Source organism: Muntiacus reevesi, chromosome X, assembly GCF_963930625.1.
Source record: "Muntiacus reevesi chromosome X, mMunRee1.1, whole genome shotgun sequence".
Classification (NCBI taxonomy): Eukaryota; Metazoa; Chordata; class Mammalia; order Artiodactyla; family Cervidae; genus Muntiacus; species Muntiacus reevesi.
The window spans coordinates 52,493,954-52,565,111 of NC_089271.1; the positions used below are offsets into that span (position 1 = coordinate 52,493,954).

General features: G+C 44.6%; 2 protein-coding genes across 2 annotated transcripts; one reads left to right on the top strand and one right to left on the bottom strand.

Annotated features, from left to right (window-relative positions):
- Positions 1-1,365: 1,365 nt before the first annotated feature.
- LOC136154467 (uncharacterized) lies at positions 1,366-14,103 on the bottom strand. The gene is made up of 4 exons (XM_065916733.1): positions 14,055-14,103; positions 13,666-13,886; positions 10,344-11,773; positions 1,366-1,403 (listed from the first exon to the last, which is right to left on the bottom strand). Exons 1-3 carry the CDS (start codon positions 14,101-14,103, stop codon positions 10,520-10,522), a joined length of 1,524 nt encoding a protein of 507 aa, XP_065772805.1. The 3' UTR covers positions 1,366-1,403; positions 10,344-10,519.
- A 6,366-nt stretch (positions 14,104-20,469) lies between these two features.
- On the top strand, positions 20,470-27,666 carry LOC136154468 (P antigen family member 1-like). The gene is made up of 5 exons (XM_065916734.1): positions 20,470-20,512; positions 20,568-20,653; positions 21,946-22,042; positions 24,959-25,174; positions 27,659-27,666. Exons 1-5 carry the CDS (start codon positions 20,470-20,472, stop codon positions 27,664-27,666), a joined length of 450 nt encoding a protein of 149 aa, XP_065772806.1.
- Positions 27,667-71,158: the final 43,492 nt, after the last annotated feature.

The following is a 71,158-nucleotide window of genomic DNA, read 5'->3' on the forward strand; positions in this document are numbered from 1 at the left end:
TGCCATTTTTGCAAACCCGGGAATCCAAAGCCTACAGAATCCCGCAGTGCCTAGAAACTCTCTCATCTGGCGGGGAGTTGTTGGGGGCGGTATCTGTGATACCGTTTGTTTCCGGGCTTCTGTCAGCCATCGCTGTCCATTTTCTAGCTGGTACCCCAGATAATTCACTTTAGTTTGGCAAATTTGGGCTTTCTTTGCCGAGGCGCGGTACCCCAGTTCTCCCAGAGTCTCCAACAGGGCCCCCGTACCTTTGTTGCAATCCAGTTCCGTGGGGGCCGCCAGCAGCAGGTCATCTACATACTGCAGAAGCACCAGGGCGGGGTGTTGTGCCCGAAAGGCAGCCAGGTCTTGATGTAGGGCTTCATCAAACAGGGTGGGGCTATTTTTGAATCCTTGCGGTAGTCTAGTCCATGTCAGCTGCCCTGACAGGCCAGCTTCTGGATCTCTCCATTCAAAAGCGAACAAGGGTCGGCTTTGTGGACTTAGCCTCAGGCAAAAGAATGCATCTTTTAAATCCAATACCGTATACCAGGTATGGGAAGGGGGTAGGGTGCTAAGCAGATTGTACGGGTTCGGCACTGTTGGGTGGATGTCTTCTACCTGCTTGTTTATTTCTCTCAAGTCCTGCACTGGCCGGTAATCTCCCGTACCTGGCTTCTTGACAGGGAGTAGGGGAGTGTTCCAGGCTGATCTGCAGGGCTCAAGGACGCCCAGCTTGAGGAGCCGTTGTATATGGGGTCTGATTCCCTTGTAAGCCTCCTCAGACATGGGGTACTGTTTCACCGAAATGGGCGTAGCCGAGGCTTTTAATTCGACAATGGGCGGCTGTCCCATCGCTAGCCCCATTCCTGCAGTCTCTGCCCAGGCTAGAGGGTACTTCCGTATCCAGTCTTGAATGGGACCCATTGGCAAGGTTTTGGACTTTAATAATTTGTATTCATCTTCTAACTTTATGGTCAAAATTTGAAGGGGGGCCCCTCTGGGTCCTGTAATGGAGGCCCCCTTTTCATGAAACTGAATTTGGGCTCCGACTTTAGAGAGAAGGTCCCTCCCCAACAAGGGGAACGGACAGTCCAGAACATGGAGGAAGGAATGAGTCACCTTACCAGAGGCCAGGTGCACCTTCCGTTCAGTAGTCCATCGGCACAGCTTTCCTCCTGTAGCTCCTTGTACCCACGCGGTCCTGGTGCTCATGGGTCCGTTGGTCTGGGTTAGTACAGAGTGCTGAGCTCCTGTGTCCACCATAAAGGTCACTGGCTGCCCCCCTATTTTTAATGTTACCCGGGGCTCGGGGGGGGGGGGCTCCTGGCCCTGACTGTCCTAATCTTTATCCAAGGACAAGACCTTGGAGGATTCTCTTCGCAAATCCCGTGGTTTCTTTGGGCAGTCTTTTATCCAGTGGCCTCTTTCTTTACAGTAGGCACATTGGTCATGGTCTATTCTCGGTCGCCTATTGCCTCCCAACCTATCTCTCCTTCCTGGCTCTGACCTAGGCTGAACTACGGTGGCCAAAATTCTGCTCAACTCTCATGCCTTTTTTCTCGTTTCTCTTCTTTTTCTTCCTGTTCTTTTCTCAATCTGTCCTCTCTCTCTTCTTGCACTTTCCTAAGCCTTTCTGCTCTTTCTTCTGGAGTTTCTCTCTTATTGTAAATCTTTTCTGCTTCTCTCATTAGATCCTGCAAGCTATAATCTTGAAGTCCTTCTAACTTTTGTAATTTATTTCTAATGTCCGGCGCCGACTGCCCTATGAAGGCCGTGGAGACATTTCCCCTATGCTCGGGGCTACTAGGATCGAAAGGGGTATACATACGGTATGCCTCCATGAGCCTTTCAAGGAAAGCCGCCGGGGTCTCCTCCGGTCCCTGTGTTACTGCTCTTACCTGGGCCAAATTGGTGGGGCATCTCCCGGCACCCTTGAGACCCGCGAGGAGAACCTGGCGATAGAGACGGAGCTGCTCCCTACCAGCAGGGGTGTTGTAGTCCCAGTCCGGACGCGTCAGGGGTAAGGCTGCATCAATTTCATTTGGAAGGAGAGTAGGGGCCCCGTTGGGCCCGGGCACGTTTTTTCTTGCTTCCAGGACAACTCTCTGTCTCTCTTCTATGGTTAGCAGAGCCTGCAAAAGCTGTTGACAGTCATCCCAGGTGGGCTGATGGGTTAGTAAGATGGACTCAATTAGCCCCTTGAGGGCTGTTGGATCTTTAGAGAAGGGTGGGTTATGAGTCTTCCAGTTATACAAATCAGAGGCCGAGAATGGCCAGTATTGGACTTGGTTTCCTGGTCCCCCCACAGTCCTCAAGGGAAATAACTGGGACCTCCATTCTCCCGATCCTCCCTCTCCCTGATCTCTTCGTTGGCGCAACTGGGAGGCGACGGGGGATGAAGTATTAATCTCCCCGCTGGTCGCTGCTGGGCCGGTGGTGTCAGGGGAGTGGGCCTCAGGGGAGGTGGACGGGGGTGGCCTGGCCAGAGAACCTGGTACTGGAGGGGGTTGATAGGGAGGGGGAACTTCAGACAGGAGATCAATTAGAACTGGATCTTCCGGCGGGATGACTGGTTTCGTTTTGGCGGTCGATTTTTCTTTTTCTAAAATGGGGTAAAGAGAGGACTGGGCTGGTGGGGCCGTGGGTATATCGGCACCGGGAATCTTCGGCTTTTCTGCCACGAAAGGTGCCACCCAGGATGGCGGGTCCTGGGCCAGACTCTCCCAGGTAATTATGTAGGGGACTTGGTCAGGATGTCCATGAAGTCCTGTGTCAAACACCCGTTCTTTGATCTGCAAAATACAATCAATGTTAAAACTGCCCTCCTGAGGCCATCCCACATTGAAGGATGGCCACTCGGAGCCGCAAAGGGTTTGCCACTTTTTCCTCCTGATTTCTACTGACAGGTTACTGGCTCGTCCTTTGACGTCCTTCCAGTGCTCTAGAGTCAAACTTAGGGGGGTAGTTAGTCTGGGTCCCATGCCGGAGGGAAGGGGGACACAAAAGTACACCAACACACTGACAGTACAGACACACAGAATGCAGACCAGAAGCCCCGCGCGGCACAGTATCGGCGCCAAAGTTCAACCAAAGAATCAGACGGGGGCAGAGGCCGAAGTCGTTGACCCCCGGGGTTGAGGACCGCCTGCTCGTCCCCAGCCACCCAGAACGCCCCCGGAGCGTCCTCCAGGGTTGAAATTCGGAAGGCCTATGGACCCGTCGGTCTGCTTCACGAATTTCTACTAAGCCCGTATGGGTACCAAAACACAAAGCACAAAAGGACAACAGACAACACAAACTTACTGCCGGCCGGACTTACCTCCTGCTGAGGTCTGGTATTGAATCCGGGGTCTCCTCGATCCCGGACGAGCCGCAAATGTAAGACCCAAACGTCAGGTCTCTGTTCCGGAGAGGAGCTCCCGCGATTCAATAAACCAGTCCAGCAGATGCAATATGCAAGAGGCTTTATTGTCGGTTTGCACAAGCCGGGAGACTCTAGTCTCCTCGGAGGCAGAGTCGCACCGTATAGCAGTGTAAGCTGACCTTTATGGGCAGAAGTCACATTGTTAGCACATCCAGTACAGTGAATGAGTAACATAAAAGTAAAATAATGTGTATCATATGGGGTTATCTTATCTGTGAGTACAGGTGCTGGACGTCATTTGGTTCCGGAAAACAGTAGGCTTGTTTGTGCATTTATTGGGAAACCTATAGACGTTCCGTTTACATTTTTCTATCCTTATTTTGCAAATGGAAAATTCTGCGCAAGTGGAAAATTTACACAGGCCAGGGAATTTCATGGTGTTTTTCAGATTCTTTCATTAGGACAGTGGTCGTTGGAGGTGTGGAAGTCAGATGAGGGTGGAGGTGAATCTTGGGGTGCCATTGAAGGAATCTGGGTCCTGGATGCATTAGGACTGACTACAGAGCACAGAAATGGGAGTTACATACGTCGAGGGGAGATGGCAGGGAGGGGGGAGTCATCCTTGTGGATAGGGTGAAGGGGCGGGGAAGCCAGCCCATGGAGCTGCACAACAGACAGAGTGCGCATGCCCAAGGTTGCGCACTTTCCCGTCAGCCCCTGCGGTACAGTGTGTGCGAAATACACTGGGTGCCGAACTCTGCGCATCCCATCTTAGCTTTTGCTTCTTTCTGTTTGGCTGAGATCAACCGGGTAGGCCCCCGATATTTCCTGTCTGGAGTTTAAGTGTGCGTGTGTGTCAGGCGGAGCCAGAGGGCTTTCGGCGGGTCAGGCGGTGCCATCTTTAACTTGTGAAGAGGAAAGCCTTCGAGTTCAGCGGCCATAGCTCTTGTTCTGATGGCAGGAGAGTTAGGGCAGTGGTTGGTGGAGGTGTGGGAGTCAGACGAAGGTGGGGGTGAATCGTGGGGTGCTATTGGAGGGATCTGTGTCCTGGAGGCCTTAGGACTGACGATGGAGCACAGAATCGGGAATTATACATGGAGGAGATGTGGTGGGGGAGGGGAAGGGCGAGGGGGAGTCATGCTTGTGGAGAGGGAGGAGGGTCAGGGAAGCCAGCCAAGTGGCGCACTAGGGACATAGTGCGCATGCCCAGGGTTGCGCACTTCTACGTCGAGCCTTGCGGTGCTGTGTGTGCACTGTGGTCTGGGTGCCGAACTGTGTGCATCGCATCTTAGGTTTTGCTTCTGTTTGGCTGAGACCAACCGGGTAGGCCCGCTGATATTTCCTGTCTGGAGTTTTACTGTGCATGTGTGTCAGGGGGAGCCAGAGGCCTTTGGGCAGGTCAGGCGGTGCCATCTTTAACTTTTGAAGAGGAAGGCCCTCGATGTCAGCGGCCAGAGCTCTTGTCCTGGTAGCAGGAGAGTTAGGGCAGTGGGCGGCGGGGTTCAGGGAGTCAGATGAAGGTGGGGGTGAGTCTTGGGATGCTATTGGAGGGATCTGGGTCCTGGAGGCCTTAGGATTGAGGACAGAGCACAGAAACGGGAGTTATACTTTGAGGGGAGGGGGCGGGGGCGAGGGCAGGGAGGTGTGTCATCCTTGCGGAGAGAAGGGAGGGGCGGGGAAACCAGCCCAAGTGGCGCACCAGAGACACAGTGTGGATGCGCAGGGTTGTGCACTTCGCCGTCGGCCTTTGCGGTGCAGTGTGCAAGGTGGTCTCGGTGTTGAACCCTGCACATCGCATCTTAACTTTCGCTTCCTTCTGTTGGGCTGAGACTAACCGGGTAGTCCTACCGATATTTCCTGTGTGGAGTTTACCGTGTGCATGTGTGTCAGGGGGAGCCAGAGGGCTTTGGGCGGGTCAGGCGGTGCCGTCTTTAATTTTTGAAGAGGAAGGCCCTCGAGGTCAGCGGCCATAGCTTTTGTCCTGGTGGTGGAGAGTTAGGGCAGTGGGCGGTGAAATTCAGGGAGTCAGATGAAGGTGGGGGTGAGTCTTGGTTTGCTATGGGAGGGATGTGGGGCCTGGAGGCCTTAGGACGGACAACAGAGCACAGAAACGGGAGTTATACATTGAGGAGTGGTGGCCGCGGGCAGGGAGAGGGGGGCGGTGGGAGTCTTTGTTTAGGCCAGGGGGAACGGAAGGGGAACCCAGCCCAGGTGGCTCACGAGAGACATAGTGCGCATGCCCAGGGATGCGCACTTCCCCGTCGGCCATTGCCGTGCAGTGTGCAAGGTGGTCTGGGAGTCGAACCCTGCGCATCGCATCTTAAGCTTTCGCTTCTTTCTGTTTGGCCGAGACCAACAGGGTAGGCCCACCGAAATTTTCCTGTCTGGAGTTTACGTGTGCATGTGTGTCAAGGGGAGCCAGAAGGCTTTGGGTGGGTGAAGGGGTGCCATCTTTAACTTTTGAAGAGGAAGGCTCTCGAGGTCATCCGCCATAGCTCTTGTCCTGGTGGCAGGAGAGTTAGTGTAAGACCCCAACATCAGGTCTCTGTTCCGGAGAGGAGCTCCCGCTATTCAATAAACCAGTCCAGCAGATGCAATATGCAAGAGGCTTTATTGTCGGTTTGCACAAGCCGGGCGACTCTAGTCTCCTCGGAGGCAGAGTCGCACCGTATAGCAGTGTAAGCTGACTTTTATAGGCAGAAGCCACATTGTTAGCACATCCAGTACAGTGAATGAGTAACATAAAAGTAAAATAATGTGTATCATATGGGGTTATCTTATCTGTGAGTACAGGTGCTGGACGTCATTTGGTTCCGGAAAACAGCAGGCTTGTTTGTGCATTTATTGGGAAACCTATAGACGTTTCGTTTACATTTCTCTATCCTTATTTTGCAAACGGAAAATTCTGCGCAAGTGGAAAACTTACACAGGCCAGGGAATTTCATGGTGTTTTTCAGATTCTTTCATTCCCCCCTTTTCTTTGTCATTAGTTTTAATCTTAAAACTTAGGGTTCTTGTTGTTTCACATCCCCAGGCCTTGCAGTATCCCTCTGGGGGCCCTCCGCACCTCTGGACTTCAGGACGGGTCCGTGAGTGACCCGGACATACATAAAAGTCAAGTGCTCGGGTTTTTACCCACCACCCGGGGTGTAAGCATCCATATCCAGGGAAGGGCTCTTGGGGGTTGGGATCCCAGCTTTCTCCCACTATGTCACACAGATCTACAGTCAAACTGGGGAAATACATGGAGACTGGGGCTACACCGGTAGTCTCAGTTGCTGTCTCTCCGGTTTCTGTGTTGAAAACTCTCCAGGTGATACGGTACACCTGGTGGGGGCTCCCGCCCTCCTGAACCGAGGGCGAGACGCCCCAGACAAATAGCAGAATCATTATAAGCGAGAAAGTCTTAGCTTTAGAGGATTTTGAGTGCGGTGGAGTTTCCATCCGTGTTCTGGCGTCTCCTCGCAGCAGCAGCCGGGTGCAGCTTTTACGTGGGAAGCGTGTATCCATGCTGCAATCCCGTCTACCTTTAGTGTGGTAGGAGTGGTCAAGAGGACGGTGTAGGGTCCTTTCCAGCGAGGTTCCAAAGTCTTGGTTTGATGTCTCCGCACCAACACTGTGTCACCGATCTTAAAGGGGTGGGGATAGGAAACAGGGTTATTCACACGGTATGCGGCTGATACGGACTTCCAGATTTCTTGTTGCACCAGCTGCAGAGCCTGTAGGTGGGCCTGCAGGGTAGGGGAAGTTGCAAGGACATCAGGGTCAAAGAAGGATGTAGCTGGTGGGGGGCTTCCATAGATGATTTCAAACGGGGTGAGCCCGTGTGGGCCGGGGGTATTTCTGGCTCGATATAAAGCCAGTGGTAGGAGTTGAACCCAGTCTCTAGTGCCAGTCTCCAGCGTTAATTTGGTTAAGGTCTCTTTAATTGTTCTATTCATCCTTTCTACCTGTCCTGAACTCTGGGGTCTGTAGGCACAATGTAACTTCCAATCAATCCCCAATGATTTGGCCACCAACTGACTTACCTGGGAGACAAAGGCCGGACCGTTATCTGACCCGAGTACCTTAGGTAAGCCGAATTGGGGAAAAATTTCTTCGAGGAGCTTCTTGACCACAACTTGAGCTGTTTCTTTCTTTGTGGGATATGCTTCTACCCATCTTGAGAAGGTATCTATGAACACTAGCAAATACTTGTTATTATATAGGCCTGGTTTAATCTCGGTGAAATCCACTTCCCAGTGGACTCCAGGCCTATGCCCCCCTGGCTCGAACTCCGGAGGGGAGTTTTAGTCTGCCAGCGTTTACTTTTGCACAGGCTTCACAACCGTTTACAATTTGTTGTATCAGTAAGTCTCTCTGAGGGATGTAATAGTCTAATTTATTTTCATTTAGGAGGTCAGCCATTTTTCTTTTTCCCAAGTGGGTCAGTCTATGCAGGTGAGTCAAAAGTCTTTTCGCGGTGCTTTGAGGCATCACTGTGTTCCCTTGGTGTATCCATCTCTTATGGACCTTATCATAGTCCGCCCCAAGTCCTTGAAGGAAGTCTAGGTCTGCTTCACTATAAACAAGTGCTGCATCATCATCATTTTTTGATGCTGACTCGAGTGAGACGGTTAGTATTTGGGGGCCTAGTGCCGCTTGTTTAGCAGTTATATCTGCCAGCCGATTTCCCCGTGCAGTGGGTGTATCTCCCTTTTGGTGGCCTGGGCAATGGATTATCTCTAGTTTCCTTGGTAAGAACAAGGCTTGTAGTAAATCTAATATTTCTCTTTTATTTTTTATTTCTCTGCCTTCTGAAGTCAGCAACCCCCTCCTTCTATATATTTCTCCATGTACATGTGCCGTGGCGAAGGCATACCGGCTATCAGTGTATATGTTGGCTTTCTTACCTTCCGCCTTCCTGAGTGCCTGCGTGAGGGCGATGAGTTCGGCCCTTTGGGCCGAGGTTCCCGGAGGCAGAGCGCTGGCCCAAACGACGTTTTCTCCGTCAACTACTGCAGCCCCGGCTTTCCGCTCACGCTCTAATAGGTAGCTGCTCCCATCCGTAAACCAGGTGATCTCTGCGTCTGCCAGTGGTTGGTCGGTGAGGTCTTTCCTGGTTCCATGTACTTCTGCCAGGATTTGCTGGCAGTCGTGTGGGGTCCCTTCTTGGGGATCTGGGAGGAGCGTAGCAGGGTTGAGGGCGGTGGCTGGACCGAAACGCACTCGCTCCGTATCTAGCAGCAAGGACTGGTAGTGAGTCATTCGGGCATTTGAGAGCCAGCGGTCTGGAGGCTGGCGGACTATAGTCTCTACAGCATGGGGTGCAGTTATTTTAAGGGGTTGGCCCATGGTTAATTTGTTAGAGTCTTTGATAAGTGTGGCAATGGCCGCCACCATCCGTAGGCATGGTGGCCAGCCTGCCGCTACATTGTCCAATCTTTTGGAGAGATATGCGATGGGCCTCTTCCAGGGTCCTAGCTTTTGAGTTAGTACCCCCTTAGCAATCCCTTGTTTTTCGTCTACGAAGAGCTCAAAGGGCTTGGATATGTCCGGGAGCCCTAGGGCTGGGGCACTCAAGAGGGCCTTTTTGATGTTATCAAATGCTGCTTGTTGGGCCTTTCCCCAAAGGAAGGGGGTGTTTTGCTTGGTTAGGGGGTAAAGGGGTGCTGCCATTTTTGCAAACCCGGGAATCCAAAGCCTACAGAATCCCGCAGTGCCTAGAAACTCTCTCATCTGGCGGGGAGTTGTTGGGGGCGGTATCTGTGATACCGTTTGTTTCCGGGCTTCTGTCAGCCATCGCTGTCCATTTTCTAGCTGGTACCCCAGATAATTCACTTTAGTTTGGCAAATTTGGGCTTTCTTTGCCGAGGCGCGGTACCCCAGTTCTCCCAGAGTCTCCAACAGGGCCCCCGTACCTTTGTTGCAATCCAGTTCCGTGGGGGCCGCCAGCAGCAGGTCATCTACATACTGCAGAAGCACCAGGGCGGGGTGTTGTGCCCGAAAGGCAGCCAGGTCTTGATGTAGGGCTTCATCAAACAGGGTGGGGCTATTTTTGAATCCTTGCGGTAGTCTAGTCCATGTCAGCTGCCCTGACAGGCCAGCTTCTGGATCTCTCCATTCAAAAGCGAACAAGGGTCGGCTTTGTGGACTTAGCCTCAGGCAAAAGAATGCATCTTTTAAATCCAATACCGTATACCAGGTATGGGAAGGGGGTAGGGTGCTAAGCAGATTGTACGGGTTCGGCACTGTTGGGTGGATGTCTTCTACCTGCTTGTTTATTTCTCTCAAGTCCTGCACTGGCCGGTAATCTCCCGTACCTGGCTTCTTGACAGGGAGTAGGGGAGTGTTCCAGGCTGATCTGCAGGGCTCAAGGACGCCCAGCTTGAGGAGCCGTTGTATATGGGGTCTGATTCCCTTGTAAGCCTCCTCAGACATGGGGTACTGTTTCACCGAAATGGGCGTAGCCGAGGCTTTTAATTCGACAATGGGCGGCTGTCCCATCGCTAGCCCCATTCCTGCAGTCTCTGCCCAGGCTAGAGGGTACTTCCGTATCCAGTCTTGAATGGGACCCATTGGCAAGGTTTTGGACTTTAATAATTTGTATTCATCTTCTAACTTTATGGTCAAAATTTGAAGGGGGGCCCCTCTGGGTCCTGTAATGGAGGCCCCCTTTTCATGAAACTGAATTTGGGCTCCGACTTTAGAGAGAAGGTCCCTCCCCAACAAGGGGAACGGACAGTCCAGAACATGGAGGAAGGAATGAGTCACCTTACCAGAGGCCAGGTGCACCTTCCGTTCAGTAGTCCATCGGCACAGCTTTCCTCCTGTAGCTCCTTGTACCCACGCGGTCCTGGTGCTCATGGGTCCGTTGGTCTGGGTTAGTACAGAGTGCTGAGCTCCTGTGTCCACCATAAAGGTCACTGGCTGCCCCCCTATTTTTAATGTTACCCGGGGCTCGGGGGGGGGGGGGCTCCTGGCCCTGACTGTCCTAATCTTTATCCAAGGACAAGACCTTGGAGGATTCTCTTCGCAAATCCCGTGGTTTCTTTGGGCAGTCTTTTATCCAGTGGCCTCTTTCTTTACAGTAGGCACATTGGTCATGGTCTATTCTCGGTCGCCTATTGCCTCCCAACCTATCTCTCCTTCCTGGCTCTGACCTAGGCTGAACTACGGTGGCCAAAATTCTGCTCAACTCTCATGCCTTTTTTCTCGTTTCTCTTCTTTTTCTTCCTGTTCTTTTCTCAATCTGTCCTCTCTCTCTTCTTGCACTTTCCTAAGCCTTTCTGCTCTTTCTTCTGGAGTTTCTCTCTTATTGTAAATCTTTTCTGCTTCTCTCATTAGATCCTGCAAGCTATAATCTTGAAGTCCTTCTAACTTTTGTAATTTATTTCTAATGTCCGGCGCCGACTGCCCTATGAAGGCCGTGGAGACATTTCCCCTATGCTCGGGGCTACTAGGATCGAAAGGGGTATACATACGGTATGCCTCCATGAGCCTTTCAAGGAAAGCCGCCGGGGTCTCCTCCGGTCCCTGTGTTACTGCTCTTACCTGGGCCAAATTGGTGGGGCATCTCCCGGCACCCTTGAGACCCGCGAGGAGAACCTGGCGATAGAGACGGAGCTGCTCCCTACCAGCAGGGGTGTTGTAGTCCCAGTCCGGACGCGTCAGGGGTAAGGCTGCATCAATTTCATTTGGAAGGAGAGTAGGGGCCCCGTTGGGCCCGGGCACGTTTTTTCTTGCTTCCAGGACAACTCTCTGTCTCTCTTCTATGGTTAGCAGAGCCTGCAAAAGCTGTTGACAGTCATCCCAGGTGGGCTGATGGGTTAGTAAGATGGACTCAATTAGCCCCTTGAGGGCTGTTGGATCTTTAGAGAAGGGTGGGTTATGAGTCTTCCAGTTATACAAATCAGAGGCCGAGAATGGCCAGTATTGGACTTGGTTTCCTGGTCCCCCCACAGTCCTCAAGGGAAATAACTGGGACCTCCATTCTCCCGATCCTCCCTCTCCCTGATCTCTTCGTTGGCGCAACTGGGAGGCGACGGGGGATGAAGTATTAATCTCCCCGCTGGTCGCTGCTGGGCCGGTGGTGTCAGGGGAGTGGGCCTCAGGGGAGGTGGACGGGGGTGGCCTGGCCAGAGAACCTGGTACTGGAGGGGGTTGATAGGGAGGGGGAACTTCAGACAGGAGATCAATTAGAACTGGATCTTCCGGCGGGATGACTGGTTTCGTTTTGGCGGTCGATTTTTCTTTTTCTAAAATGGGGTAAAGAGAGGACTGGGCTGGTGGGGCCGTGGGTATATCGGCACCGGGAATCTTCGGCTTTTCTGCCACGAAAGGTGCCACCCAGGATGGCGGGTCCTGGGCCAGACTCTCCCAGGTAATTATGTAGGGGACTTGGTCAGGATGTCCATGAAGTCCTGTGTCAAACACCCGTTCTTTGATCTGCAAAATACAATCAATGTTAAAACTGCCCTCCTGAGGCCATCCCACATTGAAGGATGGCCACTCGGAGCCGCAAAGGGTTTGCCACTTTTTCCTCCTGATTTCTACTGACAGGTTACTGGCTCGTCCTTTGACGTCCTTCCAGTGCTCTAGAGTCAAACTTAGGGGGGTAGTTAGTCTGGGTCCCATGCCGGAGGGAAGGGGGACACAAAAGTACACCAACACACTGACAGTACAGACACACAGAATGCAGACCAGAAGCCCCGCGCGGCACAGTATCGGCGCCAAAGTTCAACCAAAGAATCAGACGGGGGCAGAGGCCGAAGTCGTTGACCCCCGGGGTTGAGGACCGCCTGCTCGTCCCCAGCCACCCAGAACGCCCCCGGAGCGTCCTCCAGGGTTGAAATTCGGAAGGCCTATGGACCCGTCGGTCTGCTTCACGAATTTCTACTAAGCCCGTATGGGTACCAAAACACAAAGCACAAAAGGACAACAGACAACACAAACTTACTGCCGGCCGGACTTACCTCCTGCTGAGGTCTGGTATTGAATCCGGGGTCTCCTCGATCCCGGACGAGCCGCAAATGTAAGACCCAAACGTCAGGTCTCTGTTCTGGAGAGGAGCTCCCGCGATTCAATAAACCAGTCCAGCAGATGCAATATGCAAGAGGCTTTATTGTCGGTTTGCACAAGCCGGGAGACTCTAGTCTCCTCGGAGGCAGAGTCGCACCGTATAGCAGTGTAAGCTGACCTTTATGGGCAGAAGTCACATTGTTAGCACATCCAGTACAGTGAATGAGTAACATAAAAGTAAAATAATGTGTATCATATGGGGTTATCTTATCTGTGAGTACAGGTGCTGGACGTCATTTGGTTCCGGAAAACAGTAGGCTTGTTTGTGCATTTATTGGGAAACCTATAGACGTTCCGTTTACATTTTTCTATCCTTATTTTGCAAATGGAAAATTCTGCGCAAGTGGAAAATTTACACAGGCCAGGGAATTTCATGGTGTTTTTCAGATTCTTTCATTAGGACAGTGGTCGTTGGAGGTGTGGAAGTCAGATGAGGGTGGAGGTGAATCTTGGGGTGCCATTGAAGGAATCTGGGTCCTGGATGCATTAGGACTGACTACAGAGCACAGAAATGGGAGTTACATACGTCGAGGGGAGATGGCAGGGAGGGGGGAGTCATCCTTGTGGATAGGGTGAAGGGGCGGGGAAGCCAGCCCATGGAGCTGCACAACAGACAGAGTGCGCATGCCCAAGGTTGCGCACTTTCCCGTCAGCCCCTGCGGTACAGTGTGTGCGAAATACACTGGGTGCCGAACTCTGCGCATCCCATCTTAGCTTTTGCTTCTTTCTGTTTGGCTGAGATCAACCGGGTAGGCCCCCGATATTTCCTGTCTGGAGTTTAAGTGTGCGTGTGTGTCAGGCGGAGCCAGAGGGCTTTCGGCGGGTCAGGCGGTGCCATCTTTAACTTGTGAAGAGGAAAGCCTTCGAGTTCAGCGGCCATAGCTCTTGTTCTGATGGCAGGAGAGTTAGGGCAGTGGTTGGTGGAGGTGTGGGAGTCAGACGAAGGTGGGGGTGAATCGTGGGGTGCTATTGGAGGGATCTGTGTCCTGGAGGCCTTAGGACTGACGATGGAGCACAGAATCGGGAATTATACATGGAGGAGATGTGGTGGGGGAGGGGAAGGGCGAGGGGGAGTCATGCTTGTGGAGAGGGAGGAGGGTCAGGGAAGCCAGCCAAGTGGCGCACTAGGGACATAGTGCGCATGCCCAGGGTTGCGCACTTCTACGTCGAGCCTTGCGGTGCTGTGTGTGCACTGTGGTCTGGGTGCCGAACTGTGTGCATCGCATCTTAGGTTTTGCTTCTGTTTGGCTGAGACCAACCGGGTAGGCCCGCTGATATTTCCTGTCTGGAGTTTTACTGTGCATGTGTGTCAGGGGGAGCCAGAGGCCTTTGGGCAGGTCAGGCGGTGCCATCTTTAACTTTTGAAGAGGAAGGCCCTCGATGTCAGCGGCCAGAGCTCTTGTCCTGGTAGCAGGAGAGTTAGGGCAGTGGGCGGCGGGGTTCAGGGAGTCAGATGAAGGTGGGGGTGAGTCTTGGGGTGCTATGGGAGGGATGTGGGGCCTGGAGGCCTTAGGACGGACGACAGAGCACAGAAACGGGAGTTATACATTGAGGAGTGGTGGCCACGGGCGGGGGGGGGGGGGGGGGCGGAGGGAGTCTTTGTTTAGGCCAGGGGGAACGGACGGGGATTCCAGCCCAGGTGGCGCACGAGAGACGTAGTGCGCATGCCCAGGGATGCGCACTTCCCCGTCGGCCATTGCCGTGCAGTGTGCAAGGTGGTCTGGGAGTCGAACCCTGCGCATCGCATCTTAAGCTTTCGCTTCTTTCTGTTTGGCCGAGACCAACAGGGTAGGCCCACCAAAATTTTCCTGTCTGGAGTTTACGTGTGCTTGTGTGTCAAGGGGAGCCAGAAGGCTTTGGGTGGGTGAAGGGGTGCCATCTTTAACTTTTGAAGAGGAAGGCTCTTGAGGTCATCTGCCATAGCTCTTGTCCTGGTGGCAGGAGAGTTAGGACAGTGGTCGTTGGAGGTGTGGAAGTCAGATGAGGGTGGGGGTGAATTTTGGGGTACTATTGAAGGGATCTGGGTCCTGGATGCATTAGGACTGACGACAAAGCACAGAAATGGGAGTTACATACATCGAGGGGAGATGGCGGGGGGGGGGGGGGTAGTCATCCTTGTGGAGAGGGGGGAGGGGCAGGGAAAGCAGCCCACGGAGCTGCACAACAGACATAGTGCGCATGCCCAAGGTTGCGCACTTTCCCGTCGGCCCCTGCGGTAGAGTGTGTGCGAGGTAGACTGGGTGCCGAACTCTGCGCATCGCATCTTAGCTTTCGCTTCTTTCTGTTTGGCTGACACCAACCGGGTAGGCCTGCTGATATTTTCTGTCTGGTGTTTTATTGTGCTTGTGTGTCAGGGGGAGCCAGAGGCCTTTGGGCAGGTCAGGCGGTGCCATCTTTAACTTTTGAAGAGGAAGGCCCTCGATGTCAGCGGCCAGAGCTCTTGTCCTGGTAGCAGGAGAGTTAGGGCAGTGGGCGGCGGGGTTCAGGGAGTCAGATGACGTTGGGGGTGAGTCTTGGGGTGCTATTGGAGGGATCTGGGTCCTGGAGGCCTTAGGATTGAGGACAGAGCACAGAAACGGGAGTTATACTTTGAGGGGAGGTGGCGGGTGAGGGGGCAGGGGGGTGTGTCATCCTTGCGGAGAGAAGGGAGGGGCGGGGAAACCAACCCAAGTGGCGCACCAGAGACACAGTGTGGATGCGCAGGGTTGTGCACATCGCCGTCGGCCTTTGCGGTGCAGTGTGCAAGGTGGTCTCGGTGTTGAACCCTGCGCATCGCATCTTAACTTTCGCTTCCTTCTGTTTGGCTGAGACCAACAGGGTAAGCCCACCGATATTTCCTGTCTGGAGTTTAAGTGTGCATGTGTGTTAAGGGGAGCCGGAGGGCTTTGGGCGGGTCAGGCGGTGCCATCTATAATTTTTGAAGAGGAAGGCCCTCGAGGTCAGCCGCCATAGCTCTTGTCCTGGTGGCAGCAAGGTTGGGACAGTGGGCGCTGGAGGTGTGGGCGTCAGATGAAGGTTGAGGGTGAGTCTTGGGGTGCTATTAGAGGGATCTGGGTCCTGGAGGCCTTAGGACTAAGGGTAGCGCAGAAAGGGGAGTTATACATTGAGGGGATGTGGCCCTTGGGGGGGGGGAGTAATCCTTGTGGAGACGAGGGAGGGGCAGGGAAACCAGCCCTCGGGCAATCCAGAGACGTAGTGCGCATGCCCAGAGTTGCCTACTTCCCTGTCGGCCATTGGGGGGCAGTGTGTGCAAGGTGGTCTGGGTGTGGAACCCTGTGCCTCGCATCTTAACTTTCGCTTCCTTCTGTTTGGCTGAGACTAACCGGGTAGTCCTACCGATATTTTCTGTGTGGAGTTTCCGTGTGCATGTGTGTCAGGGGGAGCCAGAGGGCTTTGGGCGGGTCAGGCGGTGCCGTCTTTAATTTTTGAAGAGGAAGGCCCTCAAGGTCAGCGGCCATAGCTCTTGTCCTGGTGGTGGAGAGTTAGGGCAGTGGGCGGTGAAATTCAGGGAGTCAGATGAAGGTGGGGGTGAGTCTTGGTTTGCTATGGGAGGGATGTGGGGCCTGGAGGCCTTAGGACGGAAGACAGAGCACAGAAACGGGAGTTATACATTGAGGAGCGGTGGCCGTGGGCGGGGGGCGGTGGGAGTCTTTGTTTAGGCCAGGGGGAAGGGACGGGGAATCCAGCCCAGGTGGCGCACGAGAGACATAGTGCGCATGCCCAGGGATGCGCACTTCCCCGTCGGCCATTGCCGTGCAGTGTGCAAGGTGCTCTGGGAGTCGAACCCTGCGCATCGCATCTTAAGCTTTCGCTTCTTTCTGTTTGGCCGAGACCAACAGGGTAGGCCCACCAAAATTTTCCTGTCTGGAGTTTACGTGTGCATGTGTGTCAAGGGGAGCCAGAAGGCTTTGGGTGGGTGAAGGGGTGCCATCTTTAACTTTTGAAGAGGAAGGCTCTCGAGGTCATCCGCCATAGCTCTTGTCCTGGTGGCAGGAGAGTTAGGACAGTGGCCGTTGGAGGTGTGGAAGTCAGATGAGGATGGGGGTGAATCTTGGGGTGCTATTGAAGGGATCTGTGTCCTGGATGCATTAGGACTGACGACAGAGCACAGAAATGGGAGTTACATACGTCGAGGGGAGATGGCGGGGGGGGGGGGGGGGGGGAGGGGGGGAGTCATCCTTGTGGAGAGGGGGGAGGGGCAGGGAAAGCAGCCCATGGACCCGCACAACAGACATAGTGCGCATGCCCAAGGTTGCGCACTTTCCCGTCGGCCCCTGCGGTAGCGCACTTTCCCGTCGGCCCCTGCGGTAGAGTGTGTGCGAGATAGACTGGGTGCCGAACTCTGTGCATTGCATCTTAGCTTTCGCTTCTTTCTGTTTGGTTGAGATCAACCGGGTAGGCCCCCGATATTTCCTGTCTGGAGTTTTAAGTGTGCGTGTGTGTCAGGCGGAGCCAGAGGGCTTTCGGCGGGTCAGGCGGTGCCATCTTTTAACTTTCACTTGTGAAAGGAAAGCCTTCGAGTTCAGCGGCCATAGCTCTTGTTCTGATGGCAGGAGAGTTAGGGCAGTGGTTGGTGGAGGTGTGGGAGTCAGACGAAGGTGGGGGTGAATCGTGGGGTGCTATTGGAGGGATCTGTGTCCTGGAGGCCTTAGGACTGACGATGGAGCACAGAAACGGGAGTTATATATGGAGGGGATGTGGCGGGGGGGGGGGGGGGGGATCGAGGGGGAGTCATGCTTGTGGAGAGGGAGGAGGGGCAGGGAAACCAGCCAAGTGGCGCACTAGGGACATAGTGCGCATGCCCAGGGTTGCGCACTTCTACGTCGAGCCTTGCGGTGCTGTGTGTGCGCTGTGGTCTGGGTGCCGAACTGTGCGCATCGCATCTTAGGTTTTGCTTCTGTTTGGCTGAGACCAACCGGGTAGGCCTGCTGATATTTCCTGTCTGGAGTTTTATTGTGCATGTGTGTCAGGGGGAGCCAGAGGCCTTTGGGCAGGTCAGGCGGTGCCATCTTTAACTTTTGAAGAGGAAGGCCCTCGATGTCAGCGGCCAGAGCTCTTGTCCTGGTAGCAGGAGAGTTAGGGCAGTGGGCGGCGGGGTTCAGGGAGTCAGATGAAGGTGGGGGTGAGTCTTGGGGTGCTATTGGAGGGATCTGGGTCCTGGAGGCCTTAGGATTGAGGACAGAGCACAGAAATGGGAGTTATACTTTGAGGGGAGGGGGCGGGGGCGAGGGCAGGGAGGTGTGTCATCCTTGCGGAGAGAAGGGAGGGGCGGGGAAACCAACCCAAGTGGCGCACCAGAGACACAGTGTGGATGCGCAGGGTTGTGCACATCGCCGTCGGCCTTTGCGGTGCAGTGTGCAAGGTGGTCTCGGTGTTGAACCCTGCGCATCGCATCTTAACTTTCGCTTCCTTCTGTTTGGCTGAGACCAACAGGGTAAGCCCACCGATATTTCCTGTCTGGAGTTTAAGTGTGCATGTGTGTTAAGGGGAGCCGGAGGGCTTTGGGCGGGTCAGGCGGTGCCATCTATAATTTTTGAAGAGGAAGGCCCTCGAGGTCAGCCGCCGTAGCTCTTGTCCTAGTGGCAGCAGGGTAGGACAGTGGTCGTTGGAGGTGTGGGCGTCAGATGAAGGTTGAGGGTGAGTCTTGGGGTGCTATTGAAGGGATCTGGGTCCTGGAGGCCTTAGGACTGAGGACAGAGCACAGAAACGGAAGTTATACATCGAGGGGTGGTGCAGTGGGGACAGGGGGGAGTCATCCTTGTGGAGACGGGGGAGGGGCGGGGAAACCAGCCCAAGTGGCAATCCAGAGACGTAGTGCGCATGCCCAGAGTTGCCTACTTCCCTGTCGGCCATTGGGGGGCAGTGTGTGCAAGGTGATCTGGGTGTGGAACCCTGTGCCTCGCATCTTAACTTTCGCTTCCTTCTGTTTGGCTGAGACTAACCGGGTAGTCCTACCGATATTTTCTGTGTGGAGTTTCCGTGTGCATGTGTGTCAGGGGGAGCCAGAGGGCTTTGGGCGGGTCAGGCGGTGCCGTCTTTAAATTTTGAAGAGGAAGGCCCTCAAGGTCAGCGGCCATAGCTCTTGTCCTGGTGGTGGAGAGTTAGGGCAGTGGGCGGTGAAATTCAGGGAGTCAGATGAAGGTGGGGGTGAGTCTTGGTTTGCTATGGGAGGGATATGGGGCCTGGAGGCCTTAGGACGGACGACAGAGCACAGAAACGGGAGTTATACATTGAGGAGTGTTGGCCACGGGCGGGGGGAGTCTTTGTTTAAGCCAGGGGGAAGGGACGGGGAATCCAGCCCAGGTGGCGCACGAGAGACATAGTGCGCATGCCCAGGGATGCGCACTTCCCCGTCGGCCATTGCCGTGCAGTGTGCAAGGTGGTCTGGGAGTCGAACCCTGCGCATCGCATCTTAAGCTTTCGCTTCTTTCTGTTTGGCCGAGACCAACAGGGTAGGCCTACCAAAATTTTCCTGTCTGGAGTTTACGTGTGCATGTGTGTCAAGGGGAGCCAGAAGGCTTTGGGTGGGTGAAGGGGTGCCATCTTTAACTTTTGAAGAGGAAGGCTCTCGAGGTCATCCGCCATAGCTCTTGTCCTGGTGGCAGGAGAGTTAGGACAGTGGCCGTTGGAGGTGTGGAAGTCAGATGAGGATGGGGGTGAATCTTGGGGTGCTATTGAAGGGATCTGTGTCCTGGATTGCATTAGGACTGACGACAGAGCACAGAAATGGGAGTTACGTACGTCGAGGGGAGATGGCGGGGCGGGCGGGTGATAGTCATCCTTGTGGAGAGGGGGGAGGGGCAGGGAAAGCAGCCCACGGAGCTGCACAACAGACATAGTGCGCATGCCCAAGGTTGCGCACTTTCCCGTCGGCCCCTGCGGTAGCGCACTTTCCCGTCGGCCCCTGCGGTAGAGTGTGTGCGAGATAGACTGGGTGCCGAACTCTGCGCATTACATCTTAGCTTTCGCTTCTTTCTGTTTGGCTGAGATCAACCGGGTAGGCCTGCTGATATTTCCTGTCTGGAGTTTTAAGTGTGCGTGTGTGTCAGGCGGAGCCAGAGGGCTTTCGGCGGGTCAGGCGGTGCCATCTTTTAACTTTCACTTATGAAAGGAAAGCCTTCGAATTCAGCGGCCATAGCTCTTGTTCTGATGGCAGGAGAGTTAGGGCAGTGGTTGGTGGAGGTGTGGGAGTCAGACGAAGGTGGGGGTGAATCGTGGGGTGCTATTGGAGGGATCTGTGTCCTGGAGGCCTTAGGACTGACGATGGAGCACAGAAACGGGAGTTATACATGGAGGGGATGTGGCGGGGCCGGGGGGAGGGGCGAGGGAGAGTCATGCTTGTGGAGAGGGAGGAGGGTCAGGGAAACCAGCCAAGTGGCGCACTAGGGACATAGTGCGCATGCCCAGGGTTGCGCACTTCTACGTCGAGCCTTGCGGTGCTGTGTGTGCACTGTGGTCTGGGTGCCGAACTGTGCGCATCGCATCTTAGGTTTTGCTTCTGTTTGGCTGAGACCAACCGGGTAGGCCCGCTGATATTTCCTGTCTGGAGTTTTATTGTGCATGTGTGTCAGGGGGAGCCAGAGGCCTTTGGGCAGGTCAGGCGGTGCCATCTTTAACTTTTGAAGAGGAAGGCCCTCGATGTCAGCGGCCAGAGCTCTTGTCCTGGTAGCAGGAGATTTAGGGCAGTGGGTGGCGGGGTTCAGGGAGTCAGATGAAGGTGGGGGTGAGTCTTGGGGTGCTATTGGAGGGATCTGGGTCCTGGAGGCCTTAGGATTGAGGACAGAGCACAGAAACGGGAGTTATACTTTGACGGGAGGGGGCCGGGGGCGGAGGATGTCATCCTTCCGGAGGAGGGGGGAGGGTCGGGGAATCCAGCCCACGTAGCGCTCGGAGAAGTAGTGCGTATGGCCAGTGTTGCGTGCGTTTCGTTGGCCATTGCGGTGCAACATTTGTAACGTTCTCTCGATTCCGAGCTGTTCGTGTCGCATCTTAAGGTCTGGTTCTTTCTACTTGTCTGAGACTCACCAGGTAGGGCCACAGATCTGCCTGAAGTTTAGGTGTGCATGAGTGTGAGGGCGAGCCAGCAGGTTTCTGGCGAGTTGGGCAGTGCGGTCTTTAGCCTATGGGGAGAAAGTTTCTCGAGTTGTCTTACTCCTCACAGGTGTCGTGGGCGCCATAGCTCTTGTCCTGGTGGCGGGAGAGTGCGGGTGGTTGGTGGACGAGGTCAGTGAGTCAGGTGAAGGTGGGGTGAGTCACGGGTACATTATTTGTTGTGGCTGGTTCTTGGAGGCCCTGGAACTGACCACAGCACAGAATCCAGAGTCGGTTGCGGGGCTCGGGACCTGGGGGCGGGGCAGGAGGTAATGGTAAGGTCTAGAAACCGACGGCTGTGGGGGTTTTGGACTGCATTGCTAGATTTGTAATGCCTCGAAAAGGGTACATAGGAAGGAGAGTGTCTCGTAAGATCTTAACTTACATAGCTTGAGTCTGCCATTTTAGTGCAAAAATAGCTATAAACAAACTATAAAGGAGTGAGTGTGATTTTGTGTTCCAATAAAGCTTTATGGTGTGAGGGGGGAGGACTTGGCAAATGAGAATGTGACACTTTTATCAGTAGTCACTCAAGTTTTAAATTTCCAGCAGTGTTTCACTAAAAGTGTCCATGATGGTGAATCAAGTTGTGAAACCAAAACTCATCAGAAGTGTATTCTTGGTAATTCCTTGATTGCCCCGTGGTTAGGACTACATGCTTTACTGTGGTGGGCCTTGGTTCAAACCTTGGTCTGGGAACTAAGATCCCAAAAGCCACGTGACGTGATTAAAAAAAAAAAAAGTGCGTTTTAAGATGATTTTTCTGTCTACTTAGCCTTAACATAAACAGTTGGTTTTGCAAGTTGCCAGATTTGGTGTAATTGGAAAGCACGCGCACAATTAAATTACCTTGAGAGTTATTTTGAAAATATTTTCAATTTTACAGAAATTGTATGCATCATCTTTGGCCAGGGAAGTGTTCAAATAAAATTTTTTTCTTAAGGGCATTTTCCAAATGACAATATTCTGTTTTCAGTGGGAACTATGAGTCGGAGAATAAAGTCAACATACAGGCCTAAAGGAAGAGGTTTTGGTCGTGGATATCCCAGGGCACTTGTAAGTGTGGCTTTAACGTTTTAACATTTGATGTTTTTTTTTTTTTTTATTAGAAATTAGTTTCCTTTAAGTATTGTTGAAGAATATAATGATAAAGGTATTCCGTGACATTGATCCAGGAGGATTAGACTCGTGATTGATGATGTTCTTAAGCTTATTAACAAAATTGCACACATCCATCCCAACCTTGATTAAAATAGCTTCTAAAGTCTGTGGGTAGCTGTTCTTAGAATAGCCTCACTGTGGGAAGAGTAAGTTTATTAAGAGTAAGTTTGAATAGTATTGGAAAATGTCTTTAGATTTATTTATGATCAAATATATGTTTATATTTTGTATATTGTTGACATGTATTAGTAACACAGCTTTTCATTTTTGCACACACACATCCCTAGATCGAGGTTGAGGAACCTGAAGAGGAGTCAACAATTGAAAGGAAGAACATTCCACCTCGTCAAGAGAGACAGGATGAAGGAGCATCTGCATTTCCAGGTGTGAAGGGAAAGGGAAGAGGAATGCCTCTGGGTGTGTGTGTGTACACACATGCATGCTCGTGCACACTTTTTTATGTCTCATGTATTATGATATACTAGTAATTGAAGGAAAGAAAGCAGTAGAAAGTGATCTTAAACATGGCCTGAAAATTGACTGGAAAAGTGAAGAGAGTATAGTTTGTAGCTTGGGGTGATCCCTCACTATAATAAATTTCCTCCATTTTATAAATGAGAAAATTGAGGCTCAAGGGCTGTGTTAAAGAGCATTTGACTATTGAGTACAAAATCTGTATTTCACTCCAAAGTTTGAGTCTCCTTATTGTGAATGTGGCTGTAAAAACGGTGGAATGATTTTGCTTAAAACTCAAATCTCTGAACTGTAATGTTTCTCAGTATTGGCCCAGTTCAATGTAGTAGGACAGAGACTCCAGAAATGAGTCATGAATGATGGCCATTGTTTATGTTATTGGTATTTTTACATGGAAGTTTGATAAAAGCTGAATAGTTCAGGGTACTGGTGTACTGGTTTAGTGTGTTTTTTTTTTAAAATAGTTTTGGTTGTGTTATTGCAGCGTGTGGGCTCTCTCTTGTTAGTAGAGACAAGAGTGGGCTCTCTGTCTCTTGTGGGCAGGGGCTACTCTTTGTTGCAGTGTGCAGGCTTCTCATTGTGGTGGCTTATATTTGTGGAGGACAGGCTCTAGGCCTACGGGCTTCAGTAGTGTGGCACACAGGCTTAGTAATTGTGATTCATGGGCCCTAGAGGGCACAGGCTTCAATAGTTGTAGTGTGTGTGCTCAATAGTTGTGGTATACAGACTCAGTAATTGTGACTTGAGAGGGCTCAGTAGTTGTGGCACATGGGCTTAGTTGCTGCGCAGCATGTGGAATCTTCCCAAACCAGAGATTGAACCCATATCCTATGCAAGGCAGGTGGGTTCCTTTCTACTGTGCCACCAAGGAAGTCCTCAGAAGATTGATTATTCTAAGATTAACATAAAGACAAATTATTTCTCCTGCATATATATAGTATTTTGAAGCAAAGCTTTTAGGTAATTCGGGCCACTAGTAAAAGTTTCTAGAATTTGATGGGCAACTATGCCCATTCATTTCCTTCTATCATACTTCCTTTATCCTCCCTGTATATTTGACTGTAATTCATAATTTCGCTGTTACTTTTGGTACCAAAAATGGGATTCATTTATGGAAAGTTATGTACTGGACTTTTGGACTTAAATATAACTTTTATTTATTTTAATGAAATAAGTTTCTGGTTATCCCAATAGAGGGTGGGCATCACAACTGTTAAGATTTGTCATAGACCCACAAATCCACTCAGATAACCCTTCAGAAAATTACATTTTAATTGTAATTGAAATCCTATATGTGGTGTAGACTTCAGGCTTTGTAGATAGCAGAGGCTCACTGTTTTTAGTACACTTCAGCAATTATACAGAAATAATTATTCTTAGACTGACATTTAAAAGAAAGGTTTCATAATACAGGAAAACAAATATGTAAAGTCCATTTCTAGTTTCTGCTAATGATGCATTACTGAACTATACACTTAAAAATGGTTAAAGTGGTAAATTTTTGTTGTTGTTGTTATCTAAAAAAATTTTTTTTGAGCATGCCACATGACTTAGTGGGATCTTAGTTCCCTGATCATGGATTGAACCTGGGCACTTGGCAATGAAAGTGTGGAGTCCTAACCACTGGAACTCCAGGGAATTCCCTGTTATATGTCTTTAAACCACAATTAAAAATAATTCTTGGCTTCCTGAAGTACAATGCAGATGTCATATCTTCTCTTTAATTTTTGCTTTATATTTCTAAACAAAATTACATAAAATTTGCAAGCCTAGAACAATTAACTGATACTTTTCACTTAGATTTATGAATTGTTAATAGTTTTTACCACATTGGTTTCATATTCTCTTCCCTTCCCCTGTATATACACACACATATATACACACTTATTGATGTGTTTGCTCTTTTTAATCCTGAGTCATTTAGATAAAGGTTAACACATTATGACCTTTTACTGTAAGTACAGTAATACATATATAGCCCAAGAACAAAAAAAAAGTCACTTTTTGGCTGATCACCGTATGGTTATCAAAATCAAGAAATTAGTGAGAATATGCAATCATTAAATACACAGTGTATGTTCAAATACCTCCAGTTGTCCTGATAATTCCCTTTATAGAATTTTTTTTTTTATCCAGAGTCCAGGCCAGGATCATGTGATGCATTTAGTTGTCATGTCTATTTAATTTAATCTGAAATAGTTCTTTAGTTTTTCTGTTATTCATAACACTACATTTTTGAAGACTTTTTTCCCCCACTCTATATATTATCTGCTCATGCCATGTAAGGGAGCTCACAGTCTAGTCAGATACAACAAATACAGTCAATACAACAATACAAATACAGGTAAATACAGTCAAATTACAGTATGCACAAGTACAAAAGAAGTACCTAATTTGTTTGAGGGCAGTCTTGTGAAAGGAAGAGGGGTAATGAAACCCTGTTTTCCTGGTGTTTGGTAACAGACTCCTGAAATAATGCTTTTGTGATTCTCATGCATCACATTTATTACCATAGTAGACTAAGGCTCTTATTTCATAACCCTGAAGGAATATTGCCATTCCCTTATTCATGTTTCAGCCTCCCTGGTGTCTCAGAGGGTAAAGCATCGACCTGCAATGTGGGAGACCCGGGTTCTATCCCTGGGTGGGGAAGATGACCTGGAGAAGGAAATAGCAACCCACTCCAGTATTCCTGCCTGGAAAACCCCATGGGCAGAGAGGCCTGGTGGGTTACAGTCCATGGAGTCGCAAAGAGTCAGACAGGACTGAACAACTTCACTTTATTCATACTTTATTTCTTAACTTGATAAACTTTTTATTTGCAAGGGCCTGCCCTGGAGGTGCAAGGGCCTGCCCTGGAGGTGCAAGGGCCTGCCCTGGAGGCTGATCAACAGGAACTGGCTGAGCCTGAGCCGAAGACTGGTGGTGAGCATGGAGATGGTCCTGAGCCTGAGCCGAAGACCGGTAGTGAGCATGGAGATGGTCCTGGTGTTGAGGGGGAGGGACTGCCGGATCCAGAGCCCATGAAAATGCCAGAAGCGGGTATGTTATCTTATTAAGCATGTGAATTACAGAGTGTCTGTTTTCCATAATATTTTCAATAATATAGAGATAGGATTACTGTTTTAATAACAGTTCACATATACAGATGATTTGAAATGTAGTTCAGAACTTAAATGCCTGACTTAAATGCCTCTTATAAGGTATAGAAACAAATTGGGTCAAAGCCATACTGAATTATTAAAAAAATTTTAAGTATAAGCCTTTCAACCAACAGTTAATAGTTTTCAGATACTTTTATAGAGCTCTGCAGTAACACACATCAGTTTGTATGAAATATACTGAAACCCTGAAGTAGGTTCTAGTACCAACTCTAATGTAATTTGTGTGACTTTTGGGCAAACTCCTTAACTTCTAAACTCATTCTTCTAAAAATGGTGACTTCAAATCAGATATTGAAAAACTATTTTTAGTTCTCATTTTTGCTTATTCTGGTTCTGTTGCATATAATACAAAGATAAGCTGCTTTGTGAGTTTTTTTTTTTATTATAAATCATCAAATCCTGACCTGAGTCAAATTACATTTGAAGTTCCATCACTACTAAGAAAATGAACAAAAACACTTTGCTTGAGGTTTGTTTTTCTGTTCAAGTTCTGATGCCTCTCCTCAGATTCTGTTGAATTCTGAATTCTCTGGCTCTTAAAGACAATTGCATTTTATTTTTTTTAAGTTTTATTTATGTATATTTGACAAAATTGTAAACAGTTGCATTTTCAATCCTTTCTTGAATGAAGTGTCAAAAGATACAGTCTAGTTTTCTAATCTCTGTTGCTGATCAAGTAGAGAGAGTGCATGTAGTTAGGGATGCTTGAGGTTAGTGTTAGTAACCTAACCTACGCTGAGTATGCTCCCTGTCTCCACTGTCAGCGTTAATAAGCTACTGTTCCTAATAAAATGTGGACACTGATATAATCACCTCTACCATGGCAAATGTGGCATGAAAATTTTGTGCCTTGAGGCATCAAATTGGTAAGATTAAATTTCAAAGATCATAACTGAAGTGAAGCACTTGATGTTTAGGGAAGAAGTTACCCTGCATTAGTCTTCTAAATATTTTCACATTACAATCTTGGTCCATTTTACATTACATTTTACATTACAAGACAGTTTTCAGGCTACTTTCAGGAACCTGTTGAACATGGCTAAGATGTACTCATAGGAAGATTGTAGCCTTGAATTACAATGTTATCAAAAAAGGAAAAGGTAATAAACTACATGAACATCTAATATAAAAAAAATAATAAAAGGCAACAAAATAAACCTAACGGGAAAGGAAGGGGACAGGTATGAATCATTAAGAGAAGGAAAAGTAATAGTCACACAACCAATAAATCGAGATTGCTCTTTAAAAAAATATTTGTGAGTAGAAGACCCACCAATTTAAATCATCTTGGAGAAAATACAAAACGCCAAGTAGCCATAATAAGGATTGTGAAAAAGACAAATATTGAGTATATTGTCTATCTATCTGGATATTTGGCTTTCCAGGTTTTTTTCTCTTTCTAGACTTGAGAAATGGTACTGTTTTCCTTCACAATGTGATTTTTTACCTTTGATGGTAATGGCTTAAAACTAGCATAACCACATAATTTATACAAACTGGAATGCTTTAAAGTGTGTATAAAGAGTCACTACTCATAGTTACAGCAGGAGTATGGATGCAAACAGGGACAAATGGTTAACCTACTACTAGGTAAGGGCTAAACTGGCTCACAGAGAGTTTTGTACTTTTCTACATTACAGCCCAAGCAAATGCAGTACTAGCTTTTCTGTTTTTCATTTAAGCAGTTCTATTTTTTCAAGTCAAAACATTTAAATGAACTTTTTTTTTTTTTTAATGAACTTTTAAAAGTTTCTTTTGTTGCTTAGGTTTTTTTATTGTTTGGATTTTTACTGAAAATATAAAAAATTGTACTTTCTACTTAAAACTACATCTGAATAGAAGCATTGGGTTTTGTTATGAACTTGAATAGTCTCTTTGTTTCTCTGTATCACTAGAAAGAGTGATGTGTTTAGCAAATGTTAATGTGCCTGAAAGTTTACCTTCAAAGTCTCTATAGAGGTTTAACTGTAGATAAGCCAATGGTTGGTCATCCTTAGAGTTCCGGTTTTAGGCCATTTTATAAAACTAATTTATAAATCTGAAACTGTAAAACTAATTTATAAATCTAAAACTGTAGTGTTCTCTGTATCCCTTTAGTGTCAATAAAGTTCTAACTAATAATCCAAAACGCTTGTTAACTTACAGGTGAAGGGCAACCACAGATTTGAATGAAGACAAACTGTAACCACGCAGGCTGTTCTTGAGACGGAAATGTGGCTGTTAAAATTCTTGCAGTATTGCATCTGAAACTACTATAACATTGACTTAAAAGTTTGAAACAAAAAATTCAAAAAAGTTCAATAAAGTTTTGCAGCAGTAAAGTTTTGCAGTCTTATACATCTTTTGTTAAATTTATTTCTAGGTATTTGATGCCACTGAAAATTACACCTTTTGGGGATATTTTATATTTTGTTTGATCTGGTATATAGAGAAATAATTTTTGTGTGCCATTTTTTCCTACCCAGCAACCTTGCTAAATATGCTTATTAAGTTCAAAAGTTTACCTTTAAGTCATTTTCAATTTTCAGCATACATAATCATATCATGTTTGAATAATAATTTCATTCCTGTCATTTTAAGCATTATAGCTTTTATTTCCTTTTCTCATGGCATTAGGTAGACCCACCTAGTAAAATAATGTTGAATAGAACTGGTGATAGTGTACATCCTTGTTTTATCCCTGATGAGAAATGGAGAATTTTCAGTATTTCCCCAAGATGTATAACTGTGCTTTTTTTGGTAGATACTTTATCAGAGTCATTCGATTTTATAATTACTTTGCTTAAAGTGCGTCTATTGATATGATCACTTCCCTCTATTAATATGATAATGGGTTGAATTACATTGATAGGTTTCTGTGTTTAAGCCAATTTTATATTCCTAATATAAACCAAACCAATTTTGTCATGAGTAATCTATGTCCTAATTGTTTAGGATTATGTGTGTCCTCATGAGTGACCTAGCATATACTTTTATTTCATGTATTTTTTTTCTTAAACTTTGGTATCAATGTTATGCTAGCTGCATGCAATGAGTTGGGATGTAAGACCTCGAAATTCTCTAGAGCGGCAAGACTGAGTACCCATCCCTTCAAATTTTGTGAGGTGCCCATCTTCCCTGCCAAATACTTCTAATGATGTTGTCACTGTGCTCCTGTTTCAATGCTGATATCAATCTTCAGTACACAGAAAATTAAAAGTCACTGTTCTTGATTTTGATCTGTGCTGTTTGGTCACAAATGGCTGATCAACCCTGGGAAGTGAAAGTTGCTCAGTCATGTCCGACTCTAATACGATCCCATGGACTATACAGTCCATTGAATTCTCCAGGTCAGAATACTGGAGTGGGTAGCAATTTTCTTCTCCAAGAGGTCTTCCCTACCCAGGGATTGAACCCAGGCCTCCTGCAGTGCAGGCAGATTGTTTACCAGCTGAGCCACCAAGGAAGCCCAAGAATACTAGAGTGGGTAGCCTATCCCTTCTGCAGCGGATCTTCCTGACCCAGGAATTGAACTGGGGTTTCCTACATTGCAGGCAGATTCTTTACCAACCAAGCTACCCTGGAGCTGTAAACAATTATGACCACAACTTAATTTATTGAGTTCTTTTTATCTAATGATAATAGGAGTTACTATAAAAACTCACATTTACGGAGTATGTGTGCTAGGTTCTTTACATGTATTACCTCAGCCTCAAAAAGAGTTTGTTTTCACAAAACAGTTATCTCTTGACTGCAGTAACAAGTAGATTTGGGGGTTGAAGTTCGAAGTTCAAAAACCTAGCTCTTTTCTCAGAGTAGCTCTGGAAGTGTTGAATACAGAACTGGTGGTGTCAGTTATAATTTGATGTGAGTGAGTGAGTGAAGTCAGTCATGTCCGACTCTTTGCGACCCCATGGACTGTAGCCCACCAGGCTCCTCCGTCCATGGGATTCTCAGGCAAGAGTAGTGGAGTGGTTTCCTTCTCCAGGGGATCTTCCCGTCCCGGGGATCAAACCTGGGTCTTCCGCATTGCAGTCAGACACTGTACCATCTGAGCTACTTCAGTTATAATCTGATGTTTTTTATAAAATTTAAAAGTTATATAAAATTGTTCAATTTAAAACGCTTTGTTAAAAAAAAAGGCTTTGTTCTCTTGAAGGATTTCCCAATATGTGGAGCACAGACTTCCTATTACAGATGAAGTGTTGACCCAGATGGTGTTCCAGATGAAATCATTGATATAAAAACAAACCTTTAAAAATAATATGCTTACCTTTTAGTGCTACAGAAAATAGAACACTAAACCTCTTGGGGACAATTTATGGGGAGACAGAAAAAACTTATATCACAAGCCTCTTGAAAAAATGCCATAGCATCCCCTGTAAACGTGTATTCTTCAGAGTTATTCAGAGGTAGGGTGGGAGCAGCCGCGAGTCTCTTTATTTCCTCTGCAAAATCATCCATTACCCTAACAGTCACAGATCTCACTCAGAAGCCCCCAACTATATACAAGAAGAGCAGGTTACATTTCCAAGCTTCCATTTGTATTTTCACACCCCCGAAAACAGTTTTGAAAAAGACACTACTGCTTTTGTTAAAGATTCTGCTTGAGGAGAATCCACTCTGTTTAAGGAATGATAAATGTAATTATTTCTCCCTCTTAATACAGAGTTAAAGATACTTCTGACCTAAAAGGACTGAAAATCTATGGTTTAAATAAAAAGACTAAATGTAGGGTGTCCAAATTTGCTACACAATATGTGACAAGTCCCTAGGCTGTAGAATTGGATGAAAGGATTAGAACATAGGTAGAAGAGGGAAAGGGAGCAGGGCATCTCACTAAGGCCAAATGACTTGGGTCCTACCTACTCTGTCTCCTTTATAGGCTGTGACATGAACTAGCCATTGGTTTTGACCCTGGCTCTGACCATGCACTGTGTGATGGTAGGAAAGGTATTTATATCTTTGGGTCTCTCTCCATTTCTAAAATAGGAATTAAAATATTGACACTAAATGATTGCTATGGTGAAATAAGTGAGGTAATGTGGATATATATGGTGTTTTCCATAAGGGATATGACAGATGGGGCAGACAGACACAAGAATAGTTGGAAGTGCAAAGGAGGAACACAGGGAAAGGACCTAGAAAAAAAGTGACGAGTATGGTGGCCACAAAGCAAGAGGAAAACAAATAGAGGAGACTCATAAGGGTGAAAGAGGTCAACTGGACTTCCCACACCTCAAGTATGGGTTCACATACTTGATTCTGTTGATATAAGGCTGAGTGACATCTATGCCTTACACTTACGACTAAAATAACCAAGGACTTCCCTGGTGGTCCAGTGACTAAGACTCTGCACTCCCAATGCAGGGGACCTGCACTCCCAATGCAGGGTTCAATCCCTGGTCAGGGAACTAGTTCCCACATGCTGGAGTTTTCATGCCACAACTAAGACCTGGCAAAGCCAAATATTAAATAACAAGATTGACAGTGTTTATCCAAGAAGTATTCATTGAGAGCCTAGTCTGTTCCTTGGCCTCTTTTTTATATAGAAAGACTAGTGAATTAGCTGATGCAGTGCCAAACTTAGGGCTGATCTGAGAAAGGAGCAGTTACAAAGATTCATTATAAATATAAAAGTGGGCAATACACAGGTACTCATACTTCTGTCAAAAGTGTGGGGTAAAGGGCACAAGCTCCCTGTGCAAGACCACTCTCAGGCTTGATGATCTGCTAGAAGGACACACAGGACTCAGAGGCTGTTATATGCATGGTTTGGTTTATTACAGTGAAAGGATACAGATCAGAATCAGCAAAAGGAAAAGGTGTATGGGATTTAATCCAGGAGAAACCAGGTGCAAGATTCCCAGGGGTCCCTTCCTAGAGGAGTTGCATGGGGACATATTGCTTATATATTCTCCAAGCAATGATGTGGGACAATACATGTGAAGTTTTGCCAATCAGGACACACTCTTGAGTCTTGGTGTCCATGATTTTTTCTTGGGAGTCAGTCACATAGGAACACAAAAGTTCATGTGGCTGATCTCGGGCTACTCAGGCCATATCTCCCCAGAGCAAAACCAGACATTTACCATGAATCACATTGTTAGGAGAAACTTACTCGATTCTGCTGGTAGCATGGACTGAGATCTTAAGCACACAAAAAGTCTTATCAGGCAAAATATTCCAGGGACTCAGAAGTTATCTCTTAGGAGCCATCCATGTGCCAATCCCAGAGGCAGGCTTTGCTTTGGTATGTGTAGGAATTGAGCAACCCAGGCCTGCTGAGGTCACCCTTTCCTGCACACCCCCCTTTAAGAGAACAAATTTACAGAGGTATTTCCTATGATATCTTGGTTATAGTGTGTTATTTCCAATAACCAAATGCTGGTTTAATAATGGTGTCGGGAGGAAAAATATCTTTTTTCTCTACCTTTCAAAATTCTTGGCTGGAGCTGCTGTAACAAAAGATAACAAGAAAAACATTAATTCATTTAATAAGTTTTACAAGGTCTGAAGAAGTGGATAAACCTGAGCGTTTTATGCTAGATTTGATGAAGAGTCCTGGGCAAATGTGATAAGATAAAAAAAGAATGTGAGCCAAGGGTAATAAACTAGGGGAAACATCATGGCCTGTCTGTTCAGATTCTTGTCAGTGTCTCTGTGTCTTTGGAGATAAGGATGCTCCTTTCCTCTGGGTAGAGGGAGGGTACCTCTCACATGACAGTTTATGACCTATTTCAGAGAAAGATCAGAAGATCCTGCCTGTACCTGCTGTTTCTTAAATTCCTTCTGATTGAAATATTCAACATGCCAAGGTACCATATTTTGGGGTAGTGTGTCCTGAACCCCATCATCCGATATACTTGATTGGGTATCTAGTGTTGTCATCACTCAGACAAAAACCCATACAACAAATAAAACCAACCAACCAAACCAAATCAAACCCAAATCCAAAAACAATCTTGTTTGAGCACCTGCTGGGAATCAAGCTCCTTGCTTTAGACGAAGCAGGTTCTGAGGACATAGGAATGATTGATGAATGGACGATATAAGTTCTAAAGGAGTTCAGAGTTAATGGGTAGAAAATCATCCAGAAGACTGTGATAGAAAAAGTATGATGAGAGCCAGGGCAGGGGAGAGCCAGGGAAGGCTCAGAATACAGAGGAGAGCTTTGTAACCCAGGTGGTCAGGAATGACTTCTCCCAGGGGATGATGTGTGTGCTTTGGGTACTGTTTGACTATAAGTACTTTTCCATCTCTCTGTTACTATCCCTCTTTCATTAAAAAAAAAAAAAACACTTCTATTATCCTCATTTTATAGGTCAAATAATTGAGGATAAGAGAAATACCTTATTTCAAGTCATTTCACTAGTCCCAGTGCAGCTAGTTTTGAACCCAGGACTCTCAGAACCCCTGTGTACCTTTCATTGTGTGTGTGTGTGTGCTCAATTGTGTCTGCCTCTTTGCGACCCCATGGACTTGTGTCCATGGGATTTTCCAAGCAAGAATACTGAATTGGGTTGCCATTTCCTCCTCCAGGGGATCTTCCCAACTCAGAGATCAAACCTGCATTGACAGGTGGATTCCTTATCACTGAACCACCTGGGAAGCCCATGTACTTCTCATTATAACCATCTGTTTGTTTTAAATATGGTCTTCAGTCTTAATTTGCACGCATCATACATGTTTCTTTTTTCTGCTTATGCCATAAACTCTTTAATTCATCTGGAGTTTATTTATTTTTTACAGCTTTAGTGCCAAACTGCTGTAAAATTTTTCAAAGTGGCTATACAATTTTGCATTCTCACCAGTAATATATGAGGGTTGCTTCATATCCTCATTAATTCTTGGGATGGTCAGTCTTTTTTATTTTAGCCATTCTAAAAGGGGTATGGGGCTTCCTTGGTGCCTCAGTGGTAAAGAATCCACTTGCTAAGCAGGAGACACAGGTTAGATCCCTGGGTCAGGAAGATCCCCTGGAGGAGGAAATGACAACCTACTCCAGTATTCTTGCCTGAGAAATCCCATGGACAGAGGATGGGCTATAATCCATGGGGTTGCAAAAGAGTTGATATTAGTGACTAAACAACAACAAAAGCAGGGTTATAGTGGCATCTCCTTGGGGTTTGAATTTGCATTTCAGTATGTTGCATCTATTTTCGTGTGCCAATCTTTCATCCATATGTATTCTTTTATTTTTGGTTGCACTGGGTCTCTGTTTCTGCATGTGGGATTTCTCTACTTGTGGTGCACAGGCTTCAGTAGTTGTGGTGCATGGGCTAAGTTGCCCCACAGCATGTGAAATTTTCCCAGACCAGGGATCAAACCCATGTCCCCTGCATTGGCAGGCAGATGGAGTCTTAACCACTGGACTACCAGGGAAGTCTGTCCCTATGTATTCTTGTCTGTTCACATTTCTTGTACATATTTTATTGGGTTGTCTTCTTTTTCTTAAGGATTTACTATTTATTTTTACTTAGCATTTTGAAATTTTAAGTAACATGTCTTTGTCTAAGTCTTTATTCGTTTGTGTTAGATACACATGGCCTTCATTTCTAAGGGGCATTCTTGCATTATTTCTTTGAGAATTTCCCCTGCCTTTTCCTCTGTTTTTGGTATCTGAAAAGTTTTAAAAATCTAAATCTAGATCACTTTTACTAAGACTTAAAAATTGTTTCACTCCTTTAATCTGTTTATTCAACTTTCAGGAAGATTTGCTCAACTTGTTTTTTCAAGTCTTCCATTGAATGTTTTATATTAGCTACCTGATTTCCAAGAGATTTTTTTGAAATCTGTCTTTTCACTTCAATAAAAAATTTAAACAAAGAGCAAAAATAAAAATCTACTTTTTGGAAATCCCCTGGAAGTTCACTAGTTAGGACTCTGAGATTCCACTGCAGGGGGCATGGGTTCAATCCCTGGTTGGGGAACTAAGATTCCACAAGCCTTGAGGTGTGGCCAAAAATAAAAATAAAAAAACAATAAAAAGATCTATTTCTCTACTTTTCCTTAATGAATGGATACTCAAAATATAAACATACACCTAATCCGATTAAGAGCTCTTTGTTGAGTTCTGATACCAATATTATGGCAAATTCCTACAAAATCTTGAAAATTCATTTTTTTCCTCCCCAGTGGAAGAGTTTACAGAGCACTGGGGTTGTGTGTTGCCCATAGACTTACAAACCCTGGCATTCCCTAGCCTTGACAACCTTTTGTAAAGGACAAAAGATGGCCCGTGGGAGCAGAAGTTCTTAAGCTGTATCAACTTTGGAGTATTTTCAATGAGCCGAAAGCCAGGGAAAACTGGCTGATGCTTGCTCTTCCTCCCCAAGTCACCCAATAACTGTTTGATTCAGAAATATAAGTGAAGAGGCACTCAAAGGACAGAAAATGCAGGGTATGAGGGGATGTAGGGAGGTTTTATTTTTTATGGAAGAAGATAAATCCTTGACATCTGGTCTGTTTTTTTTTTGTTGGGCCTCGATCAGAAGGACTTGGGCCCCCCATGAGTGGCGCCAGGGAGTGGGTCTTCCGTACACCACATGTCTCGCACCCCACCGTGGGGCGGGGATATCTGGTCTGTTTTGACTCAAGTCTACCCATTAAAAGTGTTTGGAAATCTCTTTTTATTGCTCTGGCTTTGGATCACAGACATTTGTCAGGAGATGTGTATCTGGGTCAGAAGCCTTGCTGAAGACTAGTGTCAACCCCCCTCAACCAGGGCGCCTTGGAGAAGAGATACTTATCTAGGTCCCGGATAAGGCTTAGAGTTGCACAGACTGGTCTATGTCACAGGAACAAAGGCATTAGGATGACCGGAGATCATCAGGTGTGTCTGCTGGGCATCGTGAGGCTGAGGATCAGGGGATGAATTCCCCTAAGAGGCACCAGCCCCTCCAGGATGCTCAGTTCAGGTCAGTCAGGGTCATGGGCACCTGGAATTCCAATAGCTGCAAGACAAGCATTTGTAGCAGTTGTGGATAAGCAGCCTCCCCCTCCTGCACACAACGTTCTGCTTTGGGGTCCTGGTAACAACCGTTGCTTCATTTAAATAATTATTTATTTTAAAACTGCGTTTAAAGATACGGTAACACAAATTTTGCCTTTTAGACCACTTTTAAGTGTACAGTTCTGTGGCAGTAAGTACATTTACATTACTGTGAACAATCACTATCATCCATCTCCAGAAGTCTTCATTTTGCAAAACTGAAACCCTGTACCCATTACACATGAACTTCCCATTTCTCCCTCTGTCTCTCTTTCACTCCTGATATTGGTAATTTGTCTTCTCTTTGATTTTTGTTTGTTTGTGTTTTTGGTCAGTCTGGCTAGAGTTCTATCAATTTCATTGATCTTCCCAAGGAACCAGGTTTTTAAAAATAATTATTTATTTATTTATTTTTGTCTATGCTGGGTCTTCGTTGCTGTGCACAGACTTTCTCTAGTTGTGGTGATCGAGGTCTACTCTTCATTGTGGTGTGAGGGCTTCTCATTGCAGTGGCTTCTCTTACGGAGCACGGGCTTTAGGGTGCATGGGCTTCAGGAGTTATGGCACAAGGGCTCACAGTAGTTGTGGCTCATGAGCTTAGTTGCTTTGTGGCATGTGGAATCTTCCCAGACCAGGGATTGAAGACTATGTTTCTCTGGTGTTGGCAGGCAGTTTTTTGGGTTTTGTTTTTTGAATCCCTGATTCACAGGTCTAGGATGGGAAGGGGCCAGGAATCTGCGTTTCTTTTATTGATTTATTTTTGGATGTGCTGGGTCTTCGTTACTTTGTGAGGGCTTTCTCTAGTTGTGGCCATCAGGGGTTACTCTTTGTTGCAGTGCGTGGTCTGGTTGCAGTGGCTTCTCTTATTGCAGAGCGCAGGCTCTAGGTGCATGGGCTCTAGTAGTTGCAGCCTGTGTGGGCTTGGTAGTTGTGGTGCAAGGGCTCAGACGAGGGCTCAGTAGTTGTGGTGCATGGGCTTCGTTGCTCCTCAGCTTGTGGAATTTCGGACCAGGGATAGAACCAGTGTCTCCTGCATTGGCAGGTAGATTCCTATCCACTGTGCCACCAGGGAAGCCCCTCATTGATTTTTTCCCCTCTTATTATTCTGTTTTCTTGACTCATTTTCTGTATTATTGCCTTCTGTCAGCTTGGCTTAAGTTTGCCTATTTCTCATTTCATGAGGTGGAAGCTTAGATCATTGATAGAAGGCTTTAATGAGCTTCACGACATGCTACTTCCAAATATGACATCTTGCCATATTGAATACTTTAAGGTGAAGGACTCTGAGAAAACAGCAGAAGTATGGAAGTAACCCTGACCTCCCCACTGCCCTTCTTCCCTGAAACAGATCATATACCCTCATCTAAGAAGTTCCCTCCCTATACCCACAAGAAAGGAGCATCTGAACAAACAGGTCTTGCGAACTTTCCCCAGTTTACTACACTTACCACATGCTCTCTGATCCTATCATATTTCTGTCTTTGCTTCATCAGACCTAGAATAAAACTACTCAGGTCTGTTTCCTCAGGTCTTCATTTCCTTATGAAGGCTCCCATGTCATGTAAAATTCACATTAAATAAATTTGCATAATTTTCTCCTGTGAATGTCTTTGTCATTTTAATTTTCAGACCCAGCCAGGGGAGTCTGAGAAGGGTTAGGGGAAGGTCAGGGTTACTTCCTTACTTCTGCTTTTTTTCTCAGAGTCCTTCAGCTTAAAGTATTCAAAATCCAAGGTGCCATATTTGGAAGTAGTGTGTCCAGAACCTCATCAAAGTCTCCCACCAGTGATGTAATCTTCCACCTCATGAAAGACCCTAAGAGGGTCAAGGGAAACTTTTCCCACTCCTATAACTGTTTTTTCTAACATAAGCATTTAATGTCACAATTTTCCCTCTAAGCATTGGTTTAGGTGCATACCACAAATTCTATTATGTTGTGTTTTCATTGTCATTTAATTAAAATATTTCTAATTTGCTTTGAGGTACCCATGGGTTATTTATGTGTCTTTAATTTTCAAACATTTGGAAATTTACCAGATATTTTTGTCATTGATTTCTAGTTTAGCTCCATTACAGCCAGAGAACATACTGTGCATTGTTTTGGTTCTTTTAAATTTGTTAAGATTTTGTTATGACTCAGAATTTGGTCATATGGACATTGATTTTACTGCCTCCTTCTTTCATTTATAACGATCTGTAGGGGCCATCCAGATAATCCAGAATAATCTTCCCCAGTTTAAGATTCTTAACTTAATCACACCTGCCAAGTCCCTTTTGCCATGAAATGTGACACATTCCTAGGTTCTGGGAATTAGAATATGGACATCTTCGCGGGGGGCCATTATTCTGTGAATCACACCCTCCTTTCCCATCCCCAAGCCCTTGTGGTGCCTGTCACTGTCTCCAAATGGGTCCATAGAGGTAGAGAGATGGGGCTTACCTCTGAGAGTAGCCAGGTCCCCATCCCACAAAGGAGAAAAATACAGCAACAGTAGATGGCCCTAGGAATAATAATAGCAACAATGTTGATCTTTAGAGTCATTGTTTGCACTGGGCTTGCCATATGCCAGTGCTTTCCATGAATAATAGCTGCCACTGTCTCCATTTTACAAGTGAGAGTCTGAGGCCCAGCAAAGTTCTATGATCTGCCCAGTGTCATGCAGACAGGAATAGTGGAGGAGCCAGGGTTAGAACACCAGCTTTCTCCACAGCCTGTGCCCTTAGCCACTGCCTCAAGTTATGACTATGACCACCAGAGGTCAGGGGAGGCCTCCTTAGAATGGATTGTTAATGGCCCTAGAACTTTAGGATGAATTTTCGGGTTTGCTAGTGGCCAAATCAGGGCTTCCCAGGTGGCACTAGTGGTAAAAAACCCACCTGCCAATGCAAGAGACTAAGAGATGTGGGTTCAATCTCTGGGTCCAGAAGACCCTCTGGAAGAGGGTATGGCAACCCATTCCAGTATTCTTGCCTGGAGAATCCCTTGGACAAAGAAGCCTGGCAGGCTACAGTCCATGAGGATGCAAAAGAGTCAGACGCGACTCAAGCGACTTAGCATGCCTGCATGCAGTGGCCAAATCACTACCTTTTATGAATCTACAGAGAAGCTATTTGGTTCCACCTTTCTCTGTGTCTCTGACTCTCTGATTCTCTATGTCTCTGTCTGTCTGTCTCTTACACACGCACACAGAGAGCATGGTATGTTATACTTGTGGCTTAATCTACAGAATTCAGGGGTTATGTATCTATAAAACTCAGGGGATGATGATCCCCAGCACACATGAGGCATGCCTTACACAAAGCTCTGCAGCCCCGTCCCCCATTGTTGAGAATGAGGGGGAGGCAGTCAGGGAGAGTAACAGTCTTCTGTGGGCACCTGGAAGGAGGTCGGTGCAGGGGTCTAGACCAGGACTTAAGGACACCTCAACACATCTGTTCCCAAATCTCCCTTTGCCTGCCACCAGGCATCCCCTCTCACCCCAGGGGCCTCTTTAGTCTCTCCCCCAGCCCTACTTACAGGGCCTAAGTTACACCCTCACCCCATTTGTGGCCTCTCACCCAGCACCTGCGCTGCCTCAGAGGATCCCCTCAGGACCCTGCCTTCTCCCTGTATTCTGCAGGACACCTCTCTCCTGCCCACACACAGGGGTCTGTCATAAAGTCCTGGTGAGGGAGGAACTGAAAATCTCTCCAGAATCCAGAGAAAATCCAGGCCCAGACCAGGAGTCCAGGGTAGTTCTCTTAGGGTTGGGGGGAAAGGGAGAGGGTCTCTGAGAGGAATTGGGCTCAGTGTCCCGCAGGAGGTGGATGACACAGGGCAGAGCTGGGTCTGTGAGGACAGGGAACAGCCCTGGGAGGAGCTGGGGCAACGCGAATGCAACGATGGCCCCAACTGCTGTCCTTATGGGCTTTGGCACCTGGCCAGGCTCTGTTCCACTGTAGCTGGACAACAGAGTCTGTTAAGTGCCTTCTCTGGGCCTGAGTGTCTTCACTGACAGGGGCAAAAGGGTTTTCTTCAAGGGGCCTAGAGAGGATGAAGTGAGGTGGCACTTAACAGATTCTTGGGATCAGCCATAAAAAAGAATGAGATTTTGCCATTTGTGACAACTTGGATGACCTTGGAGTACATTATGCTAAGTGAAATAAGTCAGAGAAAGACAAAGACTGAATAATCTCATTTATAAATAGGTGGAATCTAAAAAAAAAAAAAACCACAAATTAATAGAAACAGACATAGATTGGTGGTTGTCAGAGGTAGAGGTGAGGGTAGGGTGGATGGGGTGGGGGCTGGGGAATGGTTGAAAGGAGTCAGAAGGTACAAGCTACCAGTTATAAGATAAATTAACCCTGGGGATCCAATGTACAGCATGGTGACTATCTATAGTTAACAATACTGTATTGTGTATTTGAAAGTCACTAAGAGGATAGATCTTAAAAGTTATGATCACAAGAAAACAAATTGTAACTATGTGAAGTGATGAATGTTAAGTAAACTGATTGTGGTGATCATATATGCACGTATCAAATCATTATGTTGTACACCTGAAACTTATACAATGGTATATAACAATTCGATCTCACTAAAGTTGGGAAAAAGAAGTGCTTAGAACACTACAAATCAGACAGATCAATGATTACCAAAAACAAAATTATTATTTGAATTTAAAATTTAAACTTTTGGAATGTTTATTAACCATAGCTCATTAAATCTCAGATGCTATAGACAGTGTGTCACATCATTACTTTCAATAACTAGTATTCTTGCCTGGAGAATTCCATGGATAGAGGAACCTGGTGGGCTTACATGGGGTTGCAAAGAGTCAGACACGACTGAGTGACTAACACAGACTAACACACAAGAAAGAAAGGGTGTGGCGAATTAAACTGTGCCCCACAGCCTTCTCATCTCAGTGATTGTAAGGTGCATTTTTGATTTCTGATATGTTGAAATATTTTAAAAAAGGCATTTAGAATGACAAGATATGGTATTTTTCATTGTTTATTTTTACAGTTGCCTTCTGTGATAATACATTGCTTCTGATTTTGTGTAGTGATATAGCCTTTTCTATTTCATTTAAAACAAAAAAATGATTCAATCTTACAGAAAATTTGAGACAACTGTACTAGTCAGAATGGGCTCATGGCCCTTCAGCCGCTCCCAGATGCCCAGAAGGATCTTCCTGGGGTGAGGCGCACAGAAGCTCACTCCTCTAGATGCCCACACTGAGAGCACTCTGGATGCGTACTCCGGGATGGAAGGGGGAGTGTTTAACCTATCAGGTCAGCATCTGCTGAGGGAAGCCCACACAATGTCAAGTACATCCTGGCTTCTGGGAAGCCGGCAGTCCCACAAGCATCATGTAAACCCTCAGGAGTCACATAGTCTGGTAAAGGAGGCTCACACATGCTCTCTCTCTCTCTCTCACACACACACACACACAAGCACAAAAAGAAAATGATATGGCACTGCGGTATGTGCTTATGAGGATGGAACTCTGGATCCAGTTGACCTTGGTTCAAATTCTGGCTTCATGATTTCCCAGCTGTGTGACCTCTGGCAGGTTTCTAAACCTGTTTCCCAGGTGCTTCATTTGTAAAAAGGGGAAAACAACACTTCCTACCTTATTAGGTTGTTGTGAGAAGTATTATGTGAGTTAATATTTCAAAAGAATTTCAAACACTTTCTGTTATATAGTAACTATTTCATAAGTGCTTGCTAATGAAACCCTTTCAAAACATTGAATTAGAAGTGCAGCCCATGGAAGTTCAAGAAGGGACACAGGGAAGAAGACATAAAGGTCTTCTCACACATAAAGTGGAGGTGATAACAGCACTACCCTCCCAAGTTTATTGTGCCTATTTTGTTACATCTTTCTTAAAGTGTTCATGTCACTTTAAGAAAGCCCTAGCCTTAGTCCAAGGGCTAAGTCTCCATTCCTTAGCAGGATGGACTGCACTCCTGTTACAGTAGCTCCAAGATTTCCGGGTGGCTCCCTAAGGTCCCTTCTCAAAGCGACACGGAACCCCCTTTCCCTGCAATGCAAGGGCCCAGTTGGGTGTTAGGGCCTTATTCTGGGCCCTGTTGAAGGTAACTCCAGGGGCCTGGCTACCCAGAGACAGGATCTGGGGATTCCTGTCCTTCCATTATCAGTCTGGATAAGCTTCTTGCTTCATCCAAGTCCTAAAGATTACTGGCAGCCCACTGCATTTGTGAATAAACGAATGACTTTCAGAATGGCTCACTCCCAGGCTCCTAAGCCAGCCCTCCCCAAGCCCCTCCTCTGAGAAAGCCCTGTGGTGAACAAAGCCTGGTCCCTGTTCCACCCCCCAGGGATCAGGCACTAGACTCATCGGGTCAGACACTTTTCTCTGCAACACACATATTCCACTTGCTGTTCTTTGTTAACTGTGTTTTCTGGAGAAGGCACTCCCCCTTGTTCCTGTAGGTACACACAGGTCCCACTCATTTTGTATCATACCCAGCAGGTGCTGTGTGATATAACATGAGCCCTAGTCATTGATTTTACTCTGTAAGCTATTGGCTATAAATGGTTATTTAGGGTCCACCCCACCCTCTCCGTTAGTTTCCTTTATCAGCCTTGTGCACACAGCTATGTGCACATGTGTGTGTTTCTTCAGCAGACAGTCTTAGAAGTGAACTGCTTAGTCAAAGGGGTCAGTCAGTCAACAACCTGAGTGCCTACTCCATGCCAGATAATGCTCAAGGCATTGGGGAGACTCGAGGAACTAGATAGTCACATGTTCTTACTTTCGTGGAGTTGACATTACAGTGGAGGATATTTCCAGTTTTTATTTTAATAGATGCTGCCATACTGCTATCCAAATTACTGACATCCTCAGCCTACTTCCAGGGCATCAGCTTTAAGGAAGGTGGGTGGACTCCTTTGCCTTTTCTTTCTACAAGGCCTTTAGGGTCAGGGCCTGGGACGGTCCATTTGGAGACATGCGTGTGGAGTGGGGAGAGACAGGGATGGAAGGGTTCAGGGAGTAGGTAGAAGAAGGCTAAGGAAGGAACAGTTTACAGGGCATCTGTATGGAAACCGCCTTCATCACACCACCAGAGGGCGTACGGGACGCAGGAATGAGAAGTTGGTAAGAGACCAGTACCCTCAGGTAAGTTAAAGTGAAAGTCGCTCAGTCGTGTCCGACTCTTTGCGACCCCGTCCAAGGAATTTTCCAGGCCAGTACCAGAATACTGAAGTGGGTAGCCTTTCCCTTCTCCAGGGGATCTTCCAAACCTAAGGATCGAACCAGGGTCTCCTACATTGCAGGCGGATTCTTTACTAACTGAGCTATGAGGGAAGCGAGCCTCGGGTGAGGAATTTGCCTGCTAATGCAGGAGACGCAAGAGATGCCGGTTCCATCCCGGTGTTGGGAAGATCCCCTGGAGGAGGAAATGACAACCTACTCCAGTATTCTTGCCTGGGAAATTCCATGGGCAGAGGAGCCTGGGGGGCTGCAGTCCACGGGGTCGTAAAGAGTCGGACAGTACTGAGCGACTGAACTGAACTGGGTGGGGGGCGGGAGGCGGTCTCAAAGCTCTCTTGGGATTTGATTGGTCAATGCGGGTTTTCACCAATCCGGAGCTTTTTCTGAGCGCACAGGGCCCCCACCCCTCGGCGAGCGCCAAACTCCCATTGGTCGCTGATTTGGCGCAGGCGCGGTGGTTGCTCGGGCAGAGTTCTGGGCTGTGGAGGCGGGGCTTCCCGGAGAGAGGGCGCGTTCAAATCTTGTCTGCTTGCCTGTTTCTTCACTTGTCAAAGGTGGTGAAGCTTCTCCTGTAGCAGGATTTAAAACTATATTTTTACAAGTATTCCCCATCCATGGCTGATTCATGTCAATGTATGACAAAAACCACTACAATATTGTAAAGTAAAAAAAAAAAAAAATAAAATAAACAAAAACAAAAACTATATCTTTGAGTGCAGGGTGATGGGGGTTGACCTCAAGTGAACAACTGCAGTATCTTATTCCCCATTTGCCCCTAAGCTCAGTCACAAGTCCAGCGGGCACCTTTATTTTACCTCCTTGCATTCATCATTCATTCTCTCCACTGCTAAAATTGCATCGTCGGATTTGAGATTTAGGGAAATTTCACAAGGTCCTGCCCTGGTGGACGGCCCATGAGCCCAGGACCACAGAGCAGGGCTGCTTAGAGAACCCACTTTCCAGCAGTTGGTGCTTTGGCAGTGAAATATTTCCCCATGTGGGTTTTGTTTTTGCTGTTAATTCCAGAAATACATTAAGCCTTGAACCAGCTTTATCTTGAAGCCAGGTTTATCTTGAAGCAATTTAATTTTAAAACACAACAGAAATCTTTATCTAAAGGCAACAACACACGCTTGTGTTTGCTGCGTATATTTCCAATATATTCTCTTGTGGTGCATAGGAAAGTGGGGGAAGCTACATAGTCAAAAAGTAAAAATGTGATAGTATGGGAAGAAAAGCAAACTCTAAAAATGAATACAAGCATACAGAAATGAACCTCACTCCTTTAAAAAAAACTTAGCTATTTTTTTAACTTTTATTTTGTATTGGGACTTCCAAGGTGGCTCATTGGTAAAATATCTGCCTGCCAAGCAGGAGACATGGGTTTGATTCCTAGTCGGAAAGATCCCCTGGAGAAGGAAATGGCACCCACTTCAGTATTCTTGCCTGGGAAATCCCATGAATGGGGGAGTGTGATGGGTTACAGTCCCTGGGCTTGCAAAGAGTCAGACATGACTTAGCAACTAAACCACCACCACCATTGAGTATAGTTCCCTGGGCTATACAGTGGGACCTTGTTGTTGATTCATTTTATATATAATAGCTTACACCTAACTCCAATCTCTCACTCCATTCTTCCCCCAACCCCCGCTGTCTTGAAAACCACAAGTATGTTCTCTGTGTTTGTGAGTCTGTTTCTGTTTTGTAGATTGGTTCGTTAGTGTCATATTTTAAAAAGATTCTATATATAAGTGATATCATATGGTATTTGTCTTTCTCTTTCTGACTTACTTCTAGTTGCATCCATGTTACTGAAAATGGCATTATTTTGTTATTTTTTATGGTTGAGTAGTATTTCACTGTATATACATACCACATCTTCTTTATTCATTCTTCTGTCAATGGACATTTAGGTTGTTTCTATATCTTGGCTATTGTGAATAGCGCTGCTGTGAACATCGGGGTCTATGTATTTTTTTGAATTATAGTGTTGTCTGGATATATGCCCAAGGAGTGGGATTAATGGATCATGTGGTAGTTCTATTTTTAGTTTTTTGAGGAACCTCCATACTGTTTTCCGTAGTGGCTGCGACAATTTACATTCCCACCAACACTGTAGGAGGGTAAATGAACTTCACACTTGATCTAATTGATAATCCACAGAGAAAAGTAGTCTTCCAGATAACTTTTGCTGACTGTGTCAGTAGGGCTCTAGTATTCAATTCAATACAGTCTTCAATATTCAATTGATTGTCTTTTTTCTTTGTCAAGATTTCTGAATGATTTCTATTTGTTTTAATCATAATGATGTAATTTATCTGAAGCTAATTTCTCCAAGACAAAGGCAGACTGGATAAACAGCCTGTTTAAAAAATATCTATTTATTTATCGGTTATGTTGGGTCTTTGTTTCTGAGCGTGGGCTTTCTCTAGTTGCAGTGAGCAGAGGTACTCTTTGTTGTGATGCGTGGTCTTCTCATTGCAGTGGCTTCTCTCTTGTTTTGGAGCACAGGGCTTCAGTAGTTGTGGTTCGTGGGCTTAGTTGCTCCACAGCATGGTGGATCTTCCTGGACCAGGGATTGAACCTATGTCCTGCACATTGGCAGGCAGATTCTTAACCACTAGACCACTATGGAAGTCCCAACAGCCTGTTTAAATCAGTTACTTGTCTGGACTCGCCTCGGAATACAAGATTCAGATGGGGTAAGCAGGTGACTTGAGTAGTCTCACTTACCTCCCCAATCCCTTTACCATTTCTCCAGCCCCTGGAGTATCACAGGTCACTCTAGCTGCCAAGGGCCATAACCCAGCATGGTGCTTATTATTAATCTTTTCTTAGAATCTCACTCTGATCTTTCTCTGTCTTTCCATGTCAAAGCAGCTGCTGAGAAGCCACAATTGGTGGTTGCCTCTACTTATGACAGTCTGCATTAAAGGCCCCAACATGGCTTTAAAATCCCTGCATTAAAAAAAAATAATAAAATCCCTGCATTATACTCCTCTTCTGGAAAAAGCAAGGAGGGGACTGTTTACATTGCTGTTAGTACCTATTAATAGTCTGGTTGATCCAGATTAATGACTTACTTACTGAAGTGTGACAAGTGTGAACACTTGTCTGTGGGGATGATGTTGTTGTTCAGTCACTTAGTTGTGTCCGACTCTTTGTGACCCCATGGACTGTAGCATGCCAGGCCTCCTTGTCCTTCACCATCTCCGGGGGCCTACTCAAGCTCATGTCCAGGACTCGGTGATCCAAGCCAACCATCTTGTCCTCTATTGTCCCCTTTTCCTCCTGCCTTCAATCTTTCCCAGCATCAGGGTCTTTTCCAGTGAGTCAGTTCTTTGCATCAGGTGGCCAAAGTATTGGAGTTTCAGCTTCAGCATCAGTCCTTCCAATGATTATTCAGGGCTGATTTCCTTTAGAATTGAATGGTTTGATCTCTGTGCTGTCCAAGGGACTCTCAAGAGTCTTCTCCAACACAGTTTGAAGGCATCAATTCCTCGGCGCTCAGCTTACTTTATGGTCCAACTCTCACATCCATACATGATTACTGGAAAAACCATAGCTTTGACTAGATGGACCCTTTGCAGGCAAAGTGATGTCTCTGCTTTTTAATATGCTGTCTAGGTTTGTCATAGATTTTCTTTCAAGGAACAAGCATCTTTTAATTTCATGGCTGCAGTCATCATCTGCACTGATTTTGGAGCCCGCCAAAATAAAGTCTGTCACTGTTTCCATTGTTTCCCATCTATTTGCCATGAAGTGACGGGACCAGATGCCATGATCTTAGGTTTTTGAATGTAGAGTTTTAAACCAGCTTTTTGGCTCTCCTCTTTCACCTTCGTCAAGAAGCTCTTTAGTTCCTCTTAGCATTCTTCCATTAGGATGGTTTCATCTGCATATCTGAGGTATTGATATTTCTCCCAGCAATCTTGACTCCAGCTTGTGCTTTCCAGCCTGGCATTTTGCATGATGTTCTCCATATGTAAGTTAAATAAGCAGGGTGACAATACACAGCCTCGATGCACTCCTTTCCCAATTTGGAATCAGTCCATTGTTCCATGTCCCATTCTAACTGTTGCTTCTTGACCTGTATACAGATTTCTCAGGAAGCAGGTAAGGTGATCTGATATTCCCATTTCTTTAAGAATTTTCCACAGTTAGTTGTGATATACACAGTCAAAGGCTTTAGCATAATCCATGAAGCAGAAGTAGATGTTTTTTCTGGAATTCTCTTGCTTTTTCTATGATCCAATGGATATTGGCAATTTGATCTCTGGTTCCTCTGCCTTTTCTAAATCCACTTTGAATATCTGGAAGTTCTTCGTTCATGTACTGTTGAAGCCTGGCTTGGAGAATTTTGAGCATTACTTTGCTAGCATGTAAAATGAATGCATTAATGTGGTAGTTTGAACATTCTTTGGCATTGCCTTTCTTTGGGATTGGAATGACAACTGATCTTTTCCAGTCCTGTGGCCACTGCTGAGTTTTCCAAATTTGCTGGCATATTGAGTGCAGCACTTTCACAGCATCATCTTTTAGGATTTGAAACAGTTCAGCTGAAATTCCATCACGTCCACTAGCTTTGTTCATAGTGATGCTTCCTAAGGCGCACTTGACTTCACACTCTAGGATGTTTGATTCTAGGTGAGTGATCACACCATCGTGATTATCTGGGGCATGAAGATCTTTTTTTGTATAGTTCTGTGTATTCTTGCCACCTCTTCTTAATATCTTCTGCTTCTGTTAGGTCCATACCGTTTCTGTCCTTTTTTGTGCCTATCTTTGCATGAAATGTTCCCTTGGTATCTCTAATTTTCTTGAAGAGATCTCTAGTCTTTCCCATTCTATTGCTTTCCTCTATTTCTTTGCATTGTTCACTTAGAAAGACTTTCTTATCTCTCATTGCTATTCTCTGAAACTCTGCACTCAGATGGATATATCTTTCCTTCTCTCCTTTGCCTTTCACTTTCCCATAGGGATGATGAAGATTGGGTCACTTTTGGTGGGCAGAAGAGTTTGATGAAGGACAAGTTCCTGGAGGTTTGCTTGGAACCCAGGTCACAGTGAGCATTCACATGATAAATGGGGGAGAATGAGGGTTGCAGAGAGGGTTCTCAAAGAGAAAAGTGAAGACTGCAAAGGAACATAACACGTTTTACAATGTTATGAGAAGTGTTCCTTCCCCTTTCCTTTTTAAAAAATTTATTTTAATTAATTAATTAATTTGTCTGTGCTGGGTCTTAGTTGCGGCATGCATACACTTAGTTACAGCATGTGGTATCTAGTTCCCTGATCAGGGATTGAACCCAGGTTCCCTGCATTGGGAGCATGGAGTCTTAGCCACTGGGCCACCAGGGAAGTCCCTCCCTTTATTTTCTTTAGTGCAGCTCCCCGTCTACTCTGGTCTCCATGTGTTCCCAAGGAGAGGAACCCAGAAAATAAGTTTTGCTTGAGATGATATTAAAAACATTAATTGACCTCACACAGCTCTTAATAAAAAACTCTTTGTTCCATCCAGGAGTTTGCACTTGTGACACTCCTATACTGCCTGTGAAATCTCTGTTAAGGTACAATTTTCAAAAAGTTACAAACATGACTCTGATACAAGTATAGAATGAACCCGTATGTCACATGTTGTATTCTCCCCAGACAGTTGGGAGCAAGACATTTATTAAGGACCAACACCTGTGAAAGAGAGACAGAAGTGGAAATGGGCAGAGGGAGAAGTAGAACTATGACTGAGAGCCTGACAAAGCCTTGGCCAGCCAATCTGGGAGGGAACCCTGGAGTAAGTGTCTTCGTCTATTTGGTCTGCTACAACAAATTACCATAGACCAGGGGGCTTCAGCAACAATGTTTGTTTCTCACAGTTCTGGAGGCTTAAAGTCTGAGGTCAGGGTGCCAGAATGATCAAGTTCTCGTGAAAACCCTCTTCTGGGTCACATGCTGCTGACTTCTCATTGAATCCTTACCTGGAAGAAAAAGAACCAATAGGTATCTGGTCTCTTTTACAAAAGCACTACTTCCACTTGAGGGTCCCACCTTCATGACTATTTACCTCCCCCAGGCTCACTTCCAAATACTATCACATTGGGATTTTCAACACATGAATTTCAATACATGAATTTCTGTGTGTGGCAGGGGTGACACAAACATTCAATCCATTGCGGTAAGCATTGCTCATCAGAGTGTCCTGTGGTGGGCAGAGCTGGCCGGGCCTTTATCCCTCCTGCCTCCCTCAGTCACTGTTTGTGCACAGTCCTGGGAGGGCTGTAACCCAGGTGGTTTTTTGAAGCTGAGGCAGACATCAAAGGAGCTTGAAGCAGGCCTGGGAGGCTCATGTTTGTGTCTGCACAGACCACCCCTTGTGTCACATGGGTCTACTCCTGCACATATGATCAGGTGCCACTCCTCCAAAGCTCTGGTGGACCTATGTTCCTGAGGGGTAACTTAGAAGAAGGAGATTAGTGGGATGAATTAGAAACCCTGTGACTGCAACTGGTCTTGGACAACTACACTGGGGAAGGGAAATATCCATATTTCTTAAGGACTGTTGGACATAGGGTCTGAGTTGACATTGATAACTGGAAACTTTGTGTCATCATGGCCTCACTGTCAGAATGGGGGTGTATAAGGACCAGGTAATAAACAGAGTCCTGACCCAAGTCCAGTGAGACTCTGTCTAGTTTACACTGGGGGCACGGAGTCCATGGTCCCAACCTGTGGTCATTTTGCCAGACTTTGAATGTATAATTGAGATTGACATAGGCAGTTACAACTCCTATATTGGTCCCTTGACCTGTAGGGTAAGAGCTGTGATAGTGTGGAAGGCTAACTGCCTTTGGAACTGCCTGTAATCATTTCCTGGGGCTGCTGTACCACAAACTGGCTGGTTTAAATAATAGGGATTTATCATCTCACAGTTCTGAAAGCTAGAATTCCAAAATCAAGGTGTTGGCAGGGTAGGTTTCTTCTAAGGTTGTGAGAGAGAATCTATTTGTGCCTCTTCCTAGCTTCTGGTGGTTTGCTGGCAATCTTTGGTGCCCTTTGGCTTTTGCAGCATCACCCTGATCTCTGCTTTCATCTTCACATCTCATTTTCCCTTTTTGTGTGTGTCTCCAAATTTCCCCTTTCATAAGGGCACCGATTATATTGTATTAGGGGCCCATCTTGCTCCAGTATGATATCATCTTACCCAATTACATCTGCAACAACCCTATTTCCAGATAAGGTCACGTTCTGAGGTACTGAGAGTTAAGACTTCTATATATGAATTTTAAGTGGACTCAGGTCAACTCATAACACTTCCCTTCACTCATCAAAGGTACTAAATCCAAAGCAATGTTACATCCTGGGGGTATGGCTGAGATTAGTGATACCTTTAAAGATATAAAGGATGTAGAAATGGTGATCCTCATTGTCAGTTCAGTTCAGTCACTCAGTTGTGTCCGTTTCTTTGCAACCCCATGGACTGCAGCATGTCAGGCTTCCCTGTCCATCACCAACTCCTGGAGCTTGCTCAAACTCATGTCCATCAAGTCAGTGATGCCATCCAACCGTCTCATCCTCTATAGTCCCCTTCTCCTCCTTCTGTCGATCCTTCCCAGCATCAAGGTCTTTTCCAGTGAGTCAGCTCTTCACATCAGGTGGCCAAAGTATTGGGGCTTCAGCTTCAGCATCAGTCCTTCCAATGAATATTCAGGGTTGATTTCCTTTAGGATGGATTGGTTGGATCTCCTTGCAGTCCAAGGGACTCTCGAGTCTTCTCCAACACCACAGTTCAAAAGCATCAATTCTTTGGCACTCAGCTTTCTTTAAGATCCAAATCTCACATCCATACATGACTACTGGAAAAGTCATAGCTTTGACTAGATGGACCTTTGTCAGCAGAGTAATGTCTCTGCTTTTTAATATGCTGTCTAGGTTTGTCATAGCTTTTCACCAACGAACAAGCGTCTTTTGATTTCATGGCTGCAGTCACCATCTGCACTGATTTTGGAGCCCCCCAAAATAAAGTCTGTCACTGTTTCCATTGGTTCCCCATCTATTTGCCATGAAGTGATGGGACCAGATGCCATGATCTTTTTTTTTTGAATGCTGAGTTTTAAGCCAGCGTTTTGACTCTTTCACTTTCATCAAGAGGGTTCATCATTCCTCTTCACTTTCTGCCACTAAGGGGGGTGTCATTTGCATATCTGAGGTTATTGATATTTCTCCCGGAAATCTTGATTCCAGCATATGCTTCAACCAGCCTGGCATTTCGCATGATGTACTCTGCATATAAGTTAAATAAGCAGGGTGACAATATACAGACTTGACATACTTCTTTCCCAATTTGGAAGCAGTCCGTTGTTCCATATCTGGTTTTAACTGTTGCTTCTTGACCTGCATACAGATTTCTCAGGAGGCAGGTAGGGTTTTCAGCTATTCCCATCTCTTTCAGAATTTCCCACAGTTTATTGTGATCCACACAGTCAAAGGCTTTGGCATAGTCAATAAAATAGAAGTAGATGTTTTTCTGGAACTCCCTTGCTTTTTCTATGATCCAATGGATGTTGGCAATTTGATCTCTGATTCCTCTGCCTTTTCTAAAACCAGTTTGAACATCTGGAAGTTCTCAGTTCACATACTGTTGAAGCATAGCTTGGAGAATTTTGAGCATTACTTTGCTAGTATGTGAGATGAGTGCAATTGTGTGGTAGTTTGAACATTCTTTGGCATTGCCTTTGGGATTGGAATGACAACTGATCTTTTCCAGTCCTGTGGCCGCTGCTGAGTTTTCCAAATTTGCTGGCATACTGAGTGCAGCACTTTCATAGCATCATCTTTTAGGACTTGAAATAGCTCAGCTGGAATTCCATCATGTCCACTAGCTTTGTGCATAGTGATGCTTCCTAAGGCCCACTTGACTTCGCACTCCAGGATGTCTGGCTCCAGGTGAGTGATAACACCATCGTAGTTTTCTGGGTCATGAAGATCTTTTTTGTATAGTTCTTCTGTGTATTCTTGCCACCTCTTCTTAATATCTTCTGCTTCTGTTAGGTCCATGTCATTTCTGTCCTTTATTGTGCCTGTCTTTGCATGAAATGTTCCCTTGGTATCTCTAATTTTCTTCAAGAGCTCTCTAGTCTTTCCCATTCTGTTGTTTTCCTCTATTTGTTTGCATTGATCACTGAGGAACGCTTTCTTCTCTCTCCTTGCTATTCTTTGGAACTCTGCATTCAGATGGGTATATCTGTCCTTTTCTCCTTTGCCTTTTGCTTCTCTTCTTTGCTCAGCTATTTGTAAGGCCTCCTCAACAACCATTTTGTCTTTTTGCATTTCTTTTTCTTGGGGATGGTCTTGATCACTGCCTCCTGTACAATGTCACGAATCTGTGTCCATAGATCCTCATTGTATATCCATTTAATTTGTCAGTCTGGCTCCTGCAGAAACTGGCTGTATTCTGAAAGCTGACAGTCGACTATTCCAAGCTCAACTAAGTTAACAGCAGTCCCAGTGGCAGCCAAATGTGGCATCATTGCTAGAGAAGATTAACATGGCCTCAGGTTCATGGTATGTGGCCCTCAATTTGTTGAATGAAGCCTTTACTATCCCTATCAGAAAATAAGATAAAATAGAGTTTACTGTCATACAGAATGAATAATAATATTAATTTACAGTTTTGCCCTAAAATTCTTTTTAACTCTTTTGCCTTCTGTCATAATTAGTACAAAATAGTCAAGACCCTCTGGCCACCCCACAGAACATCATATTGATTCATTACATCAGCTATCATGTAAGCGGTGGCAAGAACACTGGGTGACTGAAAAAAATGTGCTCCAGAGGGTGAGAGATGAACATTGTGAAAATTCAGGAATCTGTCACATGCCTAAAAATGTCTGGAGTTCAGTGGTGGTCCAGAGTTCAGTTCCAGATCATCCCTTCCAAAACACAAGATTAATTTTTGCATATTGCATCTCCCACCACAGAGGGAGATTTTGCAGGCAGGGTGTTCAGCACCTGGTGTTATAGCTTTGGGCCACATGCTAGATGGCATAGGTTTCTGCATTTGATTGGAACCCAGAGCAGGAAAGGGCCCTGTATCAGGTTCAAGGCACAGTTCAAGCAGCTCTAGTGTTTGGGCCATATGACTTGGCAGACATCAGTTCAGTTCAGTTGCTCAGTCATGTCCCACTCTTTGCAACCCCATGGACTGCTGCAAGCCAGGCCTCCCTGTCCATCACCAACTCCCAGAGTTTACCCAAACTTATGTCCATTGAGTTGGTGATGCCATCCAACCATCTCATCCTCTGTCATCCCCTTCTCCTCCTGCCCTCAATCTTTCCCAGCATCAGGGTCTTTTCCAATGAGTCAGCTCTTTGCATCAGGTGGCCAAAGTACTGGAGTTTCAGCTTCAGCATCAGTCCTTCCAATGAACACTCAGGACTGATCTCCTTTAGGATGGACTGGTTGGATCTCCTTAGAGTTCAAGGGACTCTCAAGAGTCTTCTCCAACACCACAGTTCAAAAGCATCAATTCTTCGGTGCTCAGCTTTCTTTATAGTCCAACTCTCACATCCATACATGACTACTGGAAAAACCATAGCCTTGACTAGACGAACCTTTGTTGACAGAGTAATGTCTCTGCTTTTTAATATGATGTATAGGTTGGTCATAACTTTTCTTCCAAGGAGTAAGCGTCTTTTAATTTCATGACTGCAGTCACCATCTGCAGTGACTTTGGAGACCCCCAAAATAAAGTCTGCCACTGTTTCCACTGTTTCTCTATCTATTTGCCATGAAGTGATGGGACCAGATGCCATGATCTTAGTTTTCTGAATGTTGAACTTTAAGCCAACTTTTTCACTCTCCTCTTTCACCTTCATCAAGAGGCTCTTTAGTTCTTCTTCACTTTCTGCCATAAGAGTGGTGTCATCTGCATATTTGAGGTAATTGATATTTCTCCTGGTAATCTTGATTCCAGCCTGTGCTTCCTCCAGCCCAGCGTTTCTCATGATGTACTCTGCATATAAGTTAAATAAGCAGGGTGACAATATACAGCCTTGACATACTCCTTTTCCTATTTGGAACCAGTCTGTTGTTCCATGTCCAGTTCTAATTGTTGCTTCCTCAACCTAGATGCCCATCAGCAGACGAATGGATAAGGAAGCTGTGGTACATATACACAATGGAATATTACTCAGCCGTTAACAAGAATTCATTTGAATCAGTTCTAATGAGATGGATGAAACTGGAGCCCATTATATAGAGTGAAGTAAGCCAGAAAGATAAAGGCCAATACAGTATACTAACACATATATTTGGAATTTAGAAAGATGGTAACAATAACCCTATATGCAAAACAGAAAAAGAGACACAGATGTACAGAACAGACTTTTGGACTCTGTGGGAGAAGGCGAGGGTGGGATGTTTCAAGAGAACAGCATCGAAACATGTATATTATCTAGGGTGAAACAGATCACCAGCCCAGGTTGGATGCATGAGACAAGTGCTCTGGCCTGGTGCATTGGGAAGACCCAGAGGGATCGGGTGTAGAGGGAGGCGGGAGTGGGGATCGGGATGGGGAATACATGTAAATTCATGGCTGATTCATGTCAATGTATGACAAAACCACTACAATATTGTAAAGTAATTAGCCTCCAACTAATAAAAATAAATGAAAAAAAAAAATTGTTGCTTCCTGACCTGCATACAGGTTTCTCAAGAGGCAAGTCAGGTGATATGGTATTCCCATCTCTTTCAGAGTTTTCCACAGTTTATTGTGATCCACACAGTCAAAGGCTTTGGCACAATCAGTAAAGTAGAAATAGATGTTTTTCTGGAATTCTCTTGCTTTTTGTATGATCCAGCAGATATTGGTAATTTGATCTCTGGTTCCTCTGCCTTTTCTAAAACCAGCTTGAACATCTGGAAGTCCACGGTTCACATATTGTTGAAACCTGGCTTGAAGAGTTTTGAGCATTATTCTACTAGCTTGTGAGATGAGTGACATTAGGATGACTGATACTAGGATGAGTGAGATGAGTGACATTAGGATGTTGGAAATATCAATGATGGGAAAAGACGGTGGAGAATTTATAGCAAGCCCCAATGGGAGAATCCCAACTCAGATTCCAAGTGTTCTGGAGCAAGTCTGTGACATCTTCAGTGGAGACTTATACCTTAAAAAAAATATAGATCCTGGAAATCCTGACACACGCTACCAATACAACATGGCTAAAGCTCGAGGACAGTAAACTAAGTGAAATAAGGCAGTCACAAAAAGACAAATACTGCATGATTCTGCTTATATGAAGTAGAACAAGACCTACAGTTTTGCAGAATGCTGTTCAAATACTGCTCTTGCTAACAAATCCCACAGAAATGTGCACCCCCCAGCTCATATTCACAGTAGGATGTACACTTCCAGGTGAAGACCTTGTCGGAATTTTTTTTCTTGGAATTGATTTTGTTAGAAGTGTGATGGAGGTAAGGTAGAAAGAACAAGGCTTCTAACATGTGAGAGCTGTTCTTGAGGGAAACCATTATAGCAGGCAAGGGAGGCTTTGACACATGAAGACAGGTATTTCTGGTTTCTCAGTGTTGTAGAGTTGCCCTTGTACAGAGTTTATCTCCATGAAGTTCAACTTGCCTGTCGCAAAATTTTTCCACAGGCATTTGCCTTCATAAGGGCTGCCCCCATAGCTCAGTGGTAAAGAATACACCTGCGATTCAGGAGATACAGGTTTGATTCCTGGGCTCAGGAAGATCCCCTGGAGTAGGAAATGGCAACTCACTCCAGTATTCTTGCCTGGGAAATCTCATGGACAGCGGAGCCTGGTGGGCTACAGTCCATGGGGGTCACAAAGAGTCCAACACAACTGAGCACACACCTATTTGCCTTCTTTTGGAGCTGGTTGATAAACAGTCTCACCAGATCTCCTAGCTTCACAATATACCTCTTGTATAATAGTCCACTGATCCTTGAACAACAGGAGTTAGAACTGCCTGGGTCCATTACATTTATGCAATTTTTGGGACAAATAACTATACACTACAGTACTGCTGGAACTGAGGGTGTGGGGGAGAGTGGAGTGTAAAGTTATGTGCAGATTTTCAACTGTGCTTGGGGCAGTCAGAACCTCTAATCCTCCACATTGTCCAAGGGTCAACTGTATACTGATAAATAAACTTACTGGCTTGTGTATGCACTTCATGTAAGGTCTCTTTTTAAAGCATAGATTTACATTTTGTAGATTATAAAATATGGGTGTTTCTTTACTTTCTATAATATGATGCTTTATTTAGAATGTTAAGATAGTCCTTGCCCATTTTGTAGAGCCATAACTGTCTTAAAAAATTGTTTGTTGCATAAATATTTTTAGTACCTCTGACTGTAATCCTAAAGTGGTTTCTAACCATTGTGAAAAGAGAGGAGCTGATCACTGCTATAAACACAGTAATTTATGCATCTCAGTGGCCACTTTAGCCTGAGAGGTTAGTTACAAAAGATGCGAAACAACTCCAGAGTCTGATGGGCGTATAGGTGGTGCAGGTGCAAATGTCATAAAAGAGCAACAACAAACTCTGATGAGAGTATTAGGGATAATCATCTTTATTTTTAAAGCCCTTATACCCTAGATCGGGGTCTCTCAGCTTCAGGTCTACTGACATTTTGGACCAGATCATTCTTTGTTGTGGGGGCTGTTCTGTGCATTGTAGGATATTTAGCAGCATCACAGGCCTCTATCTACTAGATGCCAGAGGCACCTCCCTGCTTGTGACAATTAAAAAATTTCTCTAGATATTGCCAAGTGTCTCCTGGGGGACAAAATCATCTCCTTGCTGCCCACTGCCCTAGAGGATAAGGTTCTAAATTTTTAAGTAAAAAAACACTCTATATATCTTTAAAAAAATTTTTATTTTGTCTTGGGGTATAGTCAATTAGCAAATAATGTTGTGATAGTTTCAGGTGAACAGCAAAGGGACTCAGCCATACACGTACATGTACTTATTCTCCCCCAAACTCTCCTCCCATCCAGGCTGCCACGTAACATTGAGTAGAGTTCCCTGTGCTACACAGCAGGTCCTTGTTGGTCATCCATTTAAATATAACAGTGCATATATGTGCATCCCAAACTCCCTAACTATCCCTTCCCCCATACTTCATCCGGGCAACCTTAAGTTCATTCTTGAAGTCTATGAGTCTCTTTCTGTTTTGTAAGTTCATTTATATAATTTCTTTTTAGATTCCATGTATGAGGGATGTAATACGATATTTCTCCTTCTCTGTCTGACTTCACTCAGTATGACAGTCTCTAGGTCCATCCATGTTACCTCAAAGGGCATTATTTCATTCTTTTTATTTTTTTTTATCAAGAAAAATAAAGTCTTTATTTTTTCCAGTTATTTTTATTAGTTGGAGGCTAATTACTTTACAATATTATAGTGGTTTTTGTCATAAAGGCTGAATCAAAGTGTCAGACACAATTTGGTGACTAAATAGCAACAACAACAAATATATGTACCATATCTTTACCCACTCCTCTGTTGCACTTAGGTTGCTTCCATGTCTTGGCTATTGTAAACAATGCTGCAATGAACATCGGGGTGCATGTATCCTTTGGGATCATGTTTTTCTCCAGGTATATGCCCAGGAATGGGATTGAACGGACATATGGTAGCTCTATTTTTAGTTTTCTAAGGAACCTCCATACTGCTCTCCATAGTGGCTGTACCAATATACATTCTCACCAACAGTGTAGGAGGGTTCCCTTCTCTCCATACGTGCTCCAGAATTTATTGTTGGTGGATTTTTTTGATGATAGCCATTCTGGCTGGTGTGGTGATATCTCATTGTAGTTTTGATTTGCATTTCTCTAATAGTTAGTGATGTTGAACATCCTGGCTATCTGTTTGTCTTTGGAGAAATGTCTATTTAGGTCTTCTGCCCAGTTTTTGAGTGGGTTGTTTCTTTTGATGCTGTTAAGCAACATGATCTGTTTGTATATTTTGGAGACTAATCCTTTGTTGGTCACATCATTTGCAGATATTTTCCAATTTGTGGGTTGTCTTTTTGTTTTGTTCATAATTTTCTTTGCTGTGCAAAGGCTTTTGAGTTTAAGTAGATACCATTTATTTTTGTTTTTATTTCCATTTTTCTGGGAGACAGATTGAAGAAGATACTGCTGTGATTTATGGCAGAGAGTGTTCTGTCTCTAGGAGTTTTATAGTGTCTGGTATTTAAGTATAGTTGACTTACAGTATTTCAGGTGCACAGAAAGGTGATTCACTTAGGTGTTAACTCTTATCTATCTAAGTGTTTGATAGAATTTTTCTGTGAAGTCATCAGGTCCTAGACTTTTGTTTATTGGGAGTTTTTTAAAATCTCAGTTTCAATTTCAGTGCTTATGATGTGTTTGTTCATATTTCCTATTTATTCCTGGTTCAGTCTTGGGAGACTGTACCTTTCTAAGAATCTGTCCATTTCTTCCAGGTTGTCCATTTTATTGGCACAGTTGCTCATAGTAGTCTCTTATGATCCTTTGTATTTCTGTGGAGTTAGTCATAATTTCTCCTTTCTCGTTTCTAATTTTATTGGTTTGAGTAGTCCTCTCCCTTTTTTTTCTTGATGAGTCTAGCTAAAGGTTTGTCAATTTTTTTTTATCTTTTTAAAGAACCATCTTTAGTTTCATTGATCTCTGCAATTATTTTCTTTGTCTCTATTTACTTCTGCTCTGGTCTTTCTGATTTCTTTCCTTCTACTAACTTTAGGTTTTGTTTGTTCTTATTTCTCTAGTTGTTTAGGCATAAGGTTAGGCTTTTTATTTGAGATTTTTCTTGTTTCTTGAGGTAAGACAGTAATCCTATAAACTTGGAAGTGCTTTTGCTGCATCCCATAGGTTTTAGACCATTGTACTTTCATTTTCGTTTGTCTCTAGGTAGTTTTTTATTTTCTCTTTGATTTCTTCAGTGATCAGTTGGTTGTTTAGTAGCATATTGCTTTGTCTCCATGAGTTTGTATTTTTTGTAGTTTCTTTCTAGTCTCATAACATTGTGATCAGACAAGATGCTTGATGTGATTTCAATTTTCTTAAATTTACAAAGGCTCACCTTGTGGCCCAGCATATGGTCAATCCTGGAGAATGTTCCATGTGCAGTTGAGAAGAATGTGTAGTCTGTTGCTTTTGGATGGAATGCTCTATAAATCAATTAAGACTATCTGATCTAAAGTGTCATTTAAGGCCTGCATTTCCTTATTAACTTTTTGTAGAGATGATCTGTCCACTGGTGAAAGTGGGGGTGTTAAAGTACCCCACTCTCATTGTGTTACTGTTGATTTCTCACTTTATGGTTGTTAGTAGTTGCCTTACATATTGAGGGTGTTGGGTGCATATATATTTATAATTGTTATATCTTCTTGGACTGAACCCTTGATCATTATGTAGCGTCCTTCTTTGTCTCTTATAACAGTCTTTGTTTTAAAGTCTATTTTGTCTGATATGAATATTGCTACTCCTTTTGATTTCAATTTGTGCAGAATACCTTTCCCCATCCCTTTACTTTCAATCTGTAAGTGTCTGTAGGTTTGAGGTGGGTTTCTTGTAGACAGCATATATATGGGTCTTGTTTTTGTATCCACCCAGCCAGTCTATGTCTTTTAGTTGGTGCATTTAATTCATTTACATTTAAGATATTTATCAATATGTATGATCTTATTATTTCTTAATTGTTTTGGATTTATTTTTGGAGGTCTTTTCCTTCTTTTGTATTTCTTGCCTAGAGAATTTCCTTTAGCATTTTTTGTAAAGCTGGTTTGGTGGTGCTGAATTCTCTTAACTTTTGCCTGTTTGTAAAGCTTTTGATATCTCCATTAAATCTGAACAAGAGTTCTACTGGGTAGAGTACTCTTGGTTGTAGGTTCTTCCTTTTCATCACTTTAAATATATGGTGCCAATCTCTTCTGGCTTGAAGTATTTCCGTTGAGAAATCAACTGATATCCTTATGGGAGTTTCCTTGTATGCTATTTGTCACTTTTCCTTTTTTGCTTTTAATATTTTATCTTTGTATTTAATTTTTGTCAGTTTGATTACTATGTGTCTCAGTGTGTTCCTCCTTGGGTTTATCCTGCCTTGGACTTGGTTTACTATTTCCTTTCCCATGTTAGGGAAGTTTACAGCTATTATCTCATCAAATATTTTCTTGGGTCCTTTCTCTCTTCTCCTTCTGGGACCCCTATAATGCGAATGTTGGTGCATTTAATGTTGTCCCAGAGGTCTCTTAGGTTGTCTTCATTTTTTTTTTCATTCTTTTTTCTATATTCTGTTTTGTGGCAATGATTTCCACCATTTTGTCTTCCAGGTCACTTATCCATTCCTCTGCCTCAGTTATTCTGCTATTGATTCCTTCTAGTGTTTTGTTCATCTCTTTTTGTTCTTTAGTTCTTCTAGGTCTTTGGTAAACATTTCTTGCATCTTCTCCATTCTTTTTCCAAAATTCTGGATCATCTTCACTATCATTATCCTGAATCCTTTTTCTGGAAGGTTGTCTACATCCACTTCATTTAGTTGCTTTTCTGGGGTTTTACCTTTTGCCTTCATCTGAGCCATGATCCTTTGCATTTTCATATTAATTAACTTTCTGTGATTGTGATTTTTGTTCTGGAGATTGCAGGACTATAGTTGTTCTTGCTTCTTCTGTCTGCCCTCTGTTGGATGAGGCTAAGAGGCTTGTGCAAGCTTCCTGATGGGAGGGGCTGGTGATGGGAATAACTGCGTCTTGCTCTGGTGGGCAGGGCTGTGCTCAGTAAAACTTTAATCCAGTTGTCTGCTAATGGGTGGAGCTGTGCTTCCCTCCTGTTAGTTGTTTGACCCGATGTGACCCAGCCTGGGAATCTACAGGCTCTATGGTAGGGCTAATGGTGACCTTCAAGAGGGCACACACCAAAGGGCAACTCCCAGGACTGCTGCTGACAGTGCCCCCATCCCTGTGATGAGCCACTGCAAACACACGCCTCTGCAGGAGACCCTCCCACACTAGCAGGTCTGGTTCAGTCTCCTGTGGGGTAACTCCTCCTTTCCCCTGGGTCCTGGTGCACACAAGATTTTGTTTGTGCCCTTCAAGAGTGGAGTCTGTTTTCCCCAGTCCTGTAGAAGTCCTGCAGTCAAATCCCGTTGGTTTTCAAAGTCAGATTCCCTGGGAATTTCTAGTCTGTTTGCTGGATCCTCAGGCTGGGAAGCCTAATGTGAGGTTCAGAACCTTCACAATAGTAGGATAACTTCTTTGGTATTATTGTTCTCCAGTTTTTGGGTCGTCCACCCACTGGGTATAGGATTTGATTTTATCATGACTGTGCCCCTTCTACCATCTTGCTGTGGCTTCTTTATCGTTGGACATGGGGTATCTTTTTTCCCTAGGAAACAGAATTCTTTTATTCTTGTTACTTATATTATTATAATTTGTCTTGCATTTTGGAGGAGAGAGGATACTTTTTCTCATTCTTCCTCCTTGAGTACCAATTTGATCATTTGTACAACCTTACTCAGCAAATCAGGACAGGATGCAGATCTGATTTTGGTGGGTTCCAGTGTCCTCCTGTCAATGGTTGTGCAACAGCTAGTTGTGATTTCAGTGCTCTCACAGGAGGAGATGAGTGCATGTTCTTCTGCTCTGCCATCTTGAACCAATCCTCTACAATTCATCTTTAAAAGTGGTTTTTAAAATATATTTATAAGGTCAACCAAACATCATCACAATCCAAGTTTACAACAATTTTGTCCTCCCCCAAAGAAACTTCATGCCTGTTAGAAGTCAGTCTCTATTCCCACCCCCCATCCCACCATCTCCACTGCACCAAGGTGGAGATGAACCAAGGTGCACTAATCAACTATTTCTATAAATTTGCCTATTCTGGACATTTTATGTGAATGGAATTATACAATATGTGCCTTTTGTGACTGAATTATCTCATGTAGCATAATGTTTCCAAGTTCACTCATTTTTAGCAGGGATCAGGTTTTCATTCCCCCCTTTCCCACCTTTTATTCACCTTACCATGCAACTTGCAGGATCTTAGTTCCCTGACCAGTGATTGAACCTGGGCTACTGCAGTGAAAGTGCTGAGTCTTAATCACTGGACTGCCAGTCCAGGGAATTCTCAGTAGTTCATTATTTCTTAAGGCTGAATAATATTCCATTGTATGGATAGATTATATTTTGTTTATCTATTCATCTGTTGATGGACATTGGACTTGCATCTACTCTTTGGCTATTATTGACAGTGCTGCTATGAACATTCACATACAAGACATGGACATATATTTTCATTTTCTTGTAAAAGGAATGGAATTTCTGGGTATTATGAAACACTTTTTAAACAGCAGATCGTCTTTTCAAGACACATTTTATGGGAAACCCCAAAATGGAAGATAAATAAAAATTCAGTACCAAGTGAGATTATTTGGAGTCCCAGAACCCTGCCTGTACTGACATTTGACAGCCCAGTGGCCTAGAGATATCTACACAGAGCATGGATGGGAAGAGAGGACGTGGGGGACAGAGTTACCAGGAACATAGCCTCCATATCTGTGCTTTAAAGGTTTCTAAGACTTCAACAAATTTTTTTAAAAAATGAGTGATTATCAACTAAGTTCAGACCTTGAATCAAGAAGGAAAAAAAGCACAGACAGTTTGGCAATTGTTCTCTGCTTATTACGTCCAGGGTACCTCCATGTTTAATTACCCAAGATGAAACCCTATCCTTCATCTCCTACATGCCCCACATCTTGGCTTGAAATGCCTTTCTAGTTTGTTCTTTCCTATTCAGGTCAAGTTCTACTGTCTGGATCTATACTTTTGTCTCCTCACTCTAGGATACTCACAGGTCACTTATTTGGCTCCTTTGCAGCCTTCTTCTGGTTTCCCCTTCTCTGGCCTATTTGCCTGCCTCTGCCAGGCTAAGCTTTGGAATTGCTTTGATTTGGTCTTCACCTTTCTGCCAACGACATGAATTCAAATTAATTCATTCATCAGATTTAAAAAAAATGTTAGTTGACTGTGGTAGGTCTTAATTGTGGCATGTGGGACTCATTCCCTGACCAGGGATCAAATCAAAGCCCCCTGCATTGGGAGCATGGAGTCTTAGCCACTGGACCAACAGGGAAGTCCCTCATTAGATATTTATGATGTTCAGAATGTACTGTGCTAGGAGTGCTGGAAGAGTTCTCTAATACGAATTAGAGTCCCTGTCTTTCATTAGGATAGATAAGACAGTTACAAAACAGCCATCTGAGAAGGTGGTATGTGGTAAAAACCACTGGAATGGTAGAAGCACAAAAATAGCTAGTGATCTTTTCTGGAGGGTGAAATTGGGGATGAAATAGTGAATGAGTCAGTGCAACAGAATTGATAGAAATACTTTATATAGAGATGGTGCCAATGGGGTATCTAGCAGAGAGGATGGCATGAGCAAGGGCATGGAAATAGGAAAGTACAGATTCTATCCTGGGAATCATGAGTCAAATAATTGAAGTAGATGAGCAATGCAAGATCAAGTAGTACAGTTACAAAGACCAAAGAAAATGGAAGGCTTTGAAAGCCAGGCAGAGGGGTTTGAATTTTATGTTGTGTGCACTGAAGAACAAGTGACCTGAGGTTTCTCAGTTATTGTAGCCCCACCCCTTGTCTATTGTTAGGAGATGCTGTGGTAGAGTGAAAAGGTTTTGTTGAGAAGTTTGGAGGAACCCATGAACTTTTGTTATGAGCTCCCATCATGATTTCTTCCAGTTGCTTTATCTCTCTATTCTTGGTTTTCCTTGTGAGAACATTTTCCTTGGACAAAATGATCTTCTTAGCATCTCTATTCCTGACTGTAAGCATGGGTCGAAAAGCCCTGTTATTATTTGAAGAGTTAAGGCTAATGGCTAAGGGAAGAGGTGAGGACATTTCCATGGAGAAATAAGTCATTTGGAAACACTAGAAAATAAGAAAATATTTCTCTATAATCTATCCAGGTTCCCTGTTGCACATCTTTTTCCTTTTAGTGGCTTCCTTCCCATCTTGAATCTAGAAGGTTGTAAATTCTTCAGGGATGAAGCACATGTGCTTTCTTTAATCTTTTTATCTCCGGGGCATAGCACAGTGCCTGGCCCTTAGCTAGCCTCTCATGCTATATAAATAATTTCTTCCAACCTCCGTCAAAACCTGCTCTCAAGAAGGAAATATGTAAACAAATTTATACTAAGGTATAAATGGCTAATAACCATTTAAGTGATGGTCCAATACTAATAGAAATTTTTCTTACATGGAATGAAATAACCCTTTGGTAAAAACAAAATCCAGTTCTAATAGTGGCATACATAAACTGAAGGAGGTTTCAGGGTGGTAGCAGTGACATTTCCAGCTGGATTTCTAGTCACTATTAGACTTTTCTCCTAAAAAGACCCCTCAGTTCCCATCTCAAGGTTAAATCTTGCCTCATTCTCTGTAACAAACACAATCTGTTTGCACAGAAAACTTCTGGAGCCCTGCTTTAACATTCTGGGCTTAGTATTGGACTCTGCTTGCTTCTAAATTGGTTCTGGGTCTCTCTAGTCCATTTCACAAAACTAGACTTGTGTCTTGTTTCATCAGCTTGGATACCTGCCATGGTGATATGTCTTCTCATTTGGATGCTCTCATATTAGAACTCTGTGTTTGTCTCTTTCTAGTATATCCTAACATCTTTCCCTAATCTGATTACCCACAAGGCCAAGTTTTGGCTTCCATAACTAGTTCAGTATCCATGGTCTTGCTCCTCTTTTGCCCTCACTTCATCCAAGCACTATGCCTCAGAGGAAGGTGGATTCTAGCCTGTCTTAGGTCATAGGAGGCCCCAGCCCTACAGCCAGGAGGAGCAGATAGTTTCAGCTCCAACCAAACAGCAAGGATGATGAATTCCCTGCAGGATAAAGGAGTTCTCTTACCAGAGCAGGGAAAAGAGGGTCAGAGCTACAACAATCACAGTCAGGTGTCCATTTTAGAGATTAGGTGAATAAAGGGGCTATATTAAGAGATTAAGAAGAGGTGGCAAGAATACACAGAAAAACTATACAAAAAAGGTCTTAATGACTCAGATAATCATGATGGTCTAGTCATTCACTTAGAGCCAGATATCCTGGAGTATGAAGTCAAGTGGGTCTTAGGAAGCATTACTACGAACACAGCTAGTGGACGTGATGGAATTTCGGCTGAGCTATTTCAAATCCTAAAAGATGAGGCTGTTAAAGTGCTGCACTCAACATGCCAGCAAATTTGGAAAATTCAGTGGTGGTCACAGGAGTAGATCGCATTCCTATCCCAAAGAAGGGCAGGGGTAAAGAATGTTCAAACTACTGCACAATTGTTCTCATTTCACATGCTGGCAAGGTAGTGCTCAAAATCCTTCAAGCTAGGCTTCAACAGTATGTGAACCAAGAAATTCCAGATGTATAAACTGGATTTAGAAAAGGCAGAGGAACCAGAGATCAAATTGCCAACATCTGTTGGATCATAGAGAAAGCAAGAGAATTCCAGAAAAACATCTACTTCTGCTTTATTGACTATGCCAAAGCCTTTGACTGTGTGGATCACAACAAACTGTGGAAAATTCTGAAAGAGATGGGAATACCAGACCACCTTACCTGCCTCCTGAGAAACCTGTATTCAGGTCAAGAAGAAACGGATGTGGAACAACGGACTGGTTCCAAATTGGGGAAGGAATGCGACAAGGTTGTATATTTCACCCTGCTTATTTAACTTCTATGCAGAATACATTATGTGAAATGCCAGGCTGGATGAAGCTGGACTCAAGATTTCTGGGAGAAATAGCAACAACTTGGATATGCAGATGATACCACCCTAATGGAGGAAAGCAAAGAGGAACTAAAGAGCCTCTTGATGAAGGTGAAAAAGGAGAGTGAAAAAGCTGGCTTAAAATGCGACATTCAAAAAACTATGATCATGGCATCTAACCCCATCACTTCATGGCAAATGGATGGGGGAAAAATGGAAACAGTGGAAGACTTTATTTTCTTGGGCTCCAAAATCAATGGTGACAGTTACTGCAGCCATGAAATTAAAAGACGCTTGTTCCTTGGAAGAAAAGCTATGACAAAACTAGATAGCTTATTGAAAAGCAGAGATATCACTTTACCAACAAAAGTCTGTATAGTCAAGCTATGGTTTTTCCAGTAGTCATGTGTGGATGTGAGAGATGGGCCATAAAGAAGGCTGAACCCTGAAGAACTGATGCTTTTGAGTTGTGGTATTGGAGAAGACTCTTGAGAGTCCCTTGGACAGCAATGAGATCAGATCAGTCAATCCTAAAGGAAATCAACCCTGAATATTTATTGGAAGGACTGATGCTGAAGCTGAAGGTCCAACACTTTGGCCACCTCATGGGAAAAGCCGACTCAATGGAAAAGACCCTGACGCTGGGAAAGATGGAGGGCAAGAGGAGAAAGGGGTGACAGAGGATGAGCTGGTTGGATGGCATCACCGACTCAATGGACATGTTTGAGCAAACTCCAGGAGATAGTGAAGGACAGGGAAGCCTGGTGTGCTGCAGTCCATGGGATTGCAAAGAATTGGACAGGACTGAGTGACTGAACAACAACAAGAGGTGCATGAGTTTATCTCTGGGCTCTCAGAACTTATTTTTTTTTCTCTTTTAAATTTATTTAAAAAATTTTAATTGGAGGATAATTGCCTTACAGTGTTGTGTTGATTTCCACTGTACAGCAATGTGAATCAGCTATAAGTATGCACATATTCCTTCCCTCTTGAGCCTCTTTCCCACCCTTATAGATCATCACAGAGCATCAGGCTGAGCATCGTGTGTTATATAGCAGCTTCCTGCTAGTTATCTATTTTACACATGGTAGTGTATGTATGTCAATGCTGCTTTCTCAATTCATTCCACTCTCTCCTTCCCCCATGGTGTCCATAAGTCCATTATCTATGTCTGCATCTCTATTCCTGTTCTGCAAATAGGTTCCCCAGTACCATTTTTCTAGATTCTGGAACTTCTTGCTTTTACAGGTGCTTCTCTGCTTTTTCATGCACTAGTTCCACCCATGGCCAGGCTCCATAAAACAGAGCAATTTGAGTGTAAGAAATACTGCTCACCAGAAAGTTTTTCCTGGTCACAATGCATATATTTCCTTTCCTCAGCCTGTCACCCTCGATCTTCCCAGACAAGCTCTGGTTCCCTCCTCAAACTCTGTGCGGCCTGGTTTTAGATACCAGCAGCTGAGACTGTGTCAGCAGTTACACTGACATTTCCCCATCTGGCATTCAGTTGTAACAGTGATCTCTGTCTCCAAATTAACGGCCTGCTATTGTCAGAACCAGAATTCCTCTTAACAGTGGGGTTTCTTCTCCCCTGATGTTGGGCCATTCACATGAACCTCTCAAGAGAAATGGGACGATGCTTGTATGCTATGTGTTTCTGTCTGTTTGGCAAGGGGACAGCTTTTCAGTGACTCTTAAAGCCTGGTGTCTTTGGAGCAAAAATCTAGACTGTGATAGCAGGAGCCTGTTGGGTGCTGAAGAATTTTGAGATCCTTGTCTCCAATTCAGATGCTTTTCTGTCAGAAGTTCAGACCCCAAGGGAATATTACTCAGCCATAAGAAAGAAAAAATGATGCCATTTGCAGTGACATAGATGCAACAAGCATTTATCATACTTACTGAAACAAGTCAGAAAGAGAAATACAAATACCGTATGATATCACTTATACATGCAATCTAAAATATGACACAAATGAACTTATCTATGAGACAGAAACAGACTCATGAATTTAGAGAATATATTTGTGGTTGCCAAGGAGGGGGGTGATAGGGGAGGGAAGGATTGGGAGTTTGGGATTAGCAGATGCAAGTTATCATACATGGAATGGAAAAACAACAAGGTTCTATTGTATAGCACAGGGAATGATATTTAATATCCTGTGATAAACCATAATGAAAAAGGACATGAAAAATAATATATATATATATGTATAACTGAATTGCTTTGTTGTACAGCAGAAATTCACACAACATAGTAAATTAATTATACTTCAATAAAAATTGAAAAAGAAGCTCAGACCCTAAACCTGTCAGAAATCCAAGCTGCTCTAATCATCCAAGTTGTAATTATGATACTTTTATTTTTTGATTTTTGTGGATTCATTGTACAAATTAAACACTGATAAATATTTACAAAACAGGGACTCACAAATAGTATTTTATCCTGTTAATTCTAGTTGCTTATAACTTTACAACCATACTTTTATTTTTAGGCTCCATGGGATAGTATAACAAAAATAAATTCTGGCAATAAAAACGATCTGTGTTTCAAACCTCCATATGCCAGCTATCATATCTTCCTCCAACTGTGAATAAGGAATATTATATTATGCATGAAGCATTTTATATAATGTTTTGGTATAGTTACAATTCAGGTATTAGGAAATCAACCCTGAATAGTCATTGGAAGGACTGATGCTGAAGCTGAAGCTCCTATACTTTGGTCACCTGATGTGAAGAGCCAACTCACTGGAAAAGACCCTGATGCTGGGAAAGATTGAGGGCAAAAGAAGAGGGCAGCAGAGAACGAGATGGTTGGATGGCATCACCAACTCAATGGACATGAACTTGAGCAAACTCCAGGAGATAGTTAAGGACAGGAAAGCCTGGTGTACTGCAGTCCATGGGATCGCAAAGAGTCGAACATGACTTCGCAGCTGAACAACAACAACAGTTACAATTCAAGTATTAGTAACTATGTAAAGTACTTGCTAAAATCGTGAGTCTCCTAGGAACTGAATCTGGAAAAGTTTAGGATAAGGGGACACACACAATGAGAAAATACCCTTTTGGCATCACTACAGTTATGATACTTTAAAATTCTTCTTTGCTGTGCTGTGCTAAGTAGCTTCAGCTGTGTCCGACTCCTTGCGACCCCATGGACTGTAGCCCACCAGGCTCCTCTGTCCATGGGATTCTCCAGGGAAGCATACTAGAGTGGGTTGCCATTCCCTTCTCCAGAGGATCTTTCCAATCCAGGGATCGAACCTGAGTCTCTTACATTTCCTGCACTGGTGGGCAGGTTCTTTACCACTAGCACCATCTGGGGAGCCCCCAATTTTTCTTTAGTCATTTATTTTAAGCTACCACAGCACAATGGCATGACTCTTATTCTTCATAGGAGAAATCTAGGCACACAGCAAGCATAAGGCAGATGTGAAAGCAAAGCAAACTTTGAGTTGCAGGCTAACTTTTTTTATTTTTAAAAAACTTTTTATTTTGTACTGAGGTATAGCCTAATTAAGAATGTTGTGATAGGTTCAGGTGAACAGCGAAGGGACACAGCCATACATATACATGTATCCATTCTTCCCCAAACTCCCCTTCCATCCAGGTACAGACTAACTTCTGTCTTGCAGCTTCTGTGCATAGATGAGGCCAATGGGCTTTGGCAGAGATATTGAGACAGGGCAGGCTAATGTGGTGGTTGGCACATGCAACCCTCCTTGTGAGGTCCTTCCGCATTCTCCTGGGGCTCCCTCCTTCTGTCTCCTGAAGTACCCTGATACAATCCAACATGCCCTTGGGGCAGGAAATGACCTAACAAGCTGAGCTGGATAAAGCTATAGCTGGAAAACAATTGCTTAAGGATTTTTCCCACTCAGGGATATGTGCATTTTAACAGTAGACTCTAGAAGATCAAAAAGACTTTGGGGGGATGTATTTCTTAAAGTTAAAATAATTATTTTGAAATAATTACATACTTAGCGGAAACTGCAAAAACAGTAAATTCATCCTTCACCCAGCTTCTCCCAGTGGTTGACATCTTATATAGCTGTAGCACAACATCAAAACTAGGAAACTGACATTGGTCCGTTATTCTTAGACTACAGGCTACATACAGTTTTTGCTATTAAAACCACCCTGCATCTTTCTCTCTCTCTCTCTCTCTCTTTCTGTGTATATGTGTATTCTATGCCACTACCACAATCAAGATACAGAACTGATTCCCATCACCACAAAACAATCCCTTCATATTACTTCTTTGTACATATCCACTCTACCCCCAACTCTTCTCCAGCCTGGCTGCACCATTTTGTATTCCCACCAGCAACATATAGAGATCTAATTTCTCTGCGTCCTCACTAGAATTTTATATTTATCACTATTTTTTAAAAATTACAACTGTTCTAATAGGTGCTTACTGAGATCTCATTGTGATCTTAATTTACATTTTCCTAAAGGCTAGTGATGTTGAGTATCTTTTCAGATACTTATTTGCCATCCATATCTTCACTTTGGTGAAATGAATGGTCATGTCTTTTGCCCAGTTTCTACTTGGATTGTTTGCTTTGTTTTATTGTTGAGTTCTGAGAACTCTTTATATATTCCAGTTATAAGGTATTTACTGGGTGTGTGACTGGCAAGTATTTTCTCTGTCTGTAATTTGTCATTTCATCTTCTTAACAGAGTTTTTCAATGAAACAAATGTGCTTAATTTCAATAAAGTCCAATTCATCATTTTTTAAGGATTGTGCTTTTGGTGTCAAGTCTAAGAAATTTTCACCTAGTCCTCCTAGGCCCCAAAGATTTTTTCCTATATTTTGTTTCTAAAAATTTTAGAGTTTTACATTAACTCCAAGATCCATGTTGAGTTAATTTTTGTAAGTTCTGAAGTTTGGGTCAAGGTTTACTTTTTATTTCTTGGTAACGTGGCACATGGGATCTTAGTTTCCTGACAGGGGATAGAACCTGAGCCCCCTGCAGTGGAAGCATGGAGTCCTAGCCATTGGACCACCAGGGAAGTTCCAAGATTCATATTTTTGCTTATGAATATCCAATTATTCCAGCACAATTTGTTGAAAAGGCTATCCTTCCTCTGTTGGGTTGCCTTTACATCTTTGTCAAAAATCAGTTGGGTGTATTTGTGTGAGTCTGTATGAGTTTTTAATTGTTTCATTAATCTATGTCCATCTCTCTGCTAACACAATAATTACCTTGGTTACTGTAGCTATGTGCAGCTTCCTTGGTGGCTCAGCTGGTAAAGAACCCGCCTGCCAATGCAGGAGATGCATGAGACGTGGGTTCAATCCCTGGGTCGGGAAGATCTCCTGGAGAAGGAAACGGCAACCCACTCCAGTATTCTTGCCTGGAAATTTCCATGGACAGAGGAGCCTGGCAGGCTATAGTCCATGGGGTTGCAAAGAGTTGGACATGACTGAGCAAATAGATTCAGTATTTCACAATTGAGTATGATATTAACTGTAAATTTGTGTAAATGCTCTTTATCAAGTTAAGGAAATTTCCCTCTATATCTAGTTTTCTGAGAGTTTTTTTTTTTTTAATCATGAATGAGTGTTGGACTTTGCATATGCTTCTTCTGCCTCAATGTCTCTTCTTGGTGAACTGATCTTTTTATTACTATGTAATGGTCCACTGGAGAAGGGAATGGCAAACCACTTCAGTATTCTTGCCTTGAGAACCCCATGAACAGTATGAAAAGGCAGAAAGATAGGACACTGAAAGATGAACTCCCCAGGTCAGTAGGTGCCCAATATGCTACTGGAAATCCGTGGAGAAATAACTCCAGAAAGAATGAAGGGATGGAACCAAAGCAAAAACAATACCCAGTTGTGGATGGGACT

What these genes read in the sequence shown, in the direction of transcription:
- LOC136154467 (XM_065916733.1), bottom strand. Translation starts at nt 14,103, where the DNA reads ATGGCCGACGGGGAAGTGCGCATCCCTGGGCATGCGCACTACGTCTCT. An exon ending in GCATGCGCACTACGTCTCTC is followed by an intron (nt 13,887 to 14,054) that starts GTGCGCCACCTG and finishes TCCCTCCCATAG; the next exon opens with CACCCCAAGACTCACCCCCA. An exon ending in AATATCAGCGGGCCTACCCG is followed by an intron (nt 11,774 to 13,665) that starts GTTGGTCTCAGC and finishes TGTATTTTGCAG; the next exon opens with ATCAAAGAACGGGTGTTTGA.
- LOC136154468 (XM_065916734.1), top strand. Translation starts at nt 20,470, where the DNA reads ATGAGTGTGAGGGCGAGCCAGCAGGTTTCTGGCGAGTTGGGCA. An exon ending in GTGAGTCAGGTGAAGGTGGG is followed by an intron (nt 20,654 to 21,945) that starts GTGAGTCACGGG and finishes ACACATCCCTAG; the next exon opens with ATCGAGGTTGAGGAACCTGA. An exon ending in AGGAGCATCTGCATTTCCAG is followed by an intron (nt 22,043 to 24,958) that starts GTGTGAAGGGAA and finishes TTTATTTGCAAG; the next exon opens with GGCCTGCCCTGGAGGTGCAA.